The 72089-nt window shown below is 35.8% G+C and overlaps 1 protein-coding gene across 2 annotated transcripts; it reads right to left on the minus strand.

The window, feature by feature from the left end:
* Positions 1 to 8739: 8739 nt before the first annotated feature.
* ANGPT2 (angiopoietin 2) lies at positions 8740 to 49770 on the minus strand. 2 transcript variants are annotated; one of them, XM_071548450.1, is made up of 9 exons: positions 49369 to 49770; positions 27655 to 27810; positions 25467 to 25588; positions 23642 to 23874; positions 21317 to 21444; positions 15110 to 15211; positions 14434 to 14600; positions 11256 to 11386; positions 8740 to 9917 (listed from the first exon to the last, which is right to left on the minus strand). In XM_071548450.1, the coding sequence occupies exons 1-9, from the start codon at positions 49651 to 49653 to the stop codon at positions 9757 to 9759; spliced, it is 1485 nt and encodes a 494-aa protein (XP_071404551.1). In that variant the 5' UTR covers positions 49654 to 49770; the 3' UTR covers positions 8740 to 9756. The 2 variants fall into 2 exon arrangements, with proteins under 2 accessions (XP_071404551.1, XP_071404553.1); XM_071548452.1 differs by lacking the exon at positions 27655 to 27810.
* Between the last annotated feature and the right edge of the window lie 22319 nt (positions 49771 to 72089).

A 72089-nucleotide genomic window follows, 5' to 3' on the forward strand; every position in this document is an offset into this window, starting at 1 on the left:
ATTCTGACACATCAGGTTTTAGCTTTATAGCTAATACTGTGCAAAGACCCCCAAGAACGTAGTGCAATTCCTTTTTTGGATTTAACTCCAGACTTTGGCTAAAAGAGGTTCATTTTGATAGCACTGAGGCTTGGATTTGTATACTTAGGGAGAACATCATGACCATGCTGAAACATACATATTTGACTTAGATCTGAGTTTTTCCACCCAGAAAGATTGGACAGAGCAAAGCATAATCTTGTTTTCAAGCCTTGTTTTTTTGCCTTCCTGGGCTGTCACATCCCAGAATCCTTTAATGTTCATGAGTTTTTGCAGATCCCACAATGGGTATTAAGATAGTATGAAGTATGTCCTCACAATTGTATCATGTGACCCTATATCTGATTTCAGTTATCTGGCCTAACCTGTGCAGTAGTGTGTCTGATATTGCAGTCCTTTCACCACAAGAACTCTTACTTAATTTCTTACTAGATGTCTTTTTCGAGTGTTTATTCTTAAATTCTGAGTTTATGTAACTTAATACTAGTTATATTAATGCTATGAAAGACATTTATAATATGTATTATTGCATTGTTATTATTTTTGCTCAAAGTCTGTATGAAAATCCAGTGTAGAATTGAGTTGGAACTTCCAAGAGCAATTGAATATGACTGCTTGTTTAGAGTTGAAATGCAGTAGAAAGTATTTTGGCTTAGAATAGAACAAAATCTGATTACAGATATGTTCACTTTATCCTCTCTTCAACTGCCAAGCTAGCAGTAGAGTAAGACATCAGCAGTAAGTATTGCTGGCAACAAGTTTGAATTTAGAAACATACATTTCCAAAAATACTGCATAGATTTTCTCTCAAATGTTTCAATATAAAAGTTGTGCCCTTTTGTCTTTTGAAGTTGAATTCCATTCTATTATTGAGTGGTTTTACATTTTGACATTGTATACATTTTCAGTTCTGAAGTATTGTAGACCTTTCATATTGTGGCCTGAGTGCATGTTTATCATGAACTTAAAAAAAATTGAATATGCTGCATTATGTTGCTTCTGAAGGCTCAAATAGATCAGGTTTATGTTTTCCAAATTTACCTGCCCACAGAATGAAATTGCCGTGGGGATGTTGAAATTGCACCTTCTTACATTAATATCTACTTTGTCAATGGTGTCTAAATTATGTTCTATTTATGCAAAGAATGTTTATATAATGAGCAGTGATGGTTCAAATTATTAGTCTACATTGTATTAGTCTAATAGTCTGCACAGGTAATTCCAAGTCCATTCTTAAATGAAAAAATGCTCGATTGCTCAATAGAGAACAGTTCTGTACTGATAAGAGAGGTCAGATGGAATTGCATCAGAGTGTGTTCTTTCTTCTGTCCCTTGATTCATTACTGGGTAAAATGAGTTGCCCTCAAGTCTTTTTTTGGCCTGTACTAGCAACTCAAAGTATTTTTGTGGTTTCAGCTCAGTACATTACTCAAATGAAACTTAATTTTAGCAGAAATGTTGGGAGCTTACCACTTGTGGTTGTGGTATTATATTGAGGGGCAGAAATAGGAATTACTTTTTCTCATGGACAAATACTTATCTGGAGAAATAATTTAAATTTATATATTAATTTTGAAAATTAGGAGGAGTTGTTTTAATTACTTGTATAAAATTCAGTTGATCTGTTTTTTCTAAAAAATTAAACTGTTTATGTATTTATGCCTGTTTATGTAACTACCTCTTCTTGCATGTGTTTTTTGATGACCGTGTTCTGTTTAATTATGTATTTCTCTAATTCTGCTAATATTCATGTTCTTTCCTACATTTGTGCATGTTGGAGGCCTTCGTGGTCATTTCTGATGAACTCACTTCTTTTGTGACTTGTGTAGTGCTAATTCATACGAAGCCCCTTTAAAGTCCATAGGGGGTAAACACTCCTGCTTCACACGCCAAGCTATGGAGGAGGCGGGGAGGGGTATTGCAGGGAAAGGCAAGGTGCTTTTTATGGTGTCTCAGAGTTGCTACTTTGAGGATTGCTGTACTCTTTGAGTATACCTTGTGTGTTATGTTACTTGGACAATTTCTATTCACTAGAAAATAGTGATAAGTGAAGGAATGTTTACTTTACATGAGCATAAAATGCTGAAATAATGCCAAAAAAAAAGCTCTCTACTATAAAAATAAAATCATTAAAATTATATTTTTCAATAAATATACTCTTGTTTCTCCAGCATCTGAGATGGTCTCTGCCTTTTTTTTTTTTTTGAAAAAACTGGAATTTTAAATAACAAGTTTTCTTTGTTCTAGGTAAGGTGCCTTTTCCTTTCCATCTGACCAAAAGGAAAGGGCAGAATACGAATACTATCCTCTTTTTCTGTCATCTCAGAGTGGGAATTCTTTGCTTTTTGTTTTTACTAATGAAAGCTTACACTCCTGTATTCTGGTATATCAGATGCTTTGATACAAGATAGGATGGAAATGGTTTCCTTTGTTCCTTGTCCTCAAAGTTTAATATTTCTAGTATGTGTGTTAATTAGCACACTTTTCTCCAGGTTATACTGTAATTATGAAGTGGTTTAGTCTTTTTAGAGGAGCAGTTTCTAATTAAAAGTTTTTTCAAAGGGGAAATTTTTTTAGATTTCTGATATTTTCTTGTCTCTTACATCTCTAGCCAACAATGACACTAGTTATGACACATATTTCTTCTGAGAAAGTATTGAACATTCAGACAACTTATTCACCATACCATTTAAATTTGAATGTTGTTCATTTTATGTGTATACAAAATGAAATTCATCTTTGGGTTGTGCACTGTATTTCATTCTGTATTCTGGCTAAGAACTCGTACACATGTGTATGTCATTGCTATTTGCACTGTATGTGCATGTTTATGTTGCTGTGGTCAGACTGAAGTAGTTCTGTAGGTGAGCTCAACAGGGCTTTAGAGCAATAAAACTAGAATCTTAGACAACTTTTGAATTTTTCTGAAGGAAAATAGTAGTTGTATGTAGTAAATGGTTCAGCTCAAGACTTAGGTTTTTCCCCATACATTTTAATTATTTTTATTTGAAAAGTCATAATCTGAAACATCAGTTTAAAATGTTTTCTTTCATACAAATAGTTGCAGAATAATATCAGTTGTAGGCTTTTTAGCCACTTAGTTTCAAAACATTAGAAGCAGCTGCCACTGCATATTTTGGGAGAGAGTTAATAATTTTCTGGCATGCTCTTATCATTCTCTTAAAAGTCATACAGCATAAAGAACATCCAAAAAAAACATAATTTCATGTTTTATACTACACTTGCTTACAGTTTTTGAATTCTTTTTCAAAACTCAAGATATTTTTACTACCCACAAATCTGTTTCAGGTTTGATGTACTTAAATCTTGACAGTTGCATAGATATAAGTACTCAGAAACAGCACTTAGTGGCTATCCTTTCAGAAGTTTTTTGTAAATGGTTGTCAATAGCTATTAACAAGTATACTTACATATGTCAGAAACATAAAATGAAATTAATATTTTTAATACTTTTCTTGTACTTAATGTGTCTGGGTGCTAGTAACACCAGGATTATAAAATGAAGTTTGCAAGTCATGCAGTACAGGATCACTGAGGAGGAGGTAAAGGTCATAGCTACAGTGTAGATAGTAGGGGAAAACAGAGGCTGTGGTCTGCCTAAAATAGGAGAACAATTCCTGGCAGAGCTGGGGAAAAATTTATTTTTTTTTAGAGAGGTCATTAATATAGTATGTCTTTCATGTTGCTTGTATGTTGACTTTTCCCACTACCCAATTATTATTTCATTAAAATAAAATGTCTGCTGATAACAATTGCTTTTCTTCAGAACCTTTTTGTAAAGACTGCTTTTGACTGACTGCAGTTGTAGGCATGTAGGCATTCATCAACTTTTAAGTGGGTTAAGGGAGAAGGACTGCTTCTGAAAGAACTAAAGGACAGAAGATAGTCCTCCAAAATACAACCCAGTGGTCAAAAGTGAATTCTACTACCCTGTAGCTACAGCCTCAAAAATGGTTCATTAGAATTTACATTTTAGGATGCATGAGTTCAGTGATTTTATGGCATCAGGGTTTGAGTTTATATTAAATGCTGCTCACTGATTCACAGCCAGCAGATACCTCTTTTTCTGACTTAAAAATTCAGTGAAATTTTGCTGTAAATTTTCATCCATCAGTTTTTGTAGCTGGCTCAGGTATAAACTGGTGACATTTCTCTGCAGTTTATAAGACATTTTAGATTCAGATCTTGTACAACAGGAATTTTTCCTCTCATTAGAAGGAATTTTATGTAAATGCAGGAAAACACTGAGAAAGGGTTCAGGTAGAGCATGGAAATGCATCACCTGAGCATTCAATTGGGGCAGGACCAGCCACTATGGGTTGCAGTGTCACAAAAACATGTAGGCTATGTCAAGTTAAAACTCACAAAATGAAAACGGAATAGTAAATATTCGAGTAACAATCAAAGCAATATAGCCGAGACCAGAATTCACACTGGACCGAAGGTCACTTGTTAGATATTTTAGGCATCTCAATATACAATATTACCTTTTGACTTAAATATGAAATTAATTTGCTATACCTTTTTTACTATTATTTGTTTTAAACTTCTTGAAAAATAGTTCAATCCAATGTCTCTAAATTTAGACACAGCATTTTATTCAGATGCTGAAAATCTGGTGTTTCATAATGAAATCCTGTTAAGAGAGCTGTGTCTAAATGTTTGCATTTATTGGTAATATTTTTTTGATAGTACTACAAAAGCAATGAAGAATTAGACTGTTGTACTGGGCATTGTACACAAACAACATATTAGATAATTCTGCGCTGAAAAGCTTTTTTAACAGTCAAGATAGATGTGAGGGACTAAAGGGCTTTGAAGTGCAAGTAGATATGATTGTGTGATAACAGAGAAGGGTTTGTTTGGACTCTGTGAAGAGGCTAATGAATTTAGGGCTAGCATGCTAGGGAGAGGCTTAGTGAGAAAAGGACAAGAAATAATTAGTGAAGAAAGAAATGTGATGAGTTTGAGTTAATGTGTGTTCTGTGTATGTGCTTATATAATTCTGCATATCCATTCAATGTTGTTTGCATTTGTTGGGATTTTTTCCTATTCTTTTTAGGAAAAAAATTAGAGTAATTCAGGTCATAACAAGTTTGGAGACTTTTGTTCTCAAATGATGTATGTGAACCAAGTCATGTAGTTACTGGGGGTCCTCATTGTATCTTGAATGTTATGCTGGGAATTGCTCATGGGTGTTGGTTTGTTATCATGGGTAAGAAATGCTTTTTAATTTTACTACACAACAAATTAAACTTTTTTTATATAGCTGAAATATCAGCTAGGACCTTGTTTGTGTCCATGTTACATACAATGGTGCAAGGTTCAGCTATTCAGGCTTACCTAGAATTAGTTCAGATAGATGAAATTTGTCTGTGTGAAGGTCTGTTACTGTGAGCTACAATCTTTCAGTGCTTAATCTAACCAAAGTATTTATTGTACCTCAGTATGTATTTTAGGAAGACCTGAAGTTTTATCTCATGGATGAGAAACTCACATCCCGTGCATTATTTTTGGACAGATTAAAGGCTAAATAAACCATTTCTGCGCAATGTTAGCCTATTCACATTATTCAGATTGAATTTTTTATATCCTGATTTAATATATTTGTTATGTTCTGGAACATGTATTTTGCTCAGCATTTGGTAAAAATGAAGGGGAGTTGTTAGATACTTTGCTGCAAGTGGGAAAAATACAAAATAGAAATAACTGTGACTGGGTGGGTAGCTGACCTGTCAGCCCAGGCTTAAACCATCTCAATTGCTCATTGTGATGATAGAGATGAACTACTCAGTCTGACATTGCAGGGGATGCTTTTTCAGCTTTCCCAGTTTCCAGAGCTAGAAAACATAGATATTGGAATTTACACGGAAATAGTTCTTTGTCTTATATAGGAAAGGTTTTTTGAGAAACTTTAAATTTCTTCATTTCCTTTTTCTTATAATTACTTCAAGATTTAGTTGATGACCTGAAAATAAACTTTATTGCCTCTTCTAACTTCTGATACTCCTATATCCAGCATTCATACTTGATCCATACGGTACTGCTTTATCGTTACAAGTTAAATCTTTTGTAACTGCACCTTTGAAAATTTCTGGATAGCTCCTTCTCAATAGAAAAACATTTGTATTTCAACTAAGAGTAGTATTGCAAATCATAACTTGTTTTTGTCCTACATTAATTCAAAGTATTTTTTAGTGTTGCTATGAAAATATACTGGTTGAAAATTTGTCAAAGTCAAAAGCAAACTTTCAGTGACTTGGAATGGAAAGCTCTTGTCTTTGTTTTCATGAAAACTGAATGTTTTAGTGAATGGTGACCTAATTATTTACTCCAGGACCTGTTCATGAACTCAGTATCTAATTTTCCTTTTATCTAGGAACGTAGATACAGTGCCTTTGTACTCAATTCCAGAACCATGATAGACAAGCATTAATCCATCTTTTGTTAAGACAAACACAATTCATTTCTAAACAAAATTCTGTAAATACTACAAGGATTGATAGAGGTTGTTGCTGTAGAATTGGCCTGGAAAATGAAGAGGGATTATTTAATCATAACTAATCTATTGGGTTTATCTTTCAGTCTGTTTGGGTTGTTTTCCAGCTACTTTTGGTACAAACATAGTTTTGGTACTATAAGGACATGATGTTCACATTACACAGCATGGTACATCTGTTCCTGCTCAAGATTATTTATGAAGAATTTATTTTCATGTAGGATGTCTCTATGAATTGTATTAGAACTTACAATTTTCGTGGTTCAGTTAAAGTTGATTTATCCTGGGATTAAAAGAGAAATGGCTTGGATTAACAAAGTTTTTATATTTCCAATAAATATATACAGCTATGAGTATAAAGCTAACATACTCCAATATTCTCACTGTAAATTGCTAAAAGTAATTGTAAAAAAAATATACACAAGTACCACCTTAAAATTTGTAACTTAAATCCTAAGTGGGATTCTGTATGTGTTTAAGAAATTACTATACTTGGCTGAACACAGCCATGCATTATTAAGTTTTGAATATTTGCTAAATGTCATTGATTTATTAATGTGCTTAACTCTTATTTTTATGTTTAACTGTACAAATTATTTTCTCTTTTTGTATATCTGTTGCATTTTCAGATATTTGGTTGTACATTTTCTAAAAGAAAACATAATATTCTTCGGATTTTTTGTATTCAAGTTCAGCAATAGGTTTGAAGATATGCTGCTTTTTATTATCAGCAACAAATCACTGTTCGCTTCTGATCGCCTGCAAATTGGATACCTCCCCTCAGAAGTCAAGCACTACTTGTCACATCACACAAAGCACCGGCTTTTGTTCACATTAAAGGTGGCTGTTTGCCCTGACAATTGTGAAGCATAAGCTATTTTGGACTGAAAACTATAGAGCTTAATTTAGAAAATAATTTTGTTATCAAAAAGGAGTTTGCAATTTACTTTGTGTAGCAACAGATTTGGAGCAAAGGAGCTCTTTATAGCAACTTATTTTCCTAGATGAAATAAGGCCATTTTATATGGTTTACATTGCTATTTTATAATCAGTCTGTTCAGTTTAGAATTTTTCATTAGTGAGCTGGAAAAGCTAACTTTACCATGCTCAATCTCTATAATACTAGTTTTTATGTAAGTGGAATAGCTCATAGACTTGCTACCAAGTTTTATGGAATAATGTTTTATAATTAAAACTGATAACATATGAATTTGTATAGCATCTTCCAAAATAATTAAAATAAATACAGAGGATTTCAATTATTGTGATGCAAGCATGGGGATAATTTCATGCACTTATGAAATTCAGCTTTTTCCAAGGTGAATAATGACAGTTTAATGGTGCATGGCTGTGCTAACAGTAAGAAATGAACATCATCTATTTGAAATGGCTAGAGAACTAATTAGAGGAAATGTGACAGAGGTAGAACTATTCTAAAACAGGGATTTATTTCTAATAAATTCCCATATATCCCGTTTTGGGGGAATTTGTATGCTTGTTGTTCACGTAATACTACCTATTGCTCTAGAAGCAGCAGGGTATCTCACTAGTGGGTAATATTGCTTGTTTTGACTTGTATTTAAAGGGTGCCAGATGGCAGCTACAGGAAGGATGTTGTGAAGCTCCAATATCTTTAAAAGAGAAAAGTTGTTGAATTGAATGACAGTGGAGAAACCTGGCAAATAACTTACCAGTCTTTTATCTATATGAGAAGCTTTATGGCTCACCACTGATGAAATTAATGCGGAAAATAATCTTGTCTTCCATCAGAATGTGTTTCTGAATTTAGACTATGTACAAATTAGTAGCAAAGTGTTCTTTATATGACTCAAGTGCAGGGCCAATGCAGAAACTTCACTCTTTTTCATTTTCCCATTAAGATGATGGTTTTATCAATTGAAGGATAGTATCTGAACACTTTTTGTGGGGCTTTCAGTATTATAGTCTACCAAGTGCAAGTTATGATAAATTGAAGACTGGCTTAGAAAATCAATCTGTTGTTCTGTTTTGGGCAATGTTCTTGCATTGTAACTAATTCAGACATCTGCTGAAAGTAAAGTTTTACAAAAATAGTACTTTAAGGCAAAGACTAAGCACAAGAATTAAAATCAAAACTTAACTTATGGAAAATCCACAGAATTGTTTTATATGATTTATGAAGAAATATTTTCACCATTTGAACTGCAGTGTTTAGCATGCAATTTTAAAGCACATTATGAAGAAAAAAAAACAAAGATCACCTAGTAGAGTAATTTATTCACATTGTGCCATACATTGAGGGCTTTCTTAGGGAAAATTTCTGGGGGAAAGCCCTAGCCTTACTGAAAAACCCCCAGCCGGACATCTGGTGTTAATGCCATCACTTCATTTATAGAATACTGGTCAATTATTTTACAGGTAAATGACAAGGGAAGGAAAAAGTGCAATCTTCATAAAAATATAAAGAAATACATACTATATTGTAATTTATAGGGATTTTTGTAATTTAAAGATAGTAACTGTAATAGTACAAACTGAAAGAAATGGTGATTTTTGTACATGGTATTTCCCAAGAATAAATGCAAACTATTTAAATGCTTTTTTTCCTCTGTTAAATAACGTAATACAGGCTATTGGAAAAAATCCCCAAGTAAGTGTAAGAATTGCTTAGGAGACTTTGGGGGGAAAGAATGTATTCTCTAACTACCATAGTACTGAGTTAATTACAGGATAGTATTTTTTTATGTACATAAAGGGCAAACATAACACAGAAAGATAAATAGTTCTCTATCTAACAAAGTGTTTTATATTAACGTTTAAAGTACAGTGGTGAGGCAAAACACATATTTCTAAAACTATTTTCGAGTTTTTTTCACAGTTCCAGTTATTTACTAACACATACATAGCATAAATGATCAATAAAACAGAGTCCTTAAGTTGTCTGAGAGTTTCTTGGATGTTCTTTTTAATCAGTCATTTGGCCATATCACTGTTATATCAGGCTGATGCTTTAGACTTTGTGTCTGGTTGAATAATATGAGCTTTAGCTGATCAAGGGTATTGCCATTCAGGAATTGTACTGAAGTGACCCCTTCAGAACACTAGTGCACGTTTTCTGGGCTTGAAAAATGAGACAAGTTGCAGATGTGTGTTTATATGCTTGGCAAATTAAGTCTTTGAAAACTATACAATACACAATTCACATAATGCAAAAACATTTAGAAATCTGCTGGTCGAATCATCATAGTCGTAGCTTTGAGAGAGTATCCCGAGCCCTTCCAGTAGTACCACTTGATCCCATTAAACTTGTTATTGTTCTGTCGTAATGGATAATACATTCCATTGAGGTTAGAAGGACCACATGCATCAAACCACCATCCTGCAAGACAGAAGGCAAACATCAGCAGAAGTAATTTTCAAAATAGTATGTAAGGTCACTTTGTTGTCTGGAAATGAGAAAGAAATCTAAACCCAGTTTTTCATTCTTATGATTTGGAAATGTCAGTATAAAATACTTGCCCCAAACTCAGGAAAGAAATGTGTTTTATGTATCAACTACATATCCTTGAAGTTTATGTAGTACATTGTACTTTAATATTGAGAAGGGAAGCTGTTCAGTCAAGCTTATTGACATCAAACATTGTTAACAATCTGAAGGCAGAACACAAATTGAACTATAATGATACCGAGTTGTCTTTTGTTTTATCTACTCTTTGGCAAATTCCTGTTCTTCACAGATTTCAATTCTTTTCCTAATTCTTTCTAGAGGGTTAATTCGGTTCTCTCTGCAAATCAGTTTGAAACCTCCTGAAATTTGGTAAGAAGGAAAAGGGAGAAAAAAGCATCACAAACTTCTGTTTCCTTATAGTCCTGACCAGTTGGTGGGTCATAAGGAAAATTTATTTTTATTAATAATATTATTATACTTTTGTTTTGATGGTGATAGTGTATGTGTTCTGTTATGCAGGGCAGTAATCCAATTATCCTTTCGGATAAACTTGCAACTTGCACTATAGGAAAATGAACCATTGCTTAAGAGGTAAAGGGAAGAGAAGTCAAATTTACAAAGAAGTTGCCTACATTTCAGAATGTGGAATTCTTGATTAACAAATTATAGAATTATTTGTCTGGTTGAACATAAAAATACCACCTAGAACTAAAATAACTAGTGAACAACTGCTAGAAAAATGTAGATATATCTGTGGTGTATCTTTACTACTTCAGAATTGTATCAAAATATATTTATAATTCTTGTATAATTCTGTAGCATGTGCAGTACACAGTAGCTTTGGGGATTTTCTTCTCTGGGTAGTTAGGGAAAGAGTTTATGCCTAAAGAATCAGGAGCCGTTTCACTGACAAGTTGGATCTCTGAAACAGGTTTTTTTGCAAGGAGTTGTGGTTTGATCTCTGAATGTTATCTCATTTCTTGGAAGAAAAATCAGCTGTCTCTCTGATTAGTTCCACAATTACACACTTTCTTATACCCCAGCTTTGGCGACTTTTTTCCCTCCAGTTTTAACTTCTCTTGTTTTACTTTAACTAACCTTTGTCAAATGATAAAATACTTCATTTGGAGTCACCACTGTTTCTATCTGTTAGTTTTGAACTTTTTTAATAGTCAGAGTTTATTAAATCAAGATTATCACTGTTTATCTCATAGACAAATTCAGTGCCAATAAAAATAGGAAGACTGAAAAACATAAAAACATTCCTACCTCCTGTTAGCATTTGCGAACATTTGCAAATACATTTGTCATTGTCTGCATCCTTTGTGCTAAAATCATTTCCTGGTTGGCTTATACTACTTATTTTGCCCGCTGTCCCAGTAAGTCCTTTAAGGTAAATCCTGTAGAAGTGAGAAATGGAAAAACAATTATTACATGGAAGTTGATGGTAGCTGATCTGCAAAATAATGATGGAATAGTTTGTAATAAATATCCTGTTCAAACAGTTAAGTTCTCTTCTGGCCAATGTACTGTTGTAAGCTGTTTTTCAGCACAATGTTTTCATATGAACAGAAATGGCCAGCACAATATCCTAATGAACAGCCTCCACATTTACAGAGATGATTGTTCATGTCATATTAGAAGCAAATTAGAGAAAATGGATAATAACTCCTGGACTTTTTCATATAGATCATGTATTTCTTAATAATGAAAGTACTTTGTTTGTTGTACTTTCATGCAACATTAATGCAATTATTTTTTTATTAAGTTTAAAACAAAAATTTTGATTCCTATTTTGCTGTTAGCATAAGTACTTTAGCATTACAACTCTGCATATATGAGAGACAAAAGCAGTACCTGGAGTATTAATTACAAGCTATTACCTGATATTTTAGATGTTTCTCAATATTTCCCTTTCCACTTTCCTAATTACTCTTCACATCCCTCATAGATTTATTAGCATTAAATGATCACAGGTATTTAAGTTTCCTTCAATTCCCTGGGAAGGTAAGCTTTCAGTGAGGCTGCTTTTGTGTTGGGATCTGCTTACATAGGTGCTGATGCAGTGTCAGTGGGAGAGACACAGGACACCAAACTGGACAGGGCAATTACATGGCTATCAAGGCCTTGAACCCTCTGCTCTCACAGTATCTCTTTGGTGATTGGATTTTGGTATCAAATACCTCATGCTTCTCATAGGCATTCTGTTTAAGGAGGAGATCTGACTCTCTGAGGAGAATTAACTTGTCCTAGGATCAGTCTTCATCTTACACGTAATTCTCTGGTTATGATAGTTGTCTTTGGTAGTTTAACAGAATATTTTAACCCATTTTATATGCCTTATTTGAAAACAATGAGTGAACAAATTTTACTCATTTAGGTTTCAAAAGATCAGCTCATTACAGATTTTCTCAAAAATGTCTTTCAAAAAATTATTCAATTTTTTTCTTAAGGTGAGTGCAAAATTATGCAAACCAGTTTATAACATAGATGACATTAAAAGTTCCAAGTATAATGTATGCAGCTTGGCTTGATCTTCAAATATTATTTGAAGTCTCATGTAAGCATAGTATTTTATTAATTTTTAGAGTACAGCTTAGTATATCAGAAGATGACAGGCAATGGATGGAAACTGAAATGAAAGGTTCTGACTGGATTCAGGAAAACCTTTTTACCATGAGGACAAACAAGCAGGTTGTGCAGTCTTCACCTTTGGAGGTTATCAAGACACAACTGAAAAGCCTGGAGCAACCTGATTTGACTTGTTAACTTTGAGGTCAGAAAGTTTGATTCAAAGTCCATTCTGATCTCAGGGTTTTTTATATGAAGAAATTCAGTTTAATGGCCCAACTCATAATCTTTCCAGCATTTGGAATGTGTTAATCTTATTTATGTAATAGATAACAGAATCATGGAATGGTTTGGGCTGGAAGGGACCTTAAAGATCATCTAGTTCCAACTCCCCTGCCATAGGCAGGGACACCTTTCACTAAAACAGACTGCCCAAAGCCCCATCCATCCTGGGTTTGAGCACTGCCATGGATAGGGCATGGAAGATACTCTTAATTGAATACCTTCTTTAGGTTTTTTTTCTTTTTCATAATGTTAAGTATATTCTTTAAACGGCTCCATTTTATGATGTGTTCCATGTTTGTGTATTATAGTAAAGTTTCTTTTACCATCTTAGTTTTCGCTAATTATTTTTTAATATTGTCAATGGACACGGGTAATGACCCATTTTGCAAAGGTTGCCTTTCTAAGTATTTTAAAGCATTACTTTAAAAAAAATCTCTGCTGTAGATTCTGACTGTTTCCAGATGAGAAAATATTTACTTTGGAGCTGAGACAACTGTATACTACCAAGGCATTAAGATCTAACATGTGGGGGGGGGGGGGGGGGGAAGAGAGGGGGGTGTGTCAGATGCTGATAGTTTGAGGTTGCTTTGCTTGCATATAAGACTCGATTTGAAATAACAGCATCAGTTTTCTCAGGTGTCAGATTAACTTTATTTACAACAAATAAGTGGCAGAAGTCTTGGAGAAATTAATCTAAATGTAGGCAATTTTTCTGTCCAGTCACCTAAAGCTCCGTGAATCTGTAAGAGTCTTAAAAAAACACTTCATGGACCATGTAGTAGGAAAGCATCTGTTATACTGTTATACTGCATTTACAGAGAGCCTGGAGAATGAACTATGAACTGCCCATATATTTCAGCCGTGGATGATACTATTTCAAAATATATAACACTATGATACTATTTAAAGTATATAATGCTATGATAATATTTATATAAAAAGTATTTATTTAAAATTTGTATTTTTTATTTTAACCAAGAAGTAAGAAGAAATTGTGAGGCTTCACATTTTACAGGATGATGGGAGCATAAATAATAGGTCCACTGAAATCGGGTGTTTAACAAGTTTGGTGGTGGCTGAAATGCACATTTCCTTCATTTTCACAGGTAGGAAAGTTATTCTCTGAGAATCTTAGCCAGTGGGTCATGGAAGCATAAGACCACATTATCTCAATGTGCTATTCATGACAATAGAACAGTTTGTACTAGCCACTGACTTAAGTGGAAAATCCATTCAGTATTATTCATCTTAGTCATCCACCTTCCAGAAATGTATTTATTGCAGGGAATCTGAATTTGATAGCAACTGCAGACAGGTTCCTATTGTTCTGATGACTGTGCACTGCCATCTACTATACTGGCACATGTATCCTATCTTATTTCATACCATCTCTTCACCCAGGAAGGTCCACCACCAATAAAATACACATTTTCTCCTTTTTTAGGCAATAGATGAAAAATGGAGCAAACTTTATTTTCTGAGTGAAATGAAAAATACTCACAATTTGTATAAAATAAGGTCATGCATCTACACAAGTTAGAGTGATTACTATCAGAGCTTTTTTTTATTCAAGTCTGATTTTCCTGCTTACCTGTATTTAAGTTCTTCACTTGCTAGAGAGAAGTGGTCATACAATGAATATGCCTCATTTCCTTCCCAGTCTTTCAGGTGTATTTTAAGAACGTAACGCTTCTGATTAGTCAGTTGAGAAACAAACTCATTTCCCAGCCAGTACTCCCCAGCAGGATCACCAAATCCCTGGAATGCAAGTTGTATATTTTGAACTATATATTATATTATAGCTTTGTTTTGTTTATGTTTTTTTAATCTTGAGTTTGTTTGTTTTATCAGTTTTTAATAGTTTACAGTGTCTGTAAGGGTTATTGGTCTGTATTATTTCAAAAAGTTAATTTCAGCAAGGACAAGCTCAGGAATCTGAATCAGTCAATCAGTATTACTTGGTAAATGTGGAGCAGTTTCGACTGTTGCCACTGGAAACACAAATATAAATAACTCAAAAAATGAAGACATATGATGGAACAGTTGATTAAAGAAAAGTAAGGTTTCTCTTTAAAAACAAACATCACACTTGCAAGTCTGCTTAGACAAACAACTTACACTACTCTGGGATTTTCGAAATGAGCATCTAAGGACATAGACAACTTTTTAAAGTGGCTTACATTCTAAGGATGCTATTAATGTGACTTTAGTGTATTAGATTTCAGATAATAATAACTAATATTAAGGCTTCAGAAAACATTGCTTACCATCTTGTACTCTTTCCATGTCCGGTGAAAGTCCACACTGCCATCTTCACGTCTCTGAATAACTGTCCAACCTCCTCCACCACTTTCCATGTCACAGTAGGCCTACCAGAGTAAACATGTAATAGCCTAAGTGCATGCAGTTATGGCAAAACAAAACCAGAAGGCATGTACTTTGCCTAATTCTGTATAGAGCCAAGTTGTGTGCAACATACGTGTTAATCTAAAAATGCAGGTTTCCATAGCTTTCATACAAATCAGTTGTGGTTGTCCACCAAATAAATGTGATTCATCTGTGCATATTATGTGCAACAGAATACAAATGACACCTTAAAAATAGCTGGTAGCTGCTGTTAAGGGAAGACTAAAAAAAGGAATGTAATTTCTGATTCTATACTTCCCTCTTGCACTGGTATTTTTCTGAGTTTCCTCATGAAATATTTTTTTCTAGAAGTTGTTTTCACTTCTCTATCTTTTTTTATGAGAGATCTGTTCAAATTTCCCAAGGCTCATCAGAGTATAGATGCTGCTAAATTCATGCAGTGAGCAAACTGAAATATATTTTTATTTCCACAGTCACTTTTCAATGCCTTTGCAAATGGTCTGACCCCAAAGTTAACAATTATTAGCTGAAAGTTAAATCTCAAAGCCATGTTATTATACCGATTGCAATGAATATCTTATATTCTTAGACAAAAAAGTAACAACTATAAGATGTTCCCAAATATTCACACATCACCTTTGATTTTACCAAGTTACTGCTAGAACTTTGAAAGGACTGACATAGGCAGTTCACTGAACTCAGTTTTAGATTTCCCAATAAATGCATTCCTGGCACAGTAAAATCCAAGTTTACAAGTGGCTTGCTAGTCAATCTCCTTCTCGATTGAATCACTGCAGTGTCAGAGATGAAAGATATTACTGAAGGTGCCAATATACTGGGGATATGCTGATGGTAAAAAAGTCTTCTGAAAATTAGCGTGAATTTTAGGGTGATGTTTGGGAGAAATAGGGATCAAATTAACAACAAGAGTTTGTGAATATGTGATATCTAGTAAAATTTTTCTTGAGAAATCATTTTAAACTGTTGCATCTAATTCTGCTTTTCTGAAACTGACAGAACTGACTAGACATGTGAAGTCACTGGAGCTAAGATGGTGCAACTCAGTACAATGAAAGTCAAAATCAAGTCAGTATCTGTTTAAATTGCCTGTTAGTACCAATACTATCTTTAAGAAAAATACTAAATTGCTTGTACAAGTATTCCTGTTTGGAAAGTTCACAGTTAATGCTCTCTCATTTGTAAGTTTGTTTTTTACCACTTTCTGCCAAAATACTAAAGTTCTGAGTCTTCTTCAGAATTATTTCACATATTTCAAAAATTTTTATATTCTAGTTTGTGATTAAACCAGATTAATGTCTGTATTTGAGATCTTTCATCCTTTAAGTGAAGTTGCATCTTCCCATTTACAGTAGCGGAGCCAAGATTTGACTTCTTACACTTTGATAGGATACCTCATCTGTACCGAGTAATTAAATAGATTTTAAAAACCCTAGCCAAGCATTTCTTTATGAATTTGCATGTTTCCTTCCTTGTTTAAAAATTCTCTCAGCAGTCTTACTTCTTACCTAACTTATTACTGCTACTTGTCATAATGTGCCTATAGATGTCCTAAATCATAACTGAATGGCACTGATGCTGTGTGGCTCTCTTCTATGGGAGGCTGTCTCATCAGTGTTAGCAGTTAGCAGATTTGAGCTCTTTGAACTGTAAGAAATCTTGAAAATTCATTGAAAAAGTCTGACTTCAGAGAAGCCAGAGTTTCTTTCTGTCCTGTGGCAGTGTTACGTGTGTCATTTTAGGAAGTAAAGTGTACTCCTTACTAACTTTTCAATGGAGTTGGCTCTTTTTAGGTATGTGTATTGTGCATATTTTACACATAGATAGATAGATAGATAGATAGATAGATAGATAGATAGATAGATAGATAGATAGATAGATAGATACATACATACATACATACATACATACATACATACATACATAATATAAATATGTTTATATAAACCACACTGGGTATTTACAGTTCAAGCAGTGTCATACATTCAAAAGCATAAGAGTTTAGAAGGGAAAAAAAGCCCTTACAGCTGCAAATATCAAATATATTAGTGTTTCAATAGGCTGTAGCACATTAAAAATCCAAAAGTATGTTTTAAGCTTGTCTCTAGACTCTGTTCAACATCAGAGAATAGTGAGACATTCAATTTGAGATTTTTAGGAAAGATAAAATGAACAAGAGTTGGATTAGGGATCACTTCTTAAAGTATATCATGTGAATGGAATTTAATTGAAAGCAGCCACTCTAATTTGTACTGGCGTATGCAATTCCTTACACCTCAAAGCCTGGTTTTTCTTTTTTTTTACTAGATCTGTATTTAATGACCCCTAAAAAATTGGTAATAGTATATAAATTAGATCTAGTTAAAATAAAAGTTGCCTTGAAAAGGAAATGCAGAAGATAAGAAGTTATTGTAAGAGGTGATCAGTCTGTTTCAGAAAGCTAACTCATGAATGTCATGTATACGTGAAAACTATTTTCCACAGGGGGCTATGCAGAAGGATACTAGGAATGGGCTAAACAGACACAGATACTTTTATTAAGCATTGCTGCAAGTTAAAACACTGACTTAAGAGTGGTCAAACATCATTGGTTGTAAAGAAAGTTGTTGACTCTAAAGCCTCACCCCACTTGGAAGAACAGTCTAAGCAGCCAGATGGAGGACAGAACTGCAGTTTTTTAACTGTGTACAGTGGGAGGCCATGTATTAATTTCCTTGAACAGCAAGTCCAGTCTAATATTGCTACTGTAGATGTTAATTGATGGCTTTCTTCAATGTTACATTTAATTCCTTAGATGCCTATCATCTAAATTTTGATTCAATTGTCACTATTACTTTGAAGAAATAAATGCCTTTAAATAGCACTTTATTTTTTTCTAATAAGATTAAAATATTCTCAAACAGTGAATGACTGTGAATGTCCTATATAAAATATTCCTGTAACAGGCAGTATCCATTTAGCAAGTGAATGGTAAAACACCTAGCTTTTATAGGCACTAGATTCATTGGGATGAATGCTGGGGTCCTGCAAATTTCTTCCCAAAAGGAAAAGCAACTGACTAGGAACTGAAACATATAATAAGAAATTGGAGAAGAGATGTTCATAAAAATCTCATACAGATTTTTCTTAACGGGAACAATTTTTATAAGTTTATGTAAATTTGGGGGTCATGTCAGTCATCTCTAAGACTTTCTTTTAACACTCATTACTAGAGCAGAATTCTTCTGGCCTTTCAACCTAGCCTAGGTTTTATATTCAAAAGGAAGACATGTAACATTTGGTAAAACTAGTAGAAATAGATACCAAGATTAGACAGGCAGCAGGAGTCTTCAAACAGATGCCAAAAAGAATAAAGATATTAACTTCTCAAGTTGCAACAAATTGGAATGGGGAATATTTAAAGTATCTTGTGAGCTGCTTCACTACTTACAGTTCCAGCAGCTGTAGCACTGTGGAAGTGTTTTCAGATCTACTTTGTGAATGGTAAGGCTCAGGCTGAGTTATCAGGATGAAGATCCACTATGGTTTTTATACCAAAACAAGTGCAGTTCAGTGGTTTTGAATCCTGCTTTCTCTATCTCCTAAAGATGTGACTAGATAAGAACAGAAGTCTGAGTTTGTTTCTTCTTGAAAAAATAACTACACACACCTGTATAATTTAATTTAACCTACCACCAGGTAGCAGTGAAAAGACAGATGATGAGACTTCTAAGCTTCACAAAAAAACCCCCAAACCCTCATCTTACTCCTTCTTACTGTATCAGAGAAGCTACACATATGACCTTTTCTCAATGCTTGGAGTTGGAAATAATTTGTATATGTGTATTTTAGACATAAGGTCCATGGCATGGGCTCCTTTTGAAATGACCAGCTAGTTTTTTGGAAGGTTATGATAAACCATTTTGTTGGCAAATTCAACCTTGCCCAAATCAAGAAAGTTCTGGTTAAAAGGCCTTGGCTCTGAATGTGTATCAGTTCTGGGACAAAAATTCAGCTAAACATCAGTGGAAACAGGAAAGAGCTTAGCCACTGTTTCAGTCACTATTTAAAGACTTGGGGTAATACACTGGTAACAGTAATGTGCCTGGTTAAGACCCAGAGGTTAATTGGTTCATGTGGTTGCTGTAAACATGAAACTATTGACTTTTCATGGGTTTGCCTCTGCCATTTTAACTTGTGTCAGCAGTCTTGCTGTTTTTCCTTAGTGTTTTTAAAAGGACTTAGCTTTTGTCCTGGTGCAGAACAGGAAAGCTTGAAAATATTAATGGAATCAAATAATTATTTTCCTCTCGGCTTTCATATACAATTCCTTAGTTTTGGAATTAGTAAATTAGTAAAGTGGGATCAGTTACAGATTACACAGGAGTTGTTTATAAGCCTGTTGGGAGGTCAGAAGGTGTTACAAGAGGAAAAGATGAAAACATCAACAGCAGTGCAGCACTTTTGGCAAATAAAAAAGGTCATTCTGTTTCCTGGTCTGAGTAGCCATCCACATCATAAACAGTTGAAAATGGTGTAACATGTTGATTATCCCTAAACCTTCACTTCCCTTGACAACCCCTCTATGCATTCATATTTGTATAAAAAATCAGCCTCAGATTAAATCTTTTTAGTCTCTTATTTTCAATGTCAGGCGGTAAGTAAAACCTTCCCTTTTTCTATCTGAAGTTGGGAGATTAAGATTTAAATTCTTTAATGTTATTAAATTACTGATTTAGCACTAATTTAATTAAATTAGTACATTATATCTACTTTTTTTAACCTAGTCAATTACCAAAATGAGTATTTATGCTAATTATTTTATGCCTCCACGTTCAAATGTAAAGCATTTAATATTTTAGAATGTATGAAATTTGTGATTTCACTTTTGAAAATGCAATGTTAAAGTTTATGACAGAAGTTTTCATTCTGTAATATGTCCTGCACTTGTGTCTGCTTTTAGAAAATATGCATGCTCTGTGTATTCTATTTGACAGTAAAATTAAAACCAAAGAAAAAAGCTTGAGACAAGTAAGAGATCCAAGGAATGTAAACCTTCCTGAGATGTCTAACAATGACTACGACAATCTATTCTTTAAAGATGCAGTAACTTGCATCTCCTTTAGCTGTTAAAATTTGGCTTCATGTGTAATAAAACGCTTTATGGCATCTTATGTAACTAATGTTTTTATGAAACAGATACATTTAGACTACAATATTCCACAAGAAAACTAGCTTTGTTTTCCCCAAGAGAAGGAGACTGCGAATAATTTCTCCAGATGATATCTGCACAAAAATTGCAGGTTTTATCTATTGTATTTTATAGATCTTACCTGAACAAATTGCTTCTTTCCTTTGTAAGTGTAAAATCACAGTCTGGCTTGGGCTGGATGAAGTTCTGGCACTTCAAAGACTAGTCACTAATGAACTTCATTTATAAACCTTTGCTATCAAAACTTGGGAAAAAATGCTTTCTCTGTCAGGGTTTTACCAATTGCTTTTCCATATGAGCCTCATTTTTCTCTGTTCTTTCACATTTTCTGGGAGTTTTCCTGATGTAATAAAGGAGAGCCTTAGGAATTCCATAAAATATTTCCTTACCCAGTGCAGGCTGTGCTGATCTAATTGTTGATCTAATTGTTACACAAATATCCTTAAAACTCTGTCATGAGCATACATCCATGAGCACTCTCATAGGCCCCTGATTTTACCTCCTTTGCCTCCAGAAGGGACTTTGGAATATGAAGAAACTAAGAACTTAGAGGAGACAGGAGTCTGCTGACCATGCAGAGCAACTCTGATGGAGTTACAGATTTCATAGAATACAGCACTTTATTGCTTTAATTGTGTTAATTATGAAGAAAAAAAGAATGAAATTTTGGCATGCAGAAGCGAACAACAAAATACTCATTTTAACTGAGCCAAGATTTCACCTCAAGGCCTTTTTTGTTCCTGTTATATACTGTGACCTAGGAGTGATGAAATGCTTATAAAAAACACTTGGTAAGTAGTAAACTTCACTATTAACTAGCTTTTAAAATAGCATGCTTGCCAGATCAAATAACTTCTAACATATAATATGCCTAGGTAGGTCTTTATAGCCATTCTACCTTCTTTTCTTGTGCAGTGCTTGAAACTGTTAAAGTGTAGATTCCACTTGTTGTCAGTCCAGATTTGAAAGCTTCAGCACAGTCCTTGAAGCTGATTTGCTCCTCTTTAGCTATGAAGTTGTTCTTAGCTGTTAAAAATACAATAGAAATGGAAGGCATTAAGAGGAGATGAACAGAAGTTACTAAGAAGCAATTTATAACATAATCAGTTTAAAGCTTTGCAGCTCCAAAAAATATGCCTGGCGCTGAAAGAAACAACAGATCAAGATACTTATTATGTGTGTTGTTAATTTGTATTATTTAGAGATACTATTCTGATTAGAGTCTGGTTTCAACCTATCAATATAGGTTGAAAAGTGCCAACACTTATTAATATTTTGATTAAGAAAACTTAGGATATTGCATGATGTTCAGTTGAACAGTTTCTGTTTCCACACGCTACCTTTGCTGGACTCCTGCATTTACTACAACTCCTGCATTTACTACAACCTTTGCATGCATTAACTGTTACTACACACATACCTAACTAGCAAGTGATTATGTTAATAATAATGACTTTTGGCCTGTACTCTAATATTGTGAAATCCAATGTAAGAGTTATGGAATCTTTTATAATACAGCAGAGTGGTGGAACTACTCTTGCAAAGATTTTAGATTTTTTTTTTTTGCCCCTGTGCTGAGCAGGAACAACTTTTTAAGTACCAAGCTGAAGCTTGGTATCTCAGCCCAATCCACTGAAAAGACATCCCTTCTGGAATTCATTTATGTAAAAAATACATTTTCATCTGTCTGAGCCTTCTTATTCTACAGAACAATCTAAAGTTCATCTTTTTGTTCAGTTCTTTTTTAACTATGGAGGTTGGAATTTCCTGGCATTTCGCCTCCTGACTGATATTTCATATTTGATCCTTTTGAGGTTGGTTGTGTGTATTTTCCCTTTTAATTTAATCTGAGAAGCACAGTCAGTTACTACAAAGGTATAAGTGCCATATAAATACATGCTTATATTACAGTTGCTTATTATGTTCTTTTAGCTTGCTTACTCTTTATTTAAGTGCTTTGCCTTAAATATAAAAATAACACGTTCAGTGTTTTAATTGCTTTTCCACACTCTATTGTTTGTATACGGTCTTAGAAGCTTTCCCTGCTAATTTTGTCTTTTTGGCAAACACTCATTATTTTTTTCACTCTGGGTTTAACGGTGCTGTGGCCAACATGACTTTGACTTGTTTACTTATTTGTGCACTAGCATAGCAGATAACATCAGCAGGAACATGTACGGGCTTAGTAATGGCATTTAAGGGGATAGCATCAGTTTTCAAGACAAAAATCTTGAAATTTACTTTGTTTAGAAAAACCTACAACATCATTATTTAGGACACTACTGAAAGTAAGGACTTCCAAACACTCTTCCTTTTCTGTGGTCCAACTTAGAGTAATGTAACACAGAACACCTATACTGTCTTCTAAGTTGTAATGATAACTATTAAAATTTTTCCCTGAGAACTTTACAGACAAGTGTGCCAGATTCTGGAGTCTTGTATATAGAACAGCTATACCTTCTTAATTTGTCCAAGTTCCATATCAGACATGAAATTCAAGGCAAGGAATGTTTAAATCCTTTGAGTTTATGGTTTGTGTGGGTTTTATATGCAGCATGTGAATCTGCATGAATTTGGAAGCTATGCTCTGTGGCTATGATTTCTTGCAGAGTGGTCAGGAAATTAGGGGATAGACTTATTGCCTATCAATTTGCTAGGCTGAGAGAATTTTAGGATGAACAAGGAAACTTCAGTGGAGGACTCTTGCGAGTACCTGTTGCCCTGGGCTTATGCTTTCTGTTGTTGGGGGTAAAACCGATGCCTGTGCTGATTCCTTTGCCTTAGCAGCCACATTAATTTGTCCTACGTGCATAAAGCAATGAGAGGTGGCAGAAACAACCTGTGTGAGCCAGGAAGAAAAGCTGCAGGCCCATGTCATGCAGTCTAACCTAGATATATGGTCAAGGGATTGTATATTGCCACTCAAATGAATGCCATGTGAGATGAATGATAGTTGGCATTTCTGTATTTTGTTGAACCACTGGAAAAGCAAGCAGGCAAACCAATATAAACCAGAGAAGATGAACAAAATGTTGAAAAGAAACCACATAAATGATGTGATTATTTCTCCCACCCCCCTGAAAAGGAGGTTAAGTCACGCAAACAAATACAGACATTTTGAGAAGCAGAAGTGTGGCAGAACCAGTTTCAAGATTACAGGTAATAATGAACACAAATTAGGAAAGAGCACAGAAATAATATATGCATGTCTGCTTTTACTTACAGTTTGGTGTAGATATCATAGTAAGCAAGTTATGAACAGTTTCCATCAGATCATGTTGCTGTTTTTGCAGAACGGAGTTGTTTACTGTAGCTGTAACTAACTGTTTTTCTAGTTCTTCTATAATAGAATTCTGTCTGGCTACTAGGACTTGAAGCTGATCTTTTTCATCTTTTATTGACTTCAGCTGAAGAGTGTGCTTGTCTTCCATCTCAAGAACTCTTTTTTCTAGAAAGCTAAATAAAAGATTACAATTAGGCTCTCCAGAAACAATTCTGAGCTGATGCCAAGCCTGTTGTAGAAGTTTGTTTCTTTATAAGTACTCGGTTTCATTCTCTGATGCCTTGCCTGCAGTAGATGACTAAATGAAAATTTGGTTTCATACATATGCTTTAATTTATTATATAGGTGCATTAATAAACAACATTGTCTACTGTAGTCTTTATTGCAGGCTTTAGATGTGTAACCACTGGGTGTCTGATAATTCAGCATTATTAAAGGAATTACTAATATTTCATGATTTAACCTATTTAAAAGATGAAACTTACTTTCATCTTTAAGTAGATAAAACTATGAATTTTTCAAATGTTCCTGTAATTATAGTAAAATATATACTTAACATAAATAAATGTTATTGCATTAAGACAGGGAAATGTGCAAATAATTACTTGAAGATGTACTGGCTATCTCCAGTTCTGGAGCCGGAATGATTAGGAGTCTGGATGGAACATTATTGCACTGCTAATTGTTCTTCTGATGCAGACTCTGAGATAGCTGATGTTAAAAGATTCATGGCCAAAAGAAAGTTCACCTAAAATCCCTTGCTGTTATTGAAAAAAAATCCTGAATCTTATGTTTCAAGCAGATTAACTCTATGTCAGATTGCCTTTTGTTAGGCGAGAAACAATGTTTTTGTGTTTATGTGGATGTTACAATGGTAGTCTAAAGTCTGCCGAGTTCACCAACAAAAGAAGTGACCTTTAAAATTCAGTATTTCCCTTGCTTTCCATTTGATAAGAATGCTTGTTTTTCTTAAGGTGGTAGATAAAACCTTTAGGGAGCATATATAAATGTAGTAGACTAGTGAACAAAAATGTCAAAACATGTCTCATGGGTTTTTTAAGCTAATTCTTTCAAAATAAAAAGCACTTTGCACATATGGTTCTCATCGAAAAACATGGGTTTGAAGGAGAAATCTTACTGTTATTGCTGCTTTTAGATTTCTCTGTAAACAATTTATTGCCAAAAGTAAAATAATATCCTGGTGATACAGAAACAAAACCAGTTGAAAAAAGGTATGAACTTTTGGACAATAGCTGAGTACAGAAAAGGACAGAAGTACCAGTTGGATAGTGGTCTGAATTTCATATTCTGAACCTTGAATATCATTAGGGTTTTATTTTTCTCACATTAGAAAAAAATTGTGGCAATGACCTGGGGGGTCATTAGGATAGCTGTGTACTGCATGGAAATAAAACTTTGGAGATGTGGTTGCACTCAATTAGTTTGAATGATGTTACATAATCATAACTTCATCTGGCTAAGTATAAAGAATATAAATTGGCTACAACTGATGTAGTTTTAGCCTTAAGTTCCTCAAATCAAGGAGACCTTTAGATACTGAAAAATAATATATAAACAGAATATAAGAATAAACTTGCATGATCTCCTAGGCTTTAAATAATGTATGACCTTTATAATTAGCACAGCTGGGTGTAGGGAGCTTGTGTACAGGCCTTATTTTCCTACTTGAATACATTTCTTTCCAAAAACTCTTAGAAGGGCACTTCAAGGAATAGCATTTTATTGGGCTGATAGGCAAACTTACCTGTTTTTTTCTTGTAATTTAGTTATCTCGTTGGTCTGATCTGAAATCTGTCTTTCTAATTTGTTTGTTGAAAGAGAGTGTTCCAAAAGCTGAAGTTCAAGTCTGGTTGTCTGGTTTAATACCTACATAAAATTTACAAAAAAATTTGACAATCAAGATACTTCTTTTAAATAAATTGTAATTCTGTTATGCTTTGAAATCATGCAAATCTCTATTTCAATACCTTATTTTGGCAAAAATGTTCATGGAACCAGAATGAAGAAGAATACACAGAATTGCACTAATTTTACTATTACGCTACCATATATCACTTGGAATATTTCAGTGGGATGCCACATTTCTGATCAATGGATGAGAGTTACTGTGTACTTCAGCTTTGCTGTTGTACCTTCCCCTCTGTTATGATAATTCTTCCTTCATTACTGGAACTCCTATATATACTATATACTGCTGGTATAGAAAATAAGTACTTTGTCTCTCACTCGATGAAATCTTGGCCCAGTACTGAAATCACTTGATAGCTCCCTCCTAGCTATTTTCCTCAATCCCAAATTATATTTTTAAATGTTTATCATGGGAACCACACTTTTGTCAACTCATTGTTCCCATTTTAATGTTACCTTTTCTAAAAGTCTTGTTTACACTTTTTTGCATCTTTAAATGAAGAGATGCATATACTATGAAACATGGAAGATACTGTCCGGTTGTATTGGATTGTATTACTTTGAGGCATGTTTTCTAGAAATATTTTCTCATTGTTTTAGAACAGCTTTTTTTAATTCAACAGAATTTGGCTTTCCTTGACAGGAAGAATTGATTACTCATGTCCTTCATGTTAAACAGTCATTCAGGACATGATTTCACACTTAACTGTAATTAAAAACTATTGCCAAAAGTAAGTGTCCTTGAGAGAGCAATTGTTTGGTTCATTTCCTTATGTTGCTAATTAAGCCTTTAACCCAGTCAACAGTAATTTCAAGCACAGAATGAAAGTCACAGTGATGATTTTCTTCCTCTAAGCAGAAAATAATTAAGTAATTTCCATAAAGACATTACAGTGAATGAATAAATACATTCTCTCAACACGTGCAAAATATTAGGCTCCTGAATCATGCAATCAGAAAGCTAAATTCAGTACATCTGTGAGCTATGAACTATGTGTTTATCAAAAACTTCAAAAAAGGCTTGCTTTAGGTTAAAAGGTGTAATTTAATTCATTGGATGAATTTACAGATAGTAAAATGTCTAACAAGGATTTTAGGTTTTACATGCTATTTATATTAGATAAAATGTTATGTGCTGCATGCTACATTCCTTGTGTTTTGGCAATTATAGATGAGAATTGTCCTACCATGTCTGCAAAACTACAAATACATACCATTCTACATTGATTGGATTTATTCTTCTATTAATATCTGCATTCTGCTTAATAGAATATCTTATTGTAGTTAATGCTTTTCAATTAAAACCATAATTAAAAATAAACCCTTTCTTTCTTTTTAAAAGTAATTTAGCAAATAATATATACAGTAGACAAGTTTACTTCTATGTCAATATACTTTTCTAGCAGCCTCCTAATTTCTTTTTTCTTGATTTATCTCAGATTTGTACATGTATCCCTCTGTTACCCATAATATAGAGCATTGTGCTAGAAATGAACTGTTATCCCACTTGAAGTATCTTGAAAATGTTCTTTAAAATCATACTTTTCTTGCTAATCTTTAAAAAAATACAAAAGAAAGATTTCAATTTAAAAAAGCAATGAACCTGGTAAATGGAACGAAGGCAGTTTGAAGCAAGTTTCTTTTGGCCAAGATCTGGTGGCAAGAGGTGAATAATCAACAGAGATATACAGTGAGGGTTGTATAAAAGCACACTAGGACACAACTGATGCTTGCATATAGTATAGTAGTTTTAAGGACATTCTCTCTAAAGATTAATGTAACAGTTGTCTTGCTAGACTTACTTTAAATCCTGCTGAAATGGAAATCACTCAAGGTACAACACTGGGCTTGAGATGGAACTACGTATTATCAAATACTAATGTATTCTTGAGCTGGGTAAAGCTCTAGATGATAATGATTGACTTCTAATTGTTGAACTGAATAGTGTAACATTAACGGTGTTAAATGTATAGTTGTAGTATTTGGGAAGCAGAAGCATTTTTAGGTTGAAATTCATTACTTACTTGGGCTTCAACATCTGTTAATTTGCGGGTCTGCTCAGCTGTTTGATTTAGTAAGTTTGTGCCTATTTCAATCATTACTGCAGTCTGGTTCTGCACTGCAGTTTGCTGGATCTCTACCATTTCTTTCTTCATACTGTCTTGGATGTAATTCTCAAGCTACATGGGAAAGGAAAGAGAGAAGATAGTTGCATTCTTTAAATGTTGGAAAGGGGGATAGTACAGTAAGCCTGCTGGCTGCCTTGCTAAGCAAATTTGTTCCTTGTTCTTGTCTGTTATGTATTTATGAGAAGTTCCCAATGTTAAGCTCTGTGAGAGAAAGGGCAAATGTGACAAGCAATGTGTGGCCACTTATTTTCTAAAGGAAGGAACAGAGATTTGCAGAGCTAGGTAGAAGATACGGTGGGGAGAATGCCTGTGGGCACTTGGAAGATTTTCTGCCTTAGTGCTCCCACCATTTTAACCATCAGAGGAGTTTCACCAGTTTTGGCAGCGATGGGAATTTTTTAGAAGACAAAAGTTTAAGAGTTTAGTCATCTTCCTGTATTTACACTGAAGTATTTTGAAAAGCATTTTTCATCACATGGCTAGAAGTCAGAGAAGAGGTCAAATGTCATTTAAAACTGTTACGTGCACATATTTATCAGTGAGAATTTCAGATAAAGACATGAAACAGTAGAAAAACCTACAAATACTTTAAACATTTACTGTTTAGGAATACAGAAGTTGTTTAAAATACTTGATTCTGAAGTAATTTCTGTCTTAAACTAATCAGGCTTTTTTAGTAGTCATTTTATAACAGAGTACCCTGCTTTCAAGGAAAGCAAGGAGAAAATAAGTAGCCAGGAGAAAATTAAAGTAACCTTTTATGTAAATCTTTCTTTTCACTTGTCTGGATTATCAAGAAGCACTCTGATTTTTCTCCAAATTAATTTAATTTTCTCAGCAACTTTGCAAATATTTCATATTTCTTTCATTGCTTATGTTTGAACTTTTAAAAATCCAGTCTACATGATTTCATTTTTTTCCGTTGACTGGGGAAATGTTTAGAATCATAGAATCAGACTTCTGCTTCACTCGAACACTGCTCCAGCAAGAGATTCATCATAAATTTTGAGCTTCATGCTGTACCTACAAAGAGGATACTAGCTAATAACAACTACCTAATGTTAAGCACAAAGTATAACACATCGCCAATTCCTAATATAAGTAAAACGGTAAATCAGGTTAATATCTTGAATTTTTAAAATTATTCTTTGGTAATTCTATCTTTATATGAATGATGGTTTATAGTAAGGAGAAACTTTCAACATTATTGTATGACTACTTCCCATATCAGTGAGGAAAAAGCATCTTATTATTTCATATTTTATCAAACCATTGATCAGATATAACCAGTTCTGACCAGCTAAAGGTCACCTGGCAGATCTATCAGTTATAAATGTTTCTGCCTAAAATATTATTTCAGCAAGGACTGGTTTATTTTTTTCTGACTTCAAGATTGTTTTTAGAGGTGGCAAATTAAGAAAGTTAGGTATATTAAGAAGTTAAAACCTCTATTAATTCTTAAGTTTAAAGTAACCCGTATAACTTTTTGCCCAGTCTGACCCAACTGCCAAAGCAGTGTTTGTTTGCTCACTCTATTCTCCCCATGCAGTTGATGAACTGCAATGCACAATAGAGAGATTTCAGACCTGGGGCAAGCTTTGACCCACATCTGCTATACTGCTGCGTAAGTGTACTTCTCAGGTGTACTACAAAGACTTAAACCCAGCCTTTAGGCAGCCTTGAGGTGTTTTTTGCAAAACGATATTTTTAAATATAAAAAGTAAGCATACAATCAGGTAGGTTTCAGCATAATAATTTAGCACTGGTATCTTCAATCACAATCAGACTATTGTAATTAGAGTTGTCTCTCTATTCACAGGATCAGTTCTTAAGTGAGAGATTCACAGACTATTGAGTTGGAAGGGACCCACAAGGATCTCGGAGTCCAACCCTTAAGTCAATGGCTCACATAGGGGATTGAACCCATCACCTTGGCATTACTACAACCAAGTTTTAACCAACTGAGCTAATCTCAAAGTTAATTAGCTTTTGCTTCAGGATCTTACTCATTTTCAAAAGCTTCCCCATCCAGAGACATATCTAGTTTGACTAAATATGTTGAAATATTTTTAAAACTTTGGTGACATCTTTCAGGCCATTTTCTTCTTTTATGGTTAATGAAGGTCTGTACCTTTTAATTGAGTAGTCATGGTAAGGAATCTTTGGTCCTTGATGATTAGACTGTGAGATGTCAGATTACAGGGATAATTTAATTTAAAAAGCAGTGCAAGTTGGTATTTACTGCACCATAGTCCAAAGATGTGCAAATTTCTGAAGACTTTTATATAAATAGACGTAAGTATCTTTTCACTAAAATGAGATGCTGCTCCGTGAAGACCCAGAACAATCATTAATATGTGTCCCTCTGATGAACTAGACATCTGGGAATTAAATTACTTAAGAGTCCAAATTAACTTTAGCAACTGAATCTGGAGGACTGGACATCATTACGGATAACTTGGCTAAAAACTTTGCCAAAGTACAAAGAAGATGCTCTTCTTTGCTCTGTTGAAAGAAGATGAATGGAGATCTCCAGAATGCATCTTATTTGCCTCAATATTACACTTAAGTATTGTAATACCTTTATAAAGTCAAGGATATGTCCTTGCCTGGAAGACTAAATGCAAGTTTGCAATTAAAAGGGACATTGCCGGGAAAAAAATTACATACAGAGAAAAAAAAAGCAGTGAGACATCTCAGGTATCAAAGAGCTACCACATGAGAAAGCATTGAAAATATTGCATTGTCTCTAGTGTAAAAAAAAAAAAAAAAAGGCGCACAAAAAATAAAGACAGCAATAAATAAATCAATAAAGAGAGATTGTTCATGAGCTCTGATTCTTTCGAGAAATAATTGTGGATATTAAAATTCAGTCTTCAAGGCTGCTTCCTTGTTCACTTGAGATCAGAATGAGAATCTCAGCCAAGTCATCTCTGCATACAGGATTACAGAACTGCATGACTTCTTTGAAATTATCACTAAGTTATTCCAAAACACACTACTAGAAAATTAGTTAATTCAGGGCTTAAAGGTAAGGTAAACATTTTATGGTAGGCTTAGGCAATTGCCCAGTTCAAACACACAGCTGTAAGGTTGCTCTGATTACAGTATGCAAAATCTGTGATTACAATTTGAGGCATCTGGTGGTTCTGGTTTGCCAGATTTTTATACCCCTTGTCACTGTGCTTGCAACCTTAGAAAGAAGTTCTGTTTAGACACACAGATCTGTATTTTCATAATTTATCTTATTTGAATATCTCTAAGCATAAGCATATCTCCAAGTATCTGACCTCTTTCAAATAATCGCTCATTTATGTGGTGAATTCTAAATCACTGAAGTATTCTCTTGACTCCAGTTCAACAGTTTGTCTTCACATCTGTTTTTCAACTTAAAAATATTAAAAAGGACTTAGGGAATATGGTATCTGTGCTTGCTTGAAAGCATGAAATATGAACACCAAAAGGGATTTATAAGATTTGAAGCCAGTTTCATTATCTGGCTTATTTAATTTAATTTAGAGCAACGTGAAGCATCAAAATTATATTGACCTATTAAGTGGCTTTGGAGCTTCTTGTGTTTTTTTTCCTAAAAGTCCTACAAAGCATGATTACATAAATCCCTTCTGGTTTTGTCTTCATATTCATTAATCCTCTCCTACTTTTGTACGTTCTCTGCATGTACATATCATAAAATTTCTTTTCCTGATCTGAACCAAGACAGGCACTCTGCTTATATTTCATTCTCTCTTCATCATACAATGCAAAACTGTAGAAAGCAGGACTTTTTAAAACTACATTTCCTAATTTCTTTTTTAGTGGCAGGTGCTTAGTTTCATCTTTCTTCAAAGAGGAATAAAAGAAAGACATTCATCCAAAATGCCCACCATCTCTCACTGACCTTAGTGAGAGCAGAACATGTTCCCAGTGCATACTCTCGCAAAGCAAGGCCCTTGGGTTTCCCCGAGAGGGAGGTGGAAGAAACTTTTTAACACAGGCTCCGGTTCCCACAACCACGGCTCAGCTTCACTGACAACACTGAAGATTAGCAACCAGGCTGCAGTTCTTTGTGGTACATTTCTTTGTAGAGTACTAGTATTCATCAGCTCCTGCCAAGGAGCCTCCTTCCTTTGTAAGCAGTTGCACACTCAGAATTTCTGAAGGGTGAAGAATAGGTTGGGTCATTTAAAGAGGGAAGGACACATGAATGAAAGCCTCAGTCCTCGTCCATCAGTTGGGAAGCTTGGAAGTTTTGTTTGAACAGCATGTCTGTTTTCCTCAATATGTTGGTCAAATTTGGAAGGTGCAGCAGGGATTATTTATCAGATTTCTCCCTTGCCATTTGTTAGTTATGGGAACATCATTTTTAATCTCTTTTTAATTCAATTGTGTTGATATATCATAATGTTGATTACATGATGATTATTTTGGACAAAGTAATTGTGAAAACCTAATAGCTGACTATTAGTAATGCATCTTCTTTCAGAAATTCTGGTTTTGGGGGAGTAAGTCAATCAATGAGTTATATCTTAAGAAAGTTACATGGGAGAGGGAAAGAGGTATTAATACATTCAGTTTGGAAAGAAGGAACACTTGATAGCATTTCAGTGATGCTTCATGGGATTTTTCGAAAAAACATTCTATCTTTTGTGTAAGTATTTGGCTTGTATGTATTTTGGAATAGACTAAATCCAAAAATGAAAGCACCAATGGGAAAAAATATGCCTCAAAGTATGCTTACATTGCAAAAACAGCTGGGAAAATTGAAATAATTTTGCAGTTAAGATCTGTAACAGAGTTAGAGTGAAGGTTTTAGAGAGAAAAAATTCCCTAAGTTCATCACTTTGGGTCTGTGCTATGGCTTATTACTTCAAATCATATAAAATCATAAAATTTGATGAAAATACTTTAGCTAAGTTGCCAAAAAACAAGGACAGGTCAGTCATATTGGAACACATTCCAACACATTGCTTTTATAGCCAAGACTGTCCTTTTTTAAGCAAGCTTTAAATTGGCAAGAGAAGACAACACGCAGTATGCACTAAAAGAAACTTGTTTTCTAACCTTTGGCAGAGATAGTATTAATCCTTTATGAAGCGTTGTCAATACTTATTCAAATGAAAAGCCTTCCTGATTGCTATTCCATAGATGGTGTACATATTACAGAACAGTCCTCTGAAGAATCAATTACTTATTTTTGCATTTCAAAGACATTTTGACTTCCCATTTTTTGCCACGTACAGCTATAAAGGAGATCTTGCTTTTGTTCTTTGCTGCAAAATGTTTAATCTGTACTAATTAAACAGTCACATCCCTGGCAGCCTTTATCCTAGAGCAGGGAAAACTCCTATAAACTCACCAGGACCTTGGACACCCTGTCAGCTGGATTGATGCTGGACCCAGGACTGGTGATCTGCTTTCCTCTCCTATCTGATATCTCTTTCATGTTATCTCTTTTCCCTCTTTTCTTTTATTCCTCTTTTTATTAGAAGATAGGGGCAAACACACAAATTTCAATGCCAAGTGTGCAGTTTGTTAATAAAAGTTTGTGAGCTTTTTTTTCCTGAACCCTTTTGGCTTTTGCTGCTCTTTTTCAGCCACAGGCATCTACAAATTTGGGGTGCCCTCTTCTGTGTAGGAGTGAGATGTGACACATACATTAAGTTGTCAAAGCTTATTGTTCTCATATCACTACTAAAAATGTCCTGTGCTTTATTCAAAATTTACCTTTATGAATTTAAACCACAGGAGCTTAATCAGCCCTTCCAATATCTGTGGTCATCATTCTGGTATTTTATTCCACAAGATGTTCAGTATCTACACAAAACTGAGCAAGACTGAAAATGTACTTAAACATCCCTAATCAGTTTTGCTTAGTTCTAGTGACAGGGCAAAATGAGGAAAATGCTGAAGAATCTCATTAGTTCTTTTTGAAATATTTTTCAGGGTACAGACGAGACCTTTCTACTTCTCATACTCCAGACATCTTGAGTAATCTTTAACCCAGTAATGCTTAGTCTTAGTTGCCCTGCCCTTTTTTCAGAGTGGCAGTGATCTTTGGATTGTGGCCACATCTGGTTTCTTCATGAGTCATCTGAAGTAGAGATTAGCCCACAATTTGGAACAATGTGCCACTGTGCAATTGTCTCATTGTAGAAGGTTATCCTTATATGCCATAAAATCCTTAAATTCCTGGTCCACAGATACATTTTTGTATATAAAGAAAAAAATACAGTTTTCTCAAAGACTCTTTTAGCAGACATAACTTTCTGCTAAGATATTAAATATTTCAATTGTTTATTTGTAGTATAATTGAAGTCTGTACATTAGAAAGGTTTTTTGGAGATGAGCTACCTTGGATCCTACTGGATATGGTTAACAATAAAATGTAATGTAGTGTTTACAAAATTAAAAAACAGTGACACAATTTCATCACAGCAGTTCATATAAGCAGTATGTACTATTTTACCTACATATATATGCTACACATGCTGTTTAATGTGCATGTATGTAATGGTATTGCCAAGCTCTCCATGTGTGTTTATACTTGTATTTCCGTATCACTGTAATGTATTGCTGTTATGAAGGCAAAATACTGTAAAAATTTCAGTCTTGCAGACAGTTTTGTTCTCTTTAACATAGCTTTTCATACTTGTTTTCACAGTCTGTTAATGTTGCTACTGCCTGAAGTCAGAACAGAAATAGAAGAATCAGTATCCCTTCCAAGAGTCATTTATCTTGACAGACCTAAGGGAACACATTTTTAAGGGCATTGCATCAATCCCCGTCAATCAGGCCCTAAGGTATCTTAAATCAGCTTTTAATAAAATAATTTTTTCTCTATGTTTTCTGAAAGTCACTTTTCAACTTTAGTGACTTGTAACTTTTGGAAAATAGTAGTACACTGTACAAGAAAAAAGGGACGTTTTAAATTGCACTTTTTTATTATTTTTTTCTCCTTTTTCCCTAGGGCAGAACATCCCCATGGTCTATGTGTTGTTTCTCAAGGGAGGGAAAAACCATCTTTTGGGAATGAATATGGGAATGCTTGAGATGTCTCTATGCTATTAGATTCTTACATGCCCCGTAGAACATTTCTGCTTGACCAGACCTCCAATTAAGATTTTTCTCTTATCTCATTTTCCTATCAGCAAACAAAAGGTGAGAGGCACATCATAAATGAATACTGTCTGGAAGTGAGCTGAGATTTACTGGAAAATATTCAAGCTTAAATTATGTAATAAAGTACTAAAGATTTAAATGCTAAGTCTTCAAATAGTAAATACAGAATTTAAAGTCAATGATACCCAGGAGATGGTTCTGTAAATGACACTTGTGCCCTAAATGAAAGCTTACCACCTTATTCTCATTTCTCGCTACATTTTGTTTGGAGGAAGCTGTTTGTTACGCTTTTATAACTTACACTTGCTAGCAGAAAAAAAAATTCCCCCCACCTTTTACTGGTAATAATCTACTTAAATAAAAACTAAATATAACATGATACAAAATGCATGTAATGCCTTCACTGTCTATGCAAATATTTATGAAGAATGACTTTTAATCTGTTCTTGAATGGAAGTACTTTGTGCCTAATACTAAAAGCTATTAAATCATGATCATACTTTGTATGTGTTTTGAACTAACTACATGTGTTAACAATCCAAGTGACGATGCAGAAAAAGCAAAAGACCACATAGGAAAAGGGAAGAGCCTTTGAGAGCTGAAACCATCCCAAAGGCTATGGTAGAGTTGAGCTCCCACTATTCCAGACACTGAGCTTGTTTTGTACATGTGATTCTACACTACTGCTTTCCTAACTACACGTTTTCATGTGTTTTGTCACTTGGAGGATGCATACAGTTTCCATGGTGCATTTTTGGGGGAGTTGTATATTCAATTGCAGATGAAAAATATTCTTGAGATTCAAAAATAACGTTTATTAATAAAAACAAAATAGTCAACTTGATAACCATTTAATAGTACGGATTTATATTTAGGTAAGAAAATAATTTTAAAATGCCCAAAATTTAACAACAATATCTTCAAAATTAAAATCAATTATTTGGCGATTAACCATACTCATTAAGAGCTAAGGCTATTCATTAAGGCAGTAATTTAGGATTTTGAATCGCCATTTTTCAGTATCCTAGCTAAGTGGTATTTCTCTTAGAAAGCAAGGAAGGAATTCATAAAGTTCCCATTAGTCTAAAAATAAAGAATAAATAAATAAATAGCGTGAGTCATGAATGGCATTTTGCCGAAGTTCAGTAGCACTGAAGCCAGAAAGACAAGAAGCCAATGATGCTTCCGCCATTCACTGAAAAGAATATAAATATTTTTTGCTATATGCAACAAGCCATCAATATTCAATAAACAGTATAAGAAATGCTGCTAATCAATATTTAATTTTTAAATAGTAGATTATGGCATTGGGCTGTGTTTTCGTGAATTGAATATTCATACTTTTTGGAGACAACCCTACATGTTTTCAGTCATATTTTGTACTTGCATGCTATGAGCAGGGAATCAGGACTTCACCAAACTGGTGTAAGGATGAGATTCTGCCCTAAAAAGATGACATCTGAATAAACACTTGCTAGTCCAGATCTAAATAATCTTTTCCCATTTGTGTATTTTTTTCCATTCCACTGAGTAATAGGCAGCTGAAATAAACTTACTATCAGATATGCTGGTGGGGGTACTTATGACATTTTTCATGAAAAACATTGGCTATGTAGCCTTATAAACTTGGCAAAATATTTAGCAAATTTATCTGTCACAGATAAAGCCATCTATCTTTTTTATTTCAAATTAGAATATCAAGTATTTTTTTATGAACTCCTCTTTCAACAGGACTGCCTGTTTTAGAGAACAGCTCATGATGTGGTGCAGCAAATTGGAGTGCAAGTTTTTGAAGAAATATGAAGCAAATTCCTGTTTTCAAAACACTGGGGAAGTGAAAAGGAGTTAGGCATTCACAGCTCATTCTCAGCATTGCTTTCTAGGGAAGCAGTCATCTTGCATTCCACTTCCAACCAGAAGGAAGAATGATTTGGAGTTCAAGGATCAAACTAGTTAGGAAGCTATGGAACACAATTGGTCCCTTTTGTAAGCTATAAAACTGGGTGTCTCCTGTTTCAAAGCTGTGTTCACAGAGCATCCTTCAGCATAAAAAATCATTAGATTTTCTTTTAAGCATTTTTAGTAGTTCTTAAACTTTGCAACATACTGGCATCTAAATATAGTTTATGGAGTTTTTGTAAGATCTTTTTCTTGAAGAAGAAGCCTCAATGATGATGCTACCACAACCAGTCATTTGAGAGGAAGGTCTGAAAGTTTTTAATGCTCAAGACTTTGGGAAAGTACATGTCAGCTGCTGATTTCAGTCCTGAAGGACTGAATTTCTATACTAAGAACCCATGCACTGATTTTGGAGGGGTGGGGGGAAAAAGTAATTTCCTCTCAAGTGCTGTAACTCTTTTTTAAAGACATGCTGCAGCTTTCTGCTGTTTCCACTGATAATATGTTAGATGGACTGGGGAGGTGGGGTGTCGAAAAAGCTGCTACTTTTACATCACCAGTCTGTAAACTCCTCACTTGCTGAACCAGACCTGTCAGAGAACTTCCCTAAGGTTTCCAAAACACTGAGTAGGGGAAGTAGGATCCAAAAAACAAAACGGGCTTAACTCTGACTACAGAAAGCACCAAGGGCTGCCTTAAATGAGAGATGCTCGGGTTAACTTTAGCTTAGTTTAAAAAATTAGCATCTTGATATATTTGTGTCAAATGCCACTTACTTATTTTTCTTTGCTGCTCCATTAGCACAGTTAAGAGTCTTTAATGCAAAAGCTTCTGAGGAATTCCATGCTTGAAAGATAAAACAGGAAGCTACTGTGTTAAGAGTGGACAAACACAAATATTTGGAAGCAAGATCAGCACACAGAGGCAGCATAATGCAGAAACAAAATGTAATGTGTGATGCAGAAAAAAATAACTTAAATTCTGTAATCCTGATTAAAAATATGGTTTTTTACTCAAGAGCTAGGATTATCCATCTAAAAGCAGGCAGTTTAATTTTTTTGGAACAAAAACAAGATGACAAGTCTTTCCATCTATTGCTTCCAATAGTTCGTCTTTGTCTCTGGTACTGCCAGAGCACTCAGGCAGTGATGGAAACTCACCTCTTGAGCTGAGTTCCAGTCAGTGCTCCTGAAATCCTGACACCAGGCAGCTGCCAGTTGGTGCCCTTCTATGACGACCAGAAACCGAAGCCAGATCCTCTCAAAACAAATGATGATATTGGCATTAATTATAGTAGAAGAGGAGGAACTCTCATCAAAAATGGCTGAGAATCACAGTTATGTGCTATAGGATGGGTATTTTATGGGAGAACACCATTGACTGTCAAGATCTAACAGGAAGGGCCATTGAAGAGGGAGACTTTTAAATGCACTTTTCAGAGACTCTCTTGGATGCAAGACTCTTTTTCAAGATGAGTAACCACATTAGCAAAGGAGAAAGTAAAATGACATTGATACTACATGCACCTAGCCAGAAAAAGAAGCTCTCTCTCTTAGACTTGAGAGATGGGCCTGTGCAAACCTCATAAATTTCAACACAGCCAAGTGCAAGGTCCTGAACCTGGATCAGGGCAATTCGAAACACCAACACAGGCTGAATGGTAAAGGGATTGAGACCAGCCCTAAGGAGAAGGATTCAGGAGTGTTGGTGGATGAGAGGCTGGACATGGGACAGAAATGTGAACTTGCAGCCCAGAAAGCCAATTGTATGCTGGGCTGCATCAAAAGGAACGTGGCCAGCAGGTCATGAGAGGTGACTCTCCCCCTACACTCTGTGCTTATGAGACCCCACATGGAGTGCTGCATTTGGCTCTGGGTCCTCCAGCATACAAAGGGGACATCGACCTGTTTGAGTGGGTCCAGAGGAAGGCCAGAAAGATGATCCTATGGCTGGAGCACCTCTCCTGTGAAGACAGGCTGAGAGACTTGAGATTTTCTAGTCTGGAGAAGAGATGTGTCTGGGAGACCTTAGAACACTTTCCAGTACCTTAAGGGGCTACAAGAAAGCTGGAGAAGGACCTTTTCACAAGGGCATGTAGTGATGGGACAAGGGGGAATTGCCTTGAGCTGAAGGAGGATAGACTTGAATTAGATATTAGGAAGAAATTCTTTGCTGTGAGGGTGGTGAGGCCCTGGGTCAAGTTGCCCAAGGAAGCTGTGGACTCCCCATCCCTGGAAGTGTTCAAGGCCAGGCTGATTGCAGCTCTAGGCAACCTCATCTAGTGGAAGATGTTTCTGACCACAGCAAGGTGGTTGGAATTAGATAACCTTTTAGGTCCCTTCCAACCCAAACCATTCCATGATCCTGTGAATACTCAGGAGAGTATACACATAGTTGAAGGTTAAAAACAAATTTAACAGTGAGGACAAACGAATCTAGAACTTAGAATCCTGAATGAGAAGGAACATAGAGAAAAGGGACAGGCAGGAACCTGCATAGCTTTAACAGAGAGAAAGAAGTTGGGGGGAGGGAGGGGGAGAATAAATATTTGTGAGGAGAATTTTAAAAATGGATGTATTAGAGATAAGAATTCTTAATGGCAATGAGCTGCAAAAGGAGACTGGAAGACTGATCTTAAATCCAGCTGAGGGAAGGAATTGTCTACTTTAAAAGAGATTGTGTAGTTGGAAGGAAATTCACTGAGGAAAATGGTGAGTGCGAAGAACTTGAACTGGATGAGACTCTTGGGAAATGTTACTCCCACGTGGACTTGAGAGGGACAACAAAAGGAAAATGTTTATTTCCTTGTGATTAAAGTTATCACTCTTTTTTTCTATTCCGACAGCATCCCTACTTACTTAGAGGTAGTCCACATGATACAAACCTTAAAGCAAATATCTAATTTACTGGTCTACTCCATTATCAACTTAATATACTTTTTCAGTATTTTTTTAATACTTATTAGTGAAACTAAACATTTAGTTTCACAAAGAAGTCAGTGAGAATTTTTCTGCTTGTTTACAGCGGAGCTAGGATTTTGTATGCTGTGCTCAGAGCCTCTTAATAAAGTTTATCATAATGAAGAAGCTGAACTCAAGACATGGCTAAGTTTTCTCTAGATGCAAGTTAAATAAACTTATGTATCAGGGGAAAAAAAGCTAGGGTATTATTAACTATATTTAAACTTTTTTCCATAGCTGGTAAACTGTAGCTGTCAGAATCCTTGCTTGTATGTGCTAAGATTTCAGCGGGTCAGATTGTTTATATTTGTTGCAGTTTATACTCTTTCTAAGGGTTAGGTTATTAGTCTTGGGGCTTACCTTCTAGTTCTTTGAACTTCCTTTCATCATGTCAGAATATGTTTCAGAAAAAAATCCCAGTAAGGCTCCAGTAGCAGTTACAATAGAGTTTTTTAATTTACTATTATTTTATAGGCAAATGTTATATCTGACAGAAAATCTGGCATCAGGATGACAGTTTAACGTAAATGAAAACACAGGGATAGTTAATATGGTCAAAGTTCAGACCTCATGCAAGGAAGCTTGGGGGGTTTTTAAGTCAATTCCTTAGAAGCAGAAAAAACACAAGATTTTTACTTTTTTACTTATTCACTTAAGCTGCCTTTTGCCTACTTTATCAATTTTAAGTTATATTCAGAAACTGGAAACTAGTGTTCCCTTTGTATAGTTGAATTGCCCTGTTTATAAAAAATATTTCTGAAAAGAAAAGCAAAAATATGAGAATTGTTTCATTAAGTCTTCACCAGGGAATCTTCTTGAGGAAGAAAACTATTGGGATGGACGGGATATTTGTTATGGAATAGTAACATGTGGCAAGTGTGTTTTCCGTTCCTACATATATTTCAGTCTTGATCTGCAGCTTTGTGATGTTTGAATGTTAACATTTTGCACAGCTGAGACTGCCAGTTGACAGCTGGTACTGTGGGAAAACGTGGCTACTGCTTCTTGACTGATTGGTAGAATCTCTTTAAGATACTGGTTTATAATTCACTTTGAAACTGTGGGTTTGAACTAGTATCTTTCAGGTAGTTACACTTTCTAAATGGAAAATTAGGAGAAAAATTGTTGCACAGAACATAACGTAGTTCATGAGAAAAGACCTAAAGAAAGTATATGAAATGTCATAGTATGATGTCTACAAATTCTGCCAAGGAGGACAAAACTGAAATGATTTTTAGGTGCCAGCAATCAAAATTAAATCTCTCAGCTTACTCAGATACCCCAGTGTCAATCTGTCCATCAGGTCACCTGATGAACAGCAGCCCTGCTGTTCACAGATGTCACGTCACGTGCAGGGGAACTGCTATGGGGGCTATGGCTATTGCCCAGGAAATGTCCTTTCCACTGAGCTGGGTGTCTCCCCATTCCCACACCCTGACAGAATGGAACAAAGAGGCTTTTTCCTTCCAGGATCAGCACGTCAGGTGCAGGCCTGAACCAAATGCATAGCGATGAAGCTGATACTATGAGTGCAGGAGGTGAATGACTCTTAATGCCTGCAGCATGACAATGAACAGGTCTGCAGAGCTGTTGTTTGGCTGGGGCTTAATACACTGCTCATTCTGTTTTATACAATATATTTTGAGAAGACCCTGCCATTTTTAAATGGATACAATTATTTTCTCTAAAGAAAAGAACTTTTAGTTTTATTCCCTGTCAAAAAGTTCTTTTAAGTAGAGTGATAAAGATCAAACATTTGCTTGTTGTGTTTTCATGTGGTTTTGCAAACACCTTATTCAAAAAACATACTAAAACATTGCTTCTGAAGTATCTCAAATGATGACAGTTGTGTGAGTGATGATGCTGTACCACACGAATGTTCTACTACACTAGTTTTGATTTTATACTGAGTTACTCTGGTCCTTGTCAACGCTTTAGCACAGCTTTTGAAACGCACAGAGCTGTTTTCAATCTTTTTATAATTATATTATCAAAAGATACTACAGAGTTCAAAAAATTAATGCCTCTTGAAAGAATTTCAGTTACTAATATTGAGAGAGCTGTAATGGATCAAGCAATGCTTCCCTGCCCCATTCTAGAAACTTAAGTAACACAAGTTGTCATAGCTAGCTATTCAATAAAACAGGCTAAGCTCTCAGCTGTGTTACCATAACACACTGATTTTAATACCTGGCCAAAATCAGTGACGGAAAATTGGTATGTTGTTCCCTAGAGGGTAAAGAAACCCTATATAGTTTTGTGGGGTTTTTTTATTTTAAAACTCTATCGTGATGGTTGAGATCTGAATACAAATACAAAACTAAAAAGATAATTTTTCCCCACAGTATTAAAGGAAGTTTGAGCAAAGTTCTGCTTATGTGCCACTTGGGTTTAACAGGAATCTCCAGGGAGAGCTGAATTAGAAAGAAAGTTGCTGCCATCTAAGAATTCTGAAATATATACTCATCTAGAGAGGAAAATGTTTCCTCAGAGCTTCTGTGAATGATATAGCTGTGAAGAATACTAGATTTCTTTCCATAATTTTACTAACAGAGAGAGAAGTTAACAGAGAGATGGTTGCATATTCTATCAGCCTTCTCTTTTTAGCAGTAAGACCTTTTTATGACCTTAGTAGGCTCCTGGAAGATTGTTAGCTAAACTGGTAAAGGTACATATGGGCAGTATAAAGACAGCAGAAAAGTTCCTGTAGCTTCGCGCTCTCTCTCTCTCCAGACCAAGCAATAATGTGCTGGAAGTTGGAAATAGAACAGATATCTTTTAATTGTACAAATTACGTACGTTTGCTGAGTTTTGTAAACAGCATCTTAATTTTAGGGTTAACCTATTACACCAACAGATAAAAACTAACAGAATTTTCAGTAATTTCTTGGAACATAGTAAAAAAAGTTTTACAAAGGCATTTAAGGAGTAGTAATGCCTTTCCTAGGCAGCTTGAAAACTGACACAGTGAGTGTTTGCAGGACTATTTAGATGTGAGATTTTTTATATACAAAACATAGATCTGGATTTCATAACCCGAGAAATTCTTTAACATCTCCTCTGAGCTTGGTTCACTCGGAATAGACTTCAGGTTCACCACAAAGTATTTCACTTACTCTCACTAGAGAATAAATACAATTCTTTTTTTACCTCTGCCCCATTTCCTAGAAATATGTCTGTTAAAGAAAATTAAATGATCACACTGTTTCCAGTTGTAAAGAACTTCTTGTGTGTGTGTGAGGTTATTTGGTTTAACAGTGTGCCATATCTCTAAGGCACTTCTTAGTATTAAATTTCTGTGTTATATCTTTTTCCCCAAAATGCTTTGCCTTTTTAAATTATTTGATGTTCATATTATTTTTTCCACCTGTAATTTATATTTGGCTAGTCTGAGAAATTCATGTAATAAAATGGTAGATAAAATTGTCTTTGCTTATTTCTGAAACTTCTTATTCAGTGCCATAGAAATTTTCCTTTTCTTGAAGTTTCTACTGATACTTACAGTCCACTGACACATTTTTTTATCATTGTTTTAGCTGTTATTACCAGTGACAGATTTCCTAGGGTGCATTTGGCCTAACAAAATATTTTCTCTATGTGACAGCCTTGTTTCATGTCCTAGTATATACATGAAATATTTTTTTTTATCTAGAGTCACCTTCTCCCATTTTCCCTTCAGCAGTCTGTACAAGTATCCTTAGGGCTCCCATTAATATCTTACTGTTAACTAGAAGCTGGAACCATTTTTCTCTGAAGTGCAACTTGCATCTTCTCTTTCAGGAAAACTTTTATGGTAAGAGTGGTGAGACACTGGAACAGGTTGCCTTGGGAAGCTGTGGATACCCCATCCTTGGAAGTGTTCAAGCACAGGCTGGATGAAGCTTTGAGAACCTTAATACAGTGGAAGGTGCTCATGCCCACAGCACAGGGGTTGGAACTAGATAATCTTTGAATGTGCCTTTCAACCCAAACCAATCTGTCATTCTATGATTTCATCAGAATGTGGGAATAGGGAGACACCAAACTATGAAAAGGTCATAAGTTCTGATTTGACTCTCGTACTTAAACTGGTTTCTAACAAGTGGGGAGCATAATGTTTATTTGTATGTTCATATAGTATTTGTAGTTTAGTCCACAGTTCTATCTGAGGCTTACAAAGTTCAGTGCCAAAAGAGTATGCAGGATGAGAGACATGCAGCATGCCAGCTTCCCCAACTTCTTCAGCAATGCTGATGTATCTGCCTGCCTCTTCAAGGAGGATTTATGTTTTCCACTCCTGTATTTCTCTCCCTTCCAGGCTGAAGAGACAGACTGAACTTACTCTAGGAAGCCAATTAATGTAGACTGAGGCATCTGTTGAAACTCTTGGTTTGCCAAGTTCCAGAGAAAGATCCCAGAATGGCACTTCTCTGTTGTAGACCCTAATATAAGACAAGACACTGTGTCTTCGAAATCAGTTGGCAACATTTTGCGTTATATCATAACAGTATCTATATCATATATATATATATATCATAACAGTAACAGTGGGGGAAGACTGTCTTGGCCCCCATCCTGGCTTTCAGCCAAAGCTATGTAAAACCCCATGAAACAAGAGATGCAACAGGAGGTACTTGAATTAAAGTATGTAAAAAGTCATTAAATAAATAGTAGTTAACTAAGCTCCTTAGTATTGTAAATCAAATAATGTGGTACATTTTCAAAACCAAATACTGTAGTATGTAAAGAAAAGTATTATAAAGTCACTGAAGATACTAGATTTTGTATTTTGAAGGTTAGAAATGGATATCTGTGTCTGTTCCATTCTAAGCAACACATACATGATAGCTTAGGAATCAAGGAAATTCTCTTGGTAAATTAAGGGGAGATACACATTGTTGAATTTGTTAGTAAATAACAAGAAAAAAGGAGCAGTAACAAGATAATTGTCTGTAAAAGAAACACTGTCTTCTGAACTTCAGTCTCTCTGTGAAAGTTTCAAAGATATTCTAATGGTTATTCTGTTAAATTGTTTATGTTAAGTGGGTATGCAAACAAAAAGGACTAGAAATTGGCAATTCAATCATCTCCAAGCTCACTTCCTACATGTACGCTTGATGAAAGAAAAAAGAAGAGAAATTAAACACTTGATGTTGCTAATTGATGGAGAAAGTCTCCCAATTTGCTGTTTGGACCAGTCAAAGATGAGAAGTTTATGATCATGTTAAACACAAAATAAACACAGAAAAATTTATCTTGAATACTAGCAAGAGACTGGTTCAGTAAAACAAGCCCCTGTTTATTACATTTTATACTGGTACCGATATGGCAAGCTCTCAACTTCAGTTTTGTCTTGTAGATCTGTGTAAGAAAAATCTCATCGTCTTTGGTGATTTTGTAACATTTCATACCTGTATCACCAATTTGATATTTGTGGAATTACGCAGCAATGGTCTTTAAAAACATAGTTTTTAAACACATGCACAAGTGTCATTTCACATTCTTTCACTGAAATTTACCTACAGGATATACAACAATAAACTGTATAGTTTTATCATCCAGAGTAGTGTGGAAACTTTATCTGGTAACATGTACTAATCTGAAAGTAAAAAAGTATTTTGTTTTGAGTCCTGTCAATATTCTGATGCTTAGCAAATACATCACTGATAGACAAAAACAAGCACTTTTCACCATAAGTAAAAACAGATGTATTACTTAAGAAAGGAATGCAGGATTGAGAGTCAGAACCATTTCTTGTGTACTTCAAAATCCAACACTGTACAATATATTTGTCCTTGTCCATTGTGTGCAGTTGGCTTTGGATAACAGCATCTCAGAATATCTTTTTGTATTTGAGAAGTGAACTTCAGTACAACAATAAATATAACCGTTCATTGGTAATTACTCATCAAAGACTATAAACATTCGTTCTTGTACACATTAAAACATCTGATTTTGTTGTACTTTGGGAAGAAACATATTTCAAAGTGACAGAGGTTTTCTAGCTATCCCGATATCACAAAAAGCGAAAACAAATCTCATTTCAGAGTATACAAAGATACTGCATTTCTATCAGCAGTGCACCCAGTCCTGTCTGCTGGGATGGTTCAGAATGAAGGTCTGGTCTTAGGTTTAAATGTTGACTCCTGACATAGACTTTTATTGTCTAGTCTTTTGATCTGCTGATAAACTACAAATAAATTACCTATATTCCATGTGCTGTAATCAATTTGATCATACATTGTTTTCAGCTGTTTGTAACAGGAAAGATTAACAAAAAATGACCTGTTTCATTTACACTGTTGTTTTGGACAGTCATATCTCCTGAGTCACAGTCTAGTCAATGTACTACGAAGCAAATTCAAGACAGCATTCAATTATTTCATTGTCTTAATACCTGAAAAAATGCAGTTCCCTGAGTACAAATGCCATGATCCAAATGATAAAGCTGCCATTTATTCAGATAGAAGTTTGTTTAATTGTTGAACTTAAGGGAATTGCCTGTCTTTTAGGATCATCTGAAAACCTGATGTTCTGTATAAAAAGTTCCAAAGTACACCTAGTTACTGAGGAAGCCATGGATCAAAACCATCACAAATAGCCAACATGTCTATATTTCAAACTCACAGTCTCGTATCTCATCTGTATATCAATCTGCTATCCTCTCAAATTAATTGAAGATTTTATTATTGAGAGGTTTACTGTCCCTGCTCGCATGCACATTAGAAAAAAGTCTTACACATCAGTATACAAATTCATCCCCAGGTAGGGAAAGTCAAAGAGAAAAGTTCATTTCAGGTTTATCGCTGCACAGTTCATCCAGGGTTTTAGCCTCTGCTTCACACTATCATTTACTGGCTTACTGCTAAGCACTGGATTAGGTGGAGTAGTGGTTTGTTCTAATATGTCATCTGAATGCTTAAACATAAGCTACTTCTCAAAAGATATTCTCCAGTTTTATGTGCGGCATGTACAGTAGTAGCATAATGCACTATTAAAGTTCAGACCGAAAAAACGTGTCTTCATGAAGAAGCAATTTGTAGTAACTGTAGAAAAAATTGTTCTGCTCTCTATGAAGGAGCAGATCACAAAAGAACCTGGATGTATGGAACTCATTTTCTTCCCATTGTGTTTGTCCATTAAGCAGACAAAGTGCACACTTCCCATGCTGTTCCATTCATACAGCCCAGTGTTCATTCAGAAACAGAACGTTTCCTTTAGTTGATGGATTAAAGGCAGGAGAGGGGGAGGTGTGTAAAAATGTTTGGGGATGTGCAATACTTCAGAATCAATGTTTAAAGGTTAATTCACACTAGAAATTTGTAATGTAGTTTTTTACACAACTTCTAAACAAAACAGGTGCTGCCTCTTAAATGAACAAATTAAAGAGCAGAGTTTTGTGCAATTGCTGAGAAGTTAATGTCAGTTTATTTTTAAAACCAGTCTTGTATCACACTTTCAATTCACTAAAAAAATTAACTGAACACAAATTTTTTGCCCTGCCTTGACTGATCTTGCATTATATTTGGTAAGTTGAAGTATGAACCTAGGAATGCATATTAGTGACCTTAAAAAGAACAGCAAGTAAACTCTAAACAACTTTAAAGGTTATTGTTTGCTTTTCATCTTCACTTGCAGACCAGGTGTCTCTAGCAAAGCAAGTCTGAGGAAAAGCTACTTTTTGTTGGAGGCTCTTTGTGAACAAAACAGATGACATAAAGAACAGGTGTTAAAATAGTGAAAAAAGCAAACAGCAGTTATTTTACAGGATGTTTAGCTGTGGAACAGCTAGAAAAAAAATCAAGCTATTCTAAAGCATCTTATTTGAAAGTCTTTACTCAAATAAAAAAAAAATCTCTGTCTTGTAAATCAGAATCTGCCTTTCGATCCCCCAAAGAAGGGGTTAGAGATACTTACCCTACTCCTCTTGGAACAGATTTCCCAGAGACTGACAGGAAAAAGCCTAGTTTTTACTAAATAAGGATGCTGGAATTTGCTTACTGGTTTCTGTTTACCTGATGCCACTTATGATACTCTGTTTGCCTACTTAAGTAGCATTTAGCACTGGAGTCTTGTGTGATGTTAGGAAATTGTTGGGTAGATTAGACTGTTTTACTTTGTGTGTTTTTCATCTTGCATTGCACATCTGTTAATGTTGGTCTTAACACTACAATAGTGAGCATCATAAATTAACAAGTAGAATGGTAAGTATGTGGAGGGAATTATGTTTGCTTGTCAGATTGAAAAACAAGAGCTACTCAATTGACATTATCTGAGTGTCTAAATTAAGCATCCTAAACCCAAAGAGATTTGCAGTCCCATACGGGAGCCTTCAAGTGTATGTATTTTGGATTTAAGCTTCAGAAGAGGCTCATTCTGAGGTTGATGAAAACACTGTGCTGTCTGCTTTGGAATATGAATTCTGTTTCTTACATTCACAAATCTGCCAGCAGGTTTCTTTGGTTATATCATACAAGTTCCATAACTTTGTAACTGATGAGAGAAGTGAACCCTACAACAAAAAATTATTTTATAGCTATGTATGAAGTAGCTACTCATTGCAGAAAATGGAATACTCTCCATTTGGAACATACATTTCTTTCATTATAAAAAAAAACCTCTATGGCATCATTGGAACACTTATTCGAAAATACAATGTCAAGTCCTGACCCTATTTATTGCTTAGAAGATAGGCATCTTGGTACAAAACATAAATGCTCATAAATTTACTATGCAATTAAATTATACTATCCCACGTTTCCAAGTATTAGTGAAATAAAAGGGATTTTAAAATCAAAATCTGTTGAACTGCATATCATTTTGAATCAAATGAGTTTCTATAAAAATGTGAAATAGCGATCAGGTTAATTCTCCACTAATATTAAGAATATATGAAGAAAATTTTTTATTCTGCTCTTTCAGGTATAATGTTACAAATGTTGCCACTGTGGTAATAAACATGTCATTTTCCCTTGGTTCCAATGGAGTTGGATTAAAGGAAGCTTTATGGCATCTGCAACACCTCCTCCAGAATGTTTTACCCTTGAATGTTGTACATTTGAGTGGAAGTGTTACAGGATGCAAAGGATATCCGCTAATGAACTTTCTTGAAATCCTATCACTTCACAAGGCTAATTTCAGGGCAAATCTGACTTGCAGTCTTTACTTAGAATCACAGATCTTTATCAATGGGGTTTAATAGGTTAATTTCGGCATCCAGGTTTTGAAATGGCATTTCAGATAACATTTTTCAAACATGTCTTGGATAACGGTACATTCCATATTCTTTAGAGTTAAAATAGCCCTTGTCAGTTAATTATAAACTAGTAGCTGGTTCCTCATGTCTGAAAGTTCAGACATGCCCTGGTCTGCCTGTGTATGCAATTACAATTTGTCCAAGCAACTCAAATGTAGGGACAAACTTTAAAGCATGATCTCTGCAGAGCTGTGCTGTTCACTGTTCTTTTCTATTTGGTAAAATTATGTTCTCAGACATCAGAACAACTTTTTGATTGAAAGGTAATTCAAAAGTCTATCTTAAACAACACATTTTGTGAATTTAGAAACTGTTAGGGGGAAGCAAACAAAACAATGAAATAGATAACAGGATGTTGTAAACAAGATTTTTAGGATAGAAATTATATTACCCCACCTTCATTAGCCACTGAGTGTTGTTTTCCATGATGTTCTCAAGTAGCTGCAGTCTTTGAACTGAATCATCATAGTCCAGAGGCGCATCCCTTTGCACGGCGTTGGACACGTAGGGAGCAGAGGACCGGCAGTTGTCCGTCTCGGGCAAGAGGAAGGTATAGCTGCAGGACCCGTGCTGAACCTGGTACTGCTTCTTGCCTATCGTCTCCATGCTCTTACTGAAGGAGTTGTATCCTGAAGCTAAGAAGATCCCGCAGCCCAAAAAGAAGCAGGCAGCCAGCTGCATTTTAATCCCTGCGGTAACCCGGCGGACCTAGAGAGCCTGAGTGCGCTGGCCGGAGCCCGGCCCTAGTTAACCTGAGCCGGAGTCGAGCGCTGTCCTGCCATGTGCCGTCAGGGCAGGGCTGGCCCTCCCTGCCTCCCTCCCTCCTTCCCTCCCTCCCGGCACCCGGGGCGGTGCGGCCGCCCCGCCGTGCCCGCAGCTGTCAGGCGCGGGAAGCAGCGGGGCCGGCCCCGCCTGGCTCCACGGTCGGCGCTTTCTCTACGAGCCCCCGGCACCGAGGCGATGCCTTCCCTGCGAGCCCCCTCCGCCCCGGCACCGCAGCGATGCCTTCCCCGCGCTCTTATGATGAGTTGATAAGAGCGCGCAGAGCGGGGCGCGGAGCTGCTCCTCCCTCCCGGGCACGGCGGCGGGAGCGGCCGGAGGAACCCCAGGGAGGAGCCGGCAGCGCAGGACCCCTGCGAATTCCTGCGGCTCGGCTCTAATTAGGAGTTTCCTAGACAGAGCAATCAGTCCGATAGCCTCCAACTATGCTTGTAAATTATTTGCGGTGCTGGTAATAATTTGTCTCCCTCCCCTCTTCCCTCCGCAACAAAAAGTTCCTGGGCTTGTTTGTTCGTATATTATTTTTTTTAAATGTGCTGAACCAAGATGTAATTTAGTTGGTGTTTAATACATTGTATAATAACAGAGAAAGTCACTGTCCCAAGAGTACAAAAACAGGCATGGGCACGTCCTTGCAAAGACAACAAGGGGCCGTTTTAAGCTGAACATAAACTTTGTATTTTACTGAACCTCTGAGGTGAATACTCATTTTTAGGCGTCTTTCAAGAATTAAGTGTTTACAAGCTTTTTATTTATTATTTTAAAGGCTTTTTTCTTCTATGTGAGAAAACTATCTTTGGAAGAACTAATGTTAGAGTCAGAAGGTCAGCTGGGACTGAAAAAGGGAATAACCATCCAGAGGCAGTGGCAGGAAGACATGGCTCAGGAAGTGGCATGGCTGAATGGCAGTTACTTTCTAAGCTCTCCCCAGCCGTTCTGTGCCCTTGGAGGTGGGAAATACCCATAAAAAGAGAGGGCAAACTCTAATAAAGTAAGTATTTGAAATTTATATGTAAGAGTAAAAAGGAGCTTTCCTCTAATTCCCACTCCCATGTTCTCTGCAATGATCAGTCATCTTGAAAAAATGGAAAATTACTAGTCAATTTACCAGACCCTGGGAAAGAGTTCATTCCACTGAAATTTTGGAAAAGTTTACTTCTCTGTAGAAAGAAAATGCCTTCTCGAAACCAGAATGATAGGATTCTGACTGCTGAAGGCAAACTGTCTGATGAGATTTTGGCTAGGTCTGGATCTGGAAGCTATAGTTGTTGGGTTTTGAATTAAAATAAGCAAAGGGTTGACTAACATGAATTACTGACCAAAGTTTCTCTTTTTCAAGGAAAATCCCAGCGTGCCTCAAGATCTCTTAGGACAAACTGTTTTACACAACTTTCTATATCTCATAGTGTATTAATGTGGCTTTTACTTTTTAGATCATGGAAATTGTGTCCAGGTGTTGTCAAAAATAGTTGTAGCAACTAAAATCCATGCCTTACATTGTTGGAAGCTGCTGAGATTTCTTTACATGCTTCATAGTTACCTCTGGAAAGGAAAAATCTCTAGAATTCAATTCTGGAGAATTCCAGTAAGATTCTAATTATATTTGGACTGTGACAAGCGGAACCAATTTATCGGATTTTTTCCTGTGGAGGATTCATCTGCCATTATTCACCCTTCCAGCCAGAGGAAACAGAGGAATTTATCTGGAACAGTCTAGATTATTTTCTACAAAATGTACATATTTGGAGTGTTTGGTATATAAATTATGCATTCTCCATCCCTTCAACTTCGTATTGCAATAGCAAAGCAGATCAATGTGACAGCTGCCTGCATTGATAACAAAAGTTTCAAACTTTTTGTATATCGATTTCTAGTTTTCAATGTATTGAAGTCTTTGAAAGAATGTTTAATTCCATGTGAATAACAGTATTTTGCAAGGTACTTGAGAAACCTACTATTATCCAGTGAAGACAGAATCTAGTATTAGATTTACGTATTAGACTGTGCAAAGCATTTCTGAGTATCCAACCAGACATTCAAACTCAGTATTTTCTGTTATTTGAGTACTTTAATGAATTTGCTAAGTTAAATGAGAATTTCCTATTATGATTTGTCCTTAAATTGGTCTGTTCCCTATTTTCCTTTTACAGCTAGCCAAAAAAAATACAGGACCATATCTTATTATTCATTCCCCCTTTCCCCACCATTTGCTTATACTCCATAGAGTAGTGCTGAAAATCAGACTGCTCCAGTCCTGAAAACATGTCTCTTAATGAGGAAGAACTGGAGGATAATCTTTACTTTTCTGATTATATTTTCATGGATTTTTTTCATTCTTTAGTTAGGTATTAAATGTAAAGATGAGACTGAGCAGTGTTGTCGTTTAGAAGTTTTGTTTTTAATTATTAGACCTCTATTCAAGGGACTACACACATATAAAAGACAAGATTTAAGGGGGAATCTGCTAAGAACTCATTAGACAAGTTTTCTATGAGAGGCTTGATTAAATCAGTAGGTTTTGAATGGCTGTGGAGCTTTCCATCTCTATGCCACCCTAATAAATCACATCACCAGCGTAATCTGGCAGCTCAGTTTTGCTGGGATTTTGAGGAGAGACTGGAGTTTCTCGAAGGTTTGAGCTGGAGTCTGTTTTCCTTTATGAAAGGCCGAAGCATGACACCCGGGAGGCCCTTGTGCCTTTTAATGGGGCCAGGAGCTGAACTTGGAGACTGCCTAGGAAGGCTTGCTGTATCCTGGGCCTCCACTAGGGAGAACTGTGGTTGTAGGAATACTGGAAGGAGAAGCAATTTCACCTTTTACTTTATTTTTGGATGGGTTTGTTTTTTGTGTTTTTAGGGTTGTTGTTTTGAATCAATGAATGAATGAATGAGTAAATGGCCAGTTGCTATGGCAGCTGTCAGCAGTTCTGTGAAAAGGTATGGAAAGTGCAGGTATTGTTCTGAGAAGTGACAACAAACTATTAGTGGAAGACTTACCAGCAGAGCAAGCACCACCAGTTAACTACTACACGCTGTGGTTCGTGCAATAACACCCTGAAAGTCACCATGGTAATGTTTTCCCCAACTTTTTCTTGATACTCCCAGGCAGTAGGGGCAATAACTGGAACACAACCCCCAACACACATAACTGAGGGAGGGTTCTGCTGTTTCCCCACCTGGGTCCAATGGACTCATATTGCTTTAATGAAGTGCTCTTTCCCACTGTCCAGGAAAGTTAGTGAGCATTCACCTTGCCAATGAAATAAATATACATCCCTTTAACCCTTCACTGCAGGACAGTGCCGTATTTGGTGCATCTTTTTGAGCATTTGATTGTGATCCTTCACCCTTTCTATCCCTTTGGGAGCAGCTTTCCCAGCTGTGGAGGAGGAAGTGGTCTTCTCTGCCTCCCCAGGGAGTCAAAGCCAATCAGAGTTCAGGGGGAAAGAAAGTAGTAACAGCTAAATTTAGAAAACTGGTGTGAAAAGTAAGGCAAGTTAAATACATTTTTCTCCTGGAAATCTGAGGAAAAGGAAGGAAGATGCCTGAATACAAACCTTTTTACTGATCCTCAGAGGTGTTGTAGCAAGTCTGCTTGAGGGGAAGGGCTTATTCCAGAAAAGCTGAATGACCGAGAAGATCTGTCCCCTGACAGTTATGAGAAGGACTATCTCTTCATTAGACATGTTGAAGTAGGGAGGAATTTAAATAATTTGGCGTGGAGTCTTATATATGTCAGTATGAAATTGAGTCAAAAGTTACAATTCAGGCTAGTCACTTCCTCTCAGTGTTTCTTTCATGGTCATCATTCTCTATCTTTTATTTCTGCTCTCGATATGGTGTATCGTATTTACATTCATGATACATTTATTCTGTAAACTAAAATATAGATGTTTAGCCTATGATTTCCTGCTTGCTTTAGAGCTGAGTGTATACAGTATTTGCCATAAAATAACAAATAGTGGCTCGGTATATTTAAAGAACAAATTAGATCTTTCCCTTTTTAGAAAGAAGATACCCATACTACAGACCTCACCTTATAAGCACAGCTGAAATGTATATTTTCTCAAAACTAAACATTTAGAACGTTTTGCCAGATGTGTGCAGGCAATTTCCTTTCCTGGGAAACAGTAAATTCCCTTACTCAGCCAATCCTAGTTTTATTCCATACAGCATATGACTAAGCTGCTTTGAGAGAGATGCCTGAATTCTACTAACATTATCTTTCCAATTATCATTTTACTTACAGCTGCACAGCTTCTGTTTGACAGGCAGATACAGAGATCTTGTGAGATGTCTGATAGAAAAGGAAGCATGTAAATTTTTGAAGTAAATGTTGACTTGGCTTTAGTCTGCTATCTGCCGACTTTGCCACCTCAAACTTTTAAGATGTTGATTTAGTAGATAAGTTTGCATTTCAGCAGTTTTCTTGTTTTAGCAAGGGAAAAGTATATAATGAAATATGTGCAAAATAAAGGCAGAACAATTTAAACAAGTAGGTTTTGGTGCACATTCTTATAAGCATATTTGATCCACATATATAAATGAAAATGCTGTAATGTGAGAATATGTAACTTCAAAATCAAATCTGAGATGAAAAATTATCTGAAATGTGGAATAAATTAGTGAACTATTATATATATTCCTGGTATTTACATTCCTCACATTTTGACACTCAATGTTAAGTCCCCACCTTTGGTTCCTGGTACTGTAGTATTAGTTTATGATAGTTCTATTTGCTGTCTTCAAAATATTTTCTCTCACTGGGAGTATTTTAGCATTTTTCTCAGGACCAAATGTCAACAAGGACAAGACTCATGAACTTGTAACTTAAAAAACACGGGACAGGATCTAGGACCCTGCTGAATTTTTACTCTGCTGAAAATCTTATCTGTTTTTAGATCTCACACTCTCTTTGAAAGAGAGGAGTGACAGGTTATTATGTTTTCCTTAAAGCCAAACAATTTCTTTTCATCAAGACACATAGTTCAGATCTTTAGCACTTTAAAATTAATGAGAATATCTTACCAATCATTCTTTCTTTCCTCACCATTTGTTTATTATCCTTTTTATTCAGTCTGAACTTTTCTATCAGTCTGTCATTTCTTTAACAAAATCTCATGATTCCCCTCACTTTCTCAGCTGCAGCTTGTTTCTAATCACTCAGAACACCTATTGTAACATCTTGTGAATTCATAATCATCTTTGTGTTCCATCTCTGATGTTCCATCATGTCTCCTCTGAATGCCCTTCCTTTTAAGAGGGCATTTGGCCAGTAGTTCTCATATTGTACTTCTGCTGAAGGAATGGACAAGAGGTCAATAATCTGATCCACTGAAAATTTCAGTTACCACTCTATCTTGGTGACTCAGTCTGTTTGTTCCCATCTTGCCTTGTAACATCCAATCCATCATTTCATTACACAGTATTTTTCCTAGATGTCACAGCACCAGTGGAAGTATAATGCAGCCAAAACCAGACTTTGTGTATTCCCTTGGAAATGTTTGTATGCTCCCTTTTTCACAGTTGATAATGCCACCACACTTCAATGCATTTAAATCTATAATCTTCAAGTTATATTTATATTCCTTCTTTTTTTTGGTATTTTATTCTCTCCCTTTTTTGATCCTATGCTTTCATTAATGTATTTAAATTCATATCTTCATCCTTGTCATCAACACACTTATTTTTCTAACAGATTCTGTCTGGCTCCTCCATAACATTTGGAATATGACTTGCTTATAAAGCTTATTATAGTAGTTCTGCCTCACTTAATAAATTATATTCAACTTCACTATCATAAGGATTGTTAGACAACTGTCAGAGCTTTACACAGGTAGACTGTATACTTAATTGCTTCAGATTTGCTTCATTTTTGGGATATCTCAATTTCAGCAGCCCTCCTACCAATGTGACAGTTTCATTGTTTGCTTTGTAGCCACTGGCTGGATTGGCTTTTGTGGACTGTCGGGTTAAATTTAGGATGTCTTTTTGCAGTTAATCTGACATCTAATGTGACCATATTTTCCAATTATAGACTTTTTTTGGTGTCCCATTTTTTCTTATATATATGCTCAAGGCTTTTTGACTGAGATTGTATGAGCATTAAAAGAAATTGTATATTTTATTTATACATAATTATATCTGTGTATATGTGTATGCTTAGTATGTTGTAGATACCACCATGCCTAAAATAAAATTGGTTGTGTTAATTTATATGGGGACTTTATGATATCACAACTTGAGCAATAACAGTAACATGAATTAATATTTTTTTTAAATTCCTGTCATTATCACTTCCACATTCCAAAACCTTCTTAAATACAAAATCCTTCTAAGGTTCTACTGCTTCAATACTTTAATAGTAATTTCCTTTATCAGTCCAAGTTTTCAAGTGATATCTAAGGTAGAATTCACGAATATCTATGAAGCTGTAATCTAAACAAATAATGTAGCCAAATATGTAAGAAGATTCTCACTGTACAGTAATGAGGTTCCTATTTGTAGGACAGATAGTAGTTTCCTTCACTCCAAGCATTTTATAATAATGAATGTTATTTTAATCTTTGAAAGATGAATCATCCATGTATAGAAGTAGGAAGTGAGTCCCTGGATTATGAAGAATAGCTGTTACATGTCCTTCCTGCTTAACATTTTTATATTGTTTGGCTATACTGCTCAAAGGCTGTGCTTATTCTCTTCAGAGCTATGTGATGACAGCAAACTTTAGCTAGTTACAAGTGTCATTACATCCTAAACTCAAATAGCACAAGTTCAAAATTAACATGGAAATTACAGCTAATGTTAAGGATCTTGCAATTGCACTGCTGAATATCTTTGACAGTGTTAAGTGTTGGGCCCTGTCTATCTCCCATGGTGGTCAAAACATAATTCAGCACTTGTTTAAGCAAGTTACCTTTGTTTTGAAACTGAATGAAATAACTTGTGTGCTAATGTGTAACAACTATCCTAGTAAAGCCTTTAAAACCTGTTTTGAAAAATTGTTCCCACAGCACTTGCGTGTTTACTCTTCATTGTTGAATTAGGAGTGAAAAAACTTAACAGATGTTCTTACTCTATATGCTTACATACTGTTTATATGGTTTGAAAAATGTTGTTTTAATTACAGTTTTGTGACAATTTAAACCTAAAATCCTTATGTAGGGTTTTGACTTTTGGTGTATTATGTGAATGTTGTATTATGTTGATGTGAAAAGGCAGCAGACTCTGAAAGAATCCAGAAGGCTTTTGGAAAATGAGAAATCTGCCTTACTGACATCCTAAAAAATGCACATGCTGTTTGTTTAAAGGAATGTATTTTTAAAATGTCTAAGGGTTGACAGTAAGATAGCCTTACAAATCACCCCAGTCCCTGTGATTTAAACCCTTCCTCTTGTAAGCAGTCATTCAGGTTGGCGGAAGGTTCTCTCATCTGGTAATAGCACACTTATTTGATAATAACAGCCTGTCATACTTCCGAAGAGCACGTTCAAGTTAAGAATCTGAATTCAAAGATAAACTGATGTCAAAGAGAGAATGAAAAGGAAGTGAGAAACTGTGTAAGAGGAATAAACAAAGCTTTCAGAGAGAGAGAGGACATTTACGGCAACAGTAAGGTACCTAGTTCCTGACATCTGTTTCCCTCAAGAAAAAAATACAGTACATGCACTAACCTTTTTATGGAGAGTGCAAGAAAAATATTTGCAGCGTATTTTCATTTATTCATATTTGTTGAGCTGTATTATGGATGTGTAATTTGAAGAGGGTGAGCAACTGCAAACTATTTTTGCAGTCCATAAAGATAAATATTTTCTTTTTTCAGGACTAATAAACATAGTTCAGTAATAGTTCTCAAAAACAGTGCCCACCCTCCTGTTTATTCTGCCACAAAAACTGGGCATTCTTTTTATTATTGGTCTTACTGCTGTACAAGCAAAGGAAGGAACTAAAGTGAGTTTTTTTCCTCAGTTAGTGATACATCAGAACCTATGATAGGACAGATCAAAGATCACCTCCATATAGATACTAAAATTAGGGTTCCTTTGAGTTTGAACTCCTTGCCTCCATACAAGCAATAGGTCTGTAAATATTAACATAAGTACCTCACTCGCTGAGTAACAGTCTGTTCTTTATCTCTCCAAATAAATCATTTTCTGGAAAGATAATCTTCCATCTCCACTGGAATGTGTACAGAAGATCAAATCTCTTTTGAGTGTCCTATCATTAGAGTGGTATATTTTCTTTCCACCACATACCAATTAGAAAGTCCTCTTACTGGTCTTTCACTTTATCTAAATCTGAATTATTATTTGGGTATTTTTACTACACAGAAAATTCAAATCTTTGAAAAATTCATTCTGTCCCACTAGAAATATATGTACAGGAAATCTGAAAACATTAATTAGTGATGGCTATATTATTTCAGTGTGAATCCCCATTCAGCCTAGCCATAGTCTAAATGACTTATATTTACAAATCCTTTCAAATAATTCAGTCTTAAATTATTAGCTTCAGTTTAAACCTGATTATAGAACATCTTGCTTGTAGTTGTATGTTCTTAATTGATTTTTATGTCAGTATTTTCAGTCAAATCTATGATCAAATTCTATTATAAATTAGTAAAGCTTCAGCTTTGGTGTTAAATGTTACATTGTCAGTTGTTGCTTCAGCTGTAGCTTGTGGGATGTTATTAATACCAATGTCCAGTGAATAGCATTTTTCTTGAACATAAATAGCTTTATTTCTAGTTCATCAAATTAATAACCAGATTATGTTCTTCTATTAATTTCTGACCTCCTTTGCCTGTTTGCCCATTTGAGTATCATCTTTAGGAATCAAAATTTATATGTTCAAATATTTACTAGATGATGCCATGATAATTAGAAGAATATCTCCCAACTCAGCCAGGTTAGAATATTTTCCTTTTATATTGGTGAAGATTGTATCCTTATATAGGATGTCAAGGTGGCCTTCTTCTTTTAAATGCAAAAAGTCAGATCTACCAAGACTTCCTTGTTGAGTCAGAGAGATTTCTCTCTGTTGATCAGAACGAGACTCTTGAGTAACAAGCTCAAGATTACAGCATTTGAAATGAGGTGAAATGTATGTCCTGAAACTTACAGAAATAAGTGATGGTTATTCCAGTTTTTGTGTTTAATTGTCTCCTGTTAAAGTGTCATTGTTAATATACTTATCAGTATTTTTCATTTTATTGCAATTCAGTCTGTTGTTTCCAAACTGTATTGTTTTACCTTTCATCTCCTTCAGTAATGGATTCACTTGGACTATGAATTGATGAAAAAAAAAACAAGCCACCAAAAATTTTGCCTAAGTGGCTTATTTACCCTGGAAAGATAATTTTTTTACACTGTAGCCACATTTTTCAAGGTTAAGAGCACTATACCCTTGGTAAACATTAGTTGAGATGTTTGATCAGTGACTGTTGTGAAGCCTCAGTGGAGCCCATGGCAAGGAAGGACAGGCTAGAAAAGGACCAAGTTTTCACCAAGCGGTGAAGTATTCCAGGCAGGACTACAGCAATGAGGGAAACGGCTAGGAGTCATGGCCTAAACTTTGTTTTAATTTCATACAAAGTATAAAGATATATTTTCAGAAGCTAAGAGCTATGAGAAGCCTCTCATGAGAAGTGGTGGAATCCCTGTTGTATGAGTAATTTAATATAGATGGGCAAAACACTGAACTATGTAAAGAAAAATCCTGTGCTGGCAGCAGTATGAATTAAGTGACCTAATAAGCTTTTTCATCTCTTAATTTCTCTCATCAAACCTCATAATTTTGATGAAAGATAGAAAAATGTTTATATTGGACCTCCATGTGAAAATTGCTTATAGAAAAAAATACTCCTCTTCAGATGATAAAAAAATAATTAATAGATTTAAAATAATTCTCTTATTTTCTCATATGCAAGAAATTAAACCTATTAGCCACAAGCTAATATTAGTGCCTGCAAACTCCTAAACATATTTATTGCAATATAATGCAGCAGTGGTTTTAATATTGGAAATTATTATGGGTTTTCATTTTTTGCAGTATTGGGACAGCTTCATTTTACATTATCCATAAGTGACATGCAATAGAATATAGTTAATCCAATTGCCAAAAGCATCAGAGTGAGACTGTGCTTCATAGACTCTTATTGCCCACATGAGAACCTGCACTTCATAGACTTCATGAACATAACAGGCCAGAAAGTTTACATCAAAATCAGACTGCTTTTCATTTCTATTAACTTAGGATAGATTAATTTTTGACTTCTAAAACCTCTATTTTGGAACATCTATTTTATGTGAAGTAGATTCCTTTGTGTTTATGTTCTTTATCTTGCTGATTCTGCAATGGGGGCAGAAAATCTGCACTCACCTACCTCTGACCTAACTCTGCTGGCCCACAGTTTAAGAGTTCAGTACACCCAATAAAGAAAAGCAACACATACTTTTAAGATAGATATTGCAATAAACTGATAGCCTGGAGGACTAAGAAAAAAGTGATGCTTTAAAGGCAAACTGGGGCCCTCTAATTTAGAAGACTCTTCTAGTATCAATCAGAACCTTTTTCTGATGTGTCTGTCATGCACAATGGTCAAAAGTTGCTGAAGTAAACAAAATGTGGGTCTGTTCTCCATTATTGTAATTTGCAGATACCCTGTGACTACTTAGAGAGGATGGCCCAAGGCTTTTAAAGCTGTTAATGACAGGAACAGTGGCCAAGAATTGTCTTTATTTGAAATACAAGTGTGTTCTAAAAATTAAACCAGAATGCATGAATCCTCAAACAGTTGCCATTTGCATTAGCTTTACACAGTGAGATCTTTTTAAAAAATACATGGATTTCTCAACACACATCCACTGGATTAGTTAAACATTTGGAAGCATTTTCCAGAGGTGTCACTGCTAGTTAAAACATTGGCTTTCTTGGCTGGTCCAAATGAGAATCAGGCTTTGCACTGTGTGAAACTTAGTTCCCTCTCATTTATTTCTAAATGTTCATAAATATATTAAATGTTCAGTCATCAAATACCATCTCTTTTCTGGCTCTTCCCTGTCAGAATGAGGACCTGTTTCCAAAAAATTAATTGGGAGGTGATTTAGTAAGTACTGCCCCATATTAAAGCTGGGGGAATTAAGTAAGACAAACAGAAATTAAGGTATTCAGAATTAGAAATAAGAGAGAGAGAATTTCTTATCCAGTCCTTCTTCTTCTTCTTCTCCTTCTGCTTCTGCTTCTTCTTCTCTTTCTTGTTCTTCTTCTTACTAATCTCTTTTTAGTTAATCTTCTTTTATAAAAACACAGTTATGAATCCTAAATACTAAATGTTGAAATTCAGGACAGTTTTGGATTGTGTAACAGCTCTGCACATGGCCATCAAGTACCCTGTAGTTGGTATTGCATCTGCTATACACGCAGGTTTTATCCATGTACGCCCTGTGTAATTTTTCCAGTTTCCTAGGAATCTGAAAACCAACCTGGTTTCAATGAAAATATGTGGAAAGCCATGCTTCATATGCTTTTCATATAAGACACAAGACTTGACTGTAATATTGGACATCCCCTGTTATGTGAGACATCTGCCAAGCTCAGCAGAAAGGAAAGATCCAGGCAAGAGAACAAAAACAGAGGACTAAATAATTACTAAATCCTTATTCTGTTTTTAATTTTTATATTCTGTTCTGATCACTGCTCTTAAAGTCACCTTCTAACAATGTCTCTGAGCTGGAATAGCCATGTATTCTGTACTTTAAAATCCTTTGTGGTCAAAAATTTAAAATGTTTATTGTGCATAAATGAATCACAGATTTTCAAAGATTCTTAGTGTAGGCTTAGAGTCTTCCAAAAATCCTAATATGTCTCCTTTTGCATCTTTAGGTAAGAATGTATCTCTGATCTATTAGCTTGGAAAAGCATAAGAGCCTTCTAATATATGTGTATAAGTAGTTTAGATTGTATTTGAAATGTAAATGGCAGCTGTTATAAATTTGCTAGAGTTTTGGGGTAAAAAATAAATCTTGCCTTGTTTTTCAGCATGCCAGTGTTGCCAGTTCTTAGGTTACTCAGCCATTTTGGTCTGTTACACCCTAGATTGTGAACTACTTAGATTAAGGAAAGAAAAGTGATTGTTTAAATTTGGGGAAATAATTCTATTCCTCATGGTTAGAGAAGCATGGAAATGTTACTCTGCAAAATGGCAATAGAAGGCAGCAAATAAATAAAACCTATAATTTTTAGCATGATTTTGGAAGCCAGAATCATGATTTCTGTGTAGTTCACTTAGCAGTCCCAGACATATAAATTCCATTGAAAGTCCCATTGTAAGACCTTCCTTCCACATCTCCAAAAAGTGAAAGTAAATATGGATAACATCTACTTATTTGACTTTGCTTTAGAGACTTTATTTTCTTGTATCTATTTATACATCTATTACTCTTCAACCCCTTCTTATTGGAATGTATGTGTTTATTATAGCTAGTGAGAAGCAAATCTTCTCAATACCTTTGATATTGTGGAAAACTTCATATTAAATTGGAATTTGGTGTCCTGCCTACAATACAATCCACAGTCACATAAAGGTTTCACTTACTAAAATTTGCTGTGGCTGTTGGTGGAACTTTTATAATGTGCAGGATAATGCATGTGGAAGATTTTTTTAAGCACTTCAACTCCCAGTCTAACTGAAGGAATCAGGAGAAAATTTACCTTAATTTATCATGCTTTTAGTATTAACTACCTTACAAGAGATGGCATAAATCACCTACTTGGCACCGTCTCACTTTACATGCTAGGTCAAAAAAGGTGCTAACAGGCTATCATATTCTGCAAGTGATATGCTGCTTCTCTAATATTCTAATACTCTACTGCTATTAGTTGGCCTGTGTTACATCTGTGAAACTCAGAATAATCCCTATATTAATTTGATACATTGCTGCAGACAAGAAAGAAAGGAGCTTTCATATATTCAGGATGAGAATGTAAATTACTATTTTTATTTAATAAAGACAGATTGTTAAGCCTGGCACTAATTTTATCCTTTATTACCAGTGAAGACATGAGAACCTGAAGTACATCCTGCTTCCATACCAGGGAAATTGGCTCAAACTGGAAGGAGGAAGACATAGCATAGTTTTTTTTGGTGGACTGTGTCCTTTTTAAATGTTAGTTTACAAAGACATTCTGAGTCAAAAGGCCAATTTTATCTAAAAGTTCTTTTTTAAGATGTAGCATATTCAGACATCCATGGCATATTCAAACAGAAAGATCTGTTGGACTTTATGGGTGCATGTGATTATTGCTCAGGAGCCCATTCTGGGAAGGACATCCACCTAGTTTGTGGCTTCTCTTCCTGATGTACTTGATCTTTGCACTTGAGTACATAGTCATGTCCTGCAATGACTTACAAATAACTTGTGGCACCCCACCAGCTGCTAAAAAGAGCTCTGTTTTAGCTACATAGCTAATTCTTAGGGATAAAAATCAATGTTTGTAATTCCTTTTTACCACTCTGTAGTCTTGCTTATAGCATGATGGCTTCACACATCTCACTAACCGGATCCTGATGCCTATATACACGTTGGTCACAGACACTTTTCACTGGTTATTTTGCTTGTAATTTAAGTGCATGCCACCAGTTTACTCTCTGCATTTGACTGGTTTGGACTAACATGGAAATGAAAAATGAGTGAATGTAAATTTTTTTGCTAAAAGAAGGTGCTGAGTGTTGACAGGATGGCTGGTTCCAGCCCAGAATTTTCTGTGCATGTAAACATAGAATACATGTCATAAACCTAAACTGCAGTTTTTGTTTGTTTACTTTTGGATTTTGTTCCAAGTTACATGATCCTTAAATGAAAAAAAAAAACCCACTAGGATGTGTTTCCATATACTTATATGGGAAATACTATGATAACAAAGTACCAGAAGAGCAGCAAAGCCTGCAGTAAGGAAGCTAAACTTAGCTTGTAGGTAATAAGAACAGAGCCATGCTCAGACTTCTTTGGAACCAATATTCATTGCTAGGAAAAACAGAGGTTTCTGCTGTTCTATTGATGTAGTTCTGGTAGATTTATGGTTTGCTGCAACTGTACATTATCATCTCAACTGTAGCCTTGCATTTCCAGAAAATCAGCATTTGGGGAAACTGTTATGGTTTAAAAACACAATCAGAGTTTTACTTTGGTCTGTTTCCCATGGTAGGAAAAAAACCCAGTTGAGTTTATGTGCCTTTGTCTTCTTTTTTCTCTTCTGGTGATGTTGCACTGTGATTGTGTTTGCCTGTATGATTCATTACAGGCTCACTGGCAGATGGTCACGTACACTTTGGAAAAGTGCTTAATGCTAATAATCAGCTTTTAGCTTTAATTTTTTTTCCCTGGGATAAGTAAGGTATATTATCCTAATGCCTAGAATACTCATGGTTGTTTTAGTCACTGCCATCTAAATACTTTTATCCTTCAGTAATAAGTTTTCTGTGCACATGTTCAGTATTTCGTGAGTGAAACTTATTGCACGTATGGATGATAATGACAGAAAAATTAGTGTTCTGTCTTCCTTCTATGAACAAAATGGAAGAATGAGTGTTTCATGAGACCAGCATGTGCTAGAAAACCTTCTGGCTTCTGCATATGAATGATTTTTTTGTCAGTTAAGCCCCATGGGGGCTATATAGCTAAAGCTTCAGAAATCATGCTTTGTCTTATTTGATCCTCACACTCGTTATGGTAGAAGGAAATTGGTTATATGTATTTTATTGCATAACAGTAAATCAGGCTTATATTCAGGGTTTATGTGTAATGGTTAAAATGCTCAGTCCAAAATACATTCCATTTATTTAAAAGGTGAAGTTGTAAAGAAGTACTTCTATGTAGCACAGTAAAATGTGTATATCAAGAAATGTTGTTTTAGAAGAGGAAAAGTGTGTTGAATCATGTGCTTTTATCATTATATTTCATTTATTTAACAATAGATCTAGATGGAATAGCTGAAGAAGCCAAAATATGATGGTACTTTGTGAGGATTCTTTATAGCTATCTTTATGTGGGGAAGGGAAAAATTCTAGTGGAGACAGCTGTTGAGATGCTCTTGTTGGCTTTTGCTTATTCTAATAGTAGTGCACTATATCCAAGTGATAAAATTAGTTATAAATCTGACTCCCTCAAAACACAGTGTCATGCAAGGGTTCTAGCAAAAGTGAATCTTAGTAATTTAATTGAAGTTCCCTTATTTTTAATAAATTCCTTGCTATTTCTTTATTGAATCACAGGCAAAAGGTTGTATTGCAAATCTGTTCATATTCTTGGAAGAGCATATGACAATGAAGACCACGACAAGGTCTCTACAGTGTAGGATCATGGCCTACAAACCTGGTAAGTTACATCCCCAGAGAGCACTAGACTGTATATTTTAGCTGATACAGGTCCACTTCTCAGACACTTTGGTTTGTCTAAGGTATGGTCTTAACTGCAGCATTCTGTCCTCCAAAATTGAGGCTGCAGTAATTCACAGATAATATAAAGAAAATACTCCATGAACCTGTGCCAAATTTTGTCCTGCCAGTCTTAGTTTCACTGATATAATGGGCTCCTTTAATTTCTAATTCTCATACCTTTGCTCCAATCACACACTCCCCAAAAATTTCCATTTTGAAATGTCTTTATAAAATAGTAGCCGAACCAAATTTCAACTTCTGCTGATTTATTTTGCATTGTTTTTGATTTATTGTGCTTGTGGGTGTACATTTTTGAATATAGACATACTTCTATACTTTCCTTACTATTCTGTGATTTATTATGTGTTGATGAGATTTTGTTGTAGACCTTGAAGGGTTTTTTCAAAGACAAGAAGTTCCACTCTCATGTTTTTCTTACAATGATTTATGTCTTGTGTACTGAAGTTATGTATTAGAATTATTTAAAATATCATCTAAATTCATAATTTTTAAAAAGTATTATTTAATATTTGCCTAAAGTTGGTCCCAGAGGCTGCATTCTGACTTTGCTAGTCAGCATATTACTATTACAAATGTCGTATTTCTTCGTTATTTTCCACTGAACATAAAACCAGACTTTGCATCTAAATGCATTGTACAAATCCAAAACAAAAGACAGTGTCTGCACCTTTTGAGCTACAGAAGAAAATTTCCATCCTTCCTTTTTTCCCGATCTGACTGAAAGGTCACACTTTACTCGTATTCCATTCTACCAGATTTATTTGTGGCCTGGGGGCTTTACCAATTTCATTTCAAGCGGAAAACTCTGGCAGTGGTTAAAATGAGAGACTTTTACCTGTGGAGCTTATTTGAGGCAGCCTGATTCTGTTGACCCTCAATAGTGTTTGCTGCATGGCATGCCTACTTTTCAATCTATAGTAGAGAGAGAAGTTTAATGGGAATATGTTTTCCTGAGGGACAGGAATGTTATGGGTTGTCTGAATGGAGTGGAATTTTGTTGGCTGTTTTAACAGTAACTGTTAATTAACATCTAACTTTTTAAAGTTAGATGTTTTGAGCAGTCCAGGGAAGAAGTGTAAAAATTCTGTGTGGTACTAGCTCCCTAAAGTCAAAGAAAATAAACATTTAAGAATTAGCTTAAAGGGGTCCTTGCTAGCACATTAAAACTGAAAAACTTGTCCCAAAACTTTAGTGATATACCAAAAATTTTGCCTAGCCTAATAGATTCCTTCCTGAATCAAGACACATGTTAAAGGTCTGAAACAGTTGCAGTTTCAACACAAAGCAAGGCCAAACTCTACAGATTTTTTGAGTATTATTGAAATTCTGGGTTTAGTCTAACTTGATGGTAGGCAACTATGATGTTTTGCACAAAACTTTCTTATATGAAACTATGTAGTTGAGTTGACTGTGGCTTAGAAGAAAAACTATGAAATAGGAATGGCACAAATAATTGAAAAATCTTTTTGTCCCATCCAATTTTGTTTTTGGTGTGGCTCAGCTTGTGCTTTTATAAAACAAAAAATGTACTTCTTGAAGTGGTAGCATAGTGTGACTGCATTCTCTGTGTGGTGTGGACTGAGCTGGTTTGTGCTTACTCATGTTGGAGATGCTGAAGGACACACGGTGGTTCATCTGGCATGAAACTAGACAAGGGTTTTTCTTGTGGGTTTTTGTTTGGTTGGTTGGTTGGTTTTTTTTGGGGGGGGTGTTGTTTTGGTTTTTGGTTTCGTTTTGTTTGGTTTGTTTGGTTGGGTTTTTTTCCTGACAGTTCATAGAATCATGAATCATAGAATGGTTTGGGTTAGAAGAGACCTTAAAGATCATTGAGCTGCAACCCTCCACCATGGGCAGGGACACCATCCACTAGACCAGGTCACTCGGAGCCCCATCCAATCTGGCCTTGAACACTTCCAGGGATGGAGCATCCACAGCTTCTCTTGGCAACTTTCTCCAGTGTCTCACCATGCTAACAGTAAAGAATTTCTTCCTAATATCTAATCTCAACCTACCCTCCATCAGTTTAAGGCCATTCCCCCTTGTCCTGTCACTCCATGCCCTTGTTAAATGTCCGTCCCCAGCTTTCTTGTTGACACCCTTCAGCTACAAGAAGGTGCTCTAAGGTCTCCCAGGAGCCTTCCCTTGTCTAGGCTGAACAACCCCAACTTTCTCAGCATGTTTTCACTGGACAGGTGCTCCAGCCCTATGATCCTCTTTGTGGACAGTGGATCTCACTGAATTCGCTTCAACAGGTCCACATTCTGCTTATGTTGAAGGACCCAGAGCTGGATGCAGCACTCCCGGCTGGGTCTCACAAGAGCACAGGAGAGGGGCAGAATCACCTCCCTCAACCTGCTGGCCACATTTCTTTTGATGCACCCCAGAGTATGGCTGGCTTCGTGGGCTTTCTGGGCTGCAAGCACACACTGCCATCCAATCTCCTGTTGTGTGCTTTCCCCTGGAGCATGACACCAGTGCTCTAGGGCTGCTGGCTTCTCAGCCAACGCCCCCAAGTAATTCTCTTCTTGAAGAGATCATTTCTGAAATTTAGGATTTTTCCAGGATTAACTGCACTTTTTCTATTTTCATGGAGAGTGTTGTGGATGTAGTAGTGATTATTTCTTTTATCAGAAGTTTTCAGCATCCTTTTATTGGCTTCAACCATTTACAATTCATGTTTTTGCTGCTGCTTTTCAGATTTGTCTAAAACACAACCCTGAGCAGCTGACTGGGGTTTTAACTGCATGTGCTGGGAAACTTACCTGTGGTTTGTGAGAAAAAGAAGCAGTGCTTTCCACAAAGATACAACGTGGACATAGACATCTGTTAGCAATAGTTACTTTACTTACGCAAAATGACCTTTGTCTGACTAATTACAAGTCCTATTATGATGTCATTTTAAGTTTTAGCTTCTACCTTGGTGAATCACCACTTCCAATTGTATGGTTAAATAAATTTAGGAAAGAAAACACATATGTTGTAATATATAGGCTGTATTGTACTTAACCAGACAATTACATTATGTTATGTTTGCAGGTCTGGTGTTTACCTTTTCATGGGAATTTGTCTTTCTCATAGTATTTGCAGTAGAACTGAAGTAGACAGAAGTCTTTAACCTGGAATGAAAACTGGAAATTAACCAAAGAGGACATTGTAAAGGAATCTTATTACTCTTATCTTACAGATCATGCTGAGAAAACCAGAAAAATTTCCATGTAAAAAAAAATCTAATTATATAGAATCATAGAATCATAGAATCATAGAATCGATTGGGTTGGAAAAGACCTCCGAGACCATCGAGTACAACCCTTGGTCCAACTCCAGTCCATTTACTAGATCATGGCACTCAGCGCCACGTCCAATCTGTGTTTAAAAATCTCTAGGGATGGTGAATCCACCACCTCTCTGGGCAGCCCATTCCAATGCCTGATTACTCTCTCTGAAAAGAAATTTTTCTGATATCCAACTTAAATTTCCCCTGGCAGAGCTTAAGCCCGTGCCCCTTGTCCTATTGCTGAGTGCCTGGGAGAAGAGACCAGCCCCCACCTGGCTAGAACTTCCCTTCAGGTAGTTATAGACAGTGATGAGGTCACCTCTGAGCCTCCTCTTCTCCAGGCTAAACAACCCCAGCTCCCTCAGCCTCTCCCCATAGGGCTTGTACTCCAGTCCCTTCACCAGCCTTTTTGCTCTTCTCTGGACTCGCTCCAGCACCTCAATATCCTTTCTGAACTGAGGGGCCCAGAACTGAACACAGTACTCAAGGTGTGGCCTCACCAACGCAGAGTACAGGGGAAGGATCACTGCCCTGGTCCTGCTGGCCACGCTATTTTTGACACTTCTTGGCCACCTGGGCACACTGTTGGCTCATGTTGAGCTTCCTGTCAATTAGTACCCCCAGGTCCCTTTCTGCCTGGCTGCTCTCCAGTCACTCTGTGACCAGCCTGTAGCACTGCAGGGGGTTGTTGTGGCCAAAGTGCAGGACCCGGCACTTGGCCTTATTGAACTTCATCCCATTGGAATCAGCCCATCTCTCAAGTCTATCCAGATCCCTCTGCAGAGTCCTGCCTTCCAGCAGGTCGACACTCCCTCCCAACTTGGTGTCATCAGCAAATTTGCTGATGATGGACTCAATCCCCTCATCTAAATCATCAATAAAGATGTTAAACAAGACTGGACCCAACACAGACCCCTGGGGAACACCACTGGTGACTGGCCGCCAGCTGGATGCAGCTCCGTTCACCAGCACTCTCTGGGCCCGACCCTCCAGCCAGGTCTTAATCCAGGAGAGGGTACACTTGTCCAGGCCATGGGCTACCAGCTTTTCCAGAAGTATATTATGGGAGACAGTGTCAAAGGCCTTGCTGAAGTCCAGATAGACCACATCCACAGCCTTCCCCTCATCCACCAGGTGGGTCACCTGATCTTAAAAAGAGATCAGGTTGGTCAGAAAGGACCTGCCCCTCCTAAACCCATGCTGGCTGGGTTTATGTCACAGAATAGTATATTGGAAGTACTTGGGTGTTCCAAAAATATTTTTTAATCACTTCACACAGATTGTATTGTATTTGTATGGCATTAGAGTAATTGATTATTACCTTTAATAGCTTTCATGAGACACCATTAGTGGAAACGCTGTTATCCGTGTTTCGTCTCAGAGAACAGCATTCCATAATTAAGTGCACTTAAAAAGCCAAATAGAACTGAATGAACAAAGCAACCAGTAAGGATGTTCTCTTGAGCATTCATTTTTACCATGATGAATGATGCTTGTTTTTCTCTTCTCTTTAATTAGAATGTTTCTACATTTGCCAAAGAAAATGTTGGAATCTGGACAACAACTGAAATTATAGGAACGGGTTTTGATGTAATAGCTTATTTGTAAAGGAAACACAACTTGTTTGGTATTTTATTGAAACAGGAAGTTCAGAACCTCAGTACACACAAGCACAACAAATTCTCAGGTGCTAGTTGAGTCATCTGTTGTTGGAAGTAGCCTCATAGAAGGCTTCCCCTTGATTTAGTTTTAATCTTCAATTAACAAAGGGAAGGAAATTACATACAGATTTAGTTTTAGATTATGTGCAAAAAGCTCTCTGTTGCTTTTTAGCTGTCACCCTGATGTGCATGCTTTGCGACTGTATCATGCTGGCACTACCGGAGTGTGTCTGAGTGATTATGTTCAGCTTTTAATGAGCATAAGAAATCTGATGAATTAATTTCACTTGTGAAATAGTATAAAACTTCCTTACTCAAAGTATTCTGATTTTTCCTTCTTTTAGTCATCTCAGACCTAATTTCAGCTTTACTGCAAACTGGAAAAGTAATCAGCTGTGATAAGGTTTTAATTGATAAAACTACTGCTTTAAGTTTAATATAAGATTATTTAATTTTTAATTGTCACATTTGTTTGTAATAAGAGGTTTGTTACATAGCAGAACAGAGTGTGATGATACCATGTAGTTTCATTTAGCTGTGAAATTTTTAAAAAACACTTTGGAGTTTATGTGTTTATCTTTTCTGTACAAGACTTAGATTTTTCCCTTCCTTCAAAGTCTGTATGACACTGGCCTTCTTTGAATGAGAAGGATTTAATTGAATTCCCTCCAAATCCCATCATTACTGTTCCTCTGTTTAACCCCAGGAGTATTCCAGTTTTGTGCAGTAAGTTTTTTCTTCCATCAACAGTCTGAGCAATGATGGCTTTATAGCTCTCCCAGTACCAGTCCATAGCATAAGGACAAATGCATTAGCACTTTAAGCAATAATGTCATTTTGAGAAAAAATGCCATGGATAGCATTAGAACTATCACATTAGGTCCTCAGTTTTAAACTTGATAGAATATTAAAATAAAAATAGACACGTAACCCACTGAGTGTGCAGGATATTTTTAAATCTTTGCCTTTATGCAGGGCAAGCTAGATTAGATTCTTTTTGCTCATTCTCTGAGTAATGTGTATACTTTCGTGTAGTATGTGTGCAAACAAACAGTACCCTCTGTTACATCATGTTAGTTTGCATTGTTATAGGACTAAAGCTGTATCCCTGATACACCCACCTTATTCCCACTGATTTTGTTGGAAATTCTGAATTGGGACAAAGCCAGATACAGTAAATATTTATTTACATACTTTTACTAGAAAACTAGTTTGCAGGAAAGGAGTTATTGAGCATTTGTATTTTATCTAAACTGTCCAGATGTTTGGCTAGAAAACAGCTAGTAATTTTGCTTGAAGACCATGACTGTTTCTGTGCTTCTTGCATTTAAGCTCAAATTTTATGTACAGTTGCTCATATTTTATGTACAATACTTGCTGAGTATCCTTTGGTTTTCAAATTGCAACTGCTTGCTTATGCAATGACAAACTCTTGAAAAGGCTTTCTGCTTTCTCTAAAGTTAAAGCACTTCAGGTAAAATCCAGATAGAGTCGAAAGTAGTAGCCTCTCTGTTCTGCAGCATTCTTAGACAAAGTACAGTAGGAATATAGGAAAGGAACTCAGAAAGGAGGGCAGGGTCAGCAGTTTGACCCTACAAACTTTGCCCAGCTAGCACGAGAAGTCACTGAAAGTCCACTACTATAATAAGTCTGTGTAGTTCTCTGAATTTAACTGTATCATAGCTAGCAAGTTCAAATTTAAAAGCAAATTCCATATAGAATTTACGAGAATATTTCTTTTTTTCAAAAAATAGTTTTTAGAAGATAACATTACATTTTCAGTTCACAGAAGTTGACTTTTTTGTGAGTTGATTTTAGATTGCCACTTTAGATTTGCACTTCAATAGCTTCACCTGTAGAGTCATACTTTTATTTTGCCTTCATTTGGATAGTTCCTGCAAGACCAAATGCAACTATCAAAATAGTCAAGTTAATATTACCCCATT

This window comes from Pithys albifrons, chromosome 2, assembly GCF_047495875.1.
Source record: "Pithys albifrons albifrons isolate INPA30051 chromosome 2, PitAlb_v1, whole genome shotgun sequence".
Lineage (NCBI taxonomy): Eukaryota > Metazoa > Chordata > Aves > Passeriformes > Thamnophilidae > Pithys > Pithys albifrons.

Coding starts and splice junctions, on each gene's coding strand:
- ANGPT2 (XM_071548450.1), bottom strand. CDS start 49,653: ATGCAGCTGGCTGCCTGCTTCTTTTTGGGCTGCGGGATCTTCTTAGCT. Junction 21,445..23,641: donor TATGATATCTACACCAAACT/GTAAGTAAAAGC, acceptor TATTTTTAACAG/CTAAGAACAACTTCATAGCT. Junction 11,387..14,433: donor AGTGAAGAACTTAAATACAG/GTAAGCAGGAAA, acceptor TCACTTCTACAG/GATTTACCTTAAAGGACTTA.